The 72,089-nt window shown below is 38.5% G+C and overlaps 1 protein-coding gene and 1 pseudogene across 1 annotated transcript; both read left to right on the top strand.

Moving 5' to 3' along the window:
- The first annotated feature begins 28,782 nt into the window (after positions 1-28,782).
- On the top strand, positions 28,783-50,277 carry LOC123816907 (annotated as a pseudogene).
- Positions 50,278-58,325: 8,048 nt separating this feature from the next.
- LOC123816902 (olfactory receptor 2AG2-like) lies at positions 58,326-59,284 on the top strand. Its single transcript, XM_045836139.1, is given in 2 exon segments — positions 58,326-58,616; positions 58,619-59,284. Coding segments are annotated over 2 exon segments (951 nt in total). The 5' UTR covers positions 58,326-58,331.
- Positions 59,285-72,089: the final 12,805 nt, after the last annotated feature.

Here is a 72,089-nt window from a genome sequence, read left to right as displayed (position 1 = left end):
CCATGGGCTAGCTGGAGCAGGAAAGAAAATTCTCAAATACCTGTCTTTGTAGCAAGGGGTCATTGCTAACCTGAGTCTGCCAAACAGGGAACCAGGAGACATTCTGATTCTCTCCAAACCCCTCTTCCCTGCCAGTCACCTGTGAAAACCTCCCTCATTGCCCAAATGTAACAGGGTGCAACCAAGGGGGGCCCCAAATAGAGATTTGTAATGGGGTCCAGAATTCAGGGTATTTCTAATATTTCAGGTGTTTCTAGATTCAGGAAATATTAGAACTATATATATATATAGGATGTCCTCACCCCCACAAATCTGAGCTGGGGGATGGGACACATGGAGCAGGGCTATTGAGAGCTGTTTTGCACAGCAACAGCTTTGCAGCTAACCTCTGGCATGGTCATTTAACATATCTATAACTTTTAACTGGCTTCATGGATATATTAAATAGCTGTGGCCCTGCTTTGAGCCAGGGGGATGGGAGTGACTTCAACCCAGGATGTAACTGAGAAGCAACTCTCTCTGGTTACAGCAACTGCGTGAGAACTTGCAGATGACTGGCTCCATGCCATGGGGCCACGCCTGCCCGGACATACTGTGGTAGCCCAGAAAAGCTGGAAGGATACAGGAATGCTGGCAGGTGTAACTGATTGTGGGAGGAGTCAGAAATGGGGCTACAGATGAAGATTGGCACTGGGATTTAAACCCAGGTGCAGCAGCCATGCTGGGTTTTGTGGGAACACGCGGCTTTGGAGAAAGTTGGGACTGTGCAGCTTTAGGGTGCTCCCTTTTGCCATGCGGCTTAGGAAGCAGGAGAGACCTTGCTGGGAAGAAAAGGGGTGAAAGGACTCTTGCTAGTGGGCCATGAGAAGGTGCCACATGGCTTTGGACTAACTGGAGATTGCAGGGCGACACGGCTGATGGTGCCGGAACCGAGAACTACCTGAGCCATGGACTTCTACTTCTGTTCCTAAGATACAGTACCCCAGACTGGGCAAAAAGGAGAAGAAAGGACTGTGTGCATTTGTGGGTATTCTAAAGGACTTTAGTATTTTAATGAAGACATTAAGTCATTACTCTAAGTGTATATATCTCTTTGTATAAATAATTCCTTTCCTTTCACCAATCTCTGGCATTGGGAGATGTCTTTCCCTGGTGGAGGGCAAGGTGAACATAATACGGGGGTCAGGGGGAACTCCCAGAGCACAAGGGTGGGTCTATTCAGTAATAGTTTATCTTTTGCCTACCCCTGACCCGGGTCTGTTCTGTAACACAAACTCAACCTGTAGTCACAATGTTACAGAATGGACCCATAAGGGGGGACAAGATACTGTTACCAAATGGACCCTCCATACTATATTCACTTTGCCCTGTGCCCTTAGGAATTGTGACTCTCAATGCCAGAGTTTAGTGAAAAGGAAAGTAACTACTAATTCAAAAGTTATACAGGTTTAGCAAAGTCCCTTTAAAACATCCACAAACACATAATCTTTATTCCTCTTCTTTGCCCAGTCAGGTCAGTCAAGTGTACCGTATCATGAAAAAATAGAAGTCTGTAGCTTGTCTAGTCTCCTTGGTCTTCCCAGTAATCCCAGCTCAGCTGGCAGGCCTCCCAAGGTTCCCAGCACCATCAGCTATGTCACTGCCACTATCTCCACTCAATCCAAACTACATGGCACCTTTGCATGGCCCACCATCAACAGTTCTTTCTCCCCTTCCCTTCCTTGCAAGGTCTCACATTGTCCTCTCTCATTGTCCTGCATTGTCTCTCCTGCACTCTTCCAAACCACTAAGAGAGAGCTCTGCATGGATACTATATCTTGCTTTCCTGCTTCCTAAGCTGTGGTTCCAACCTGCATGGCTGCTGCACCTGGGTTTAAATCCTGGCATGAATCTTCTTCTGCAGCCCCATTTCTGACTCCCACAATTGGCTACACCTGCCAGCACTCCCAAATTTTTCAGCCTTTCTGGGCTGCCATAGTAAGTCAGGGCAGTCATGGCCCTGTGGTGTGGAGCAGAGGGAACCATCTCCAAGCCCTCAGGCAGGTGCTGTAACCAGAGGGAGCTGCCTCCCAGTTTCATCATGGGTCAGAGTTATGCATACCTTCTGGCTCCATTCTGCCTAGAAGACTAGTCTGCTGTTATTGGTATACAAAATAACCATTTTTGCATACCAGGTATGAAGTGAGCCAGCTGTTAATATGCAAAATAACACTCAATGGCCCTGCTCCTTCTGTCCTATCCCCCATCCTGGCTTGTCTTGGGTGGGGAGGATGGATATCCTACTTTTCTGTATTTCCTGGGCACCCTGAGTTCTGGACCCCATTTCAAATTCTTCATTTGGGGGGCCATAGCTGCACCCCAATACAATAAGGCAAGGAAGACTGGGTGGTTCAGACCACTAAGATTAGCTTCATAGTATTCAATGCAAAGTGTAGAAAGATGAGAGGGATCTTGAAGAGACAAAAGGAAATTGTTTAGCACAGTATGCATCTTTAAAAAATTCCCACCCAGGATAAAATCAAGTATGTTAATGAGAGTCAACAAGACCTATACAACATGGTGCCTGCCTCCCTGTCTAATTTAATCTCTTACGAGGCCCTACATACAACTCGTGCTCTGATCATGTCAGTGGACTTATTCCTCAGAGTGTTCAAGCTCTTCCTCCTGCTAGAATTGTCTCCTCTTTGGCAGACAATTCTCATTCTTCCAGATTTGGTTCAGGCTTCATTTCCCTTACTTTAAGAACATTTCCTGATAGTTTTTCCCAACATGGGCTAAGCTGAGCCTCACTCTCTCTGGTTTCCATATGTTTCTTTAATTACTTCAATGAGAGCAAATCGTGTAATTTGTTGTAGACAATAATACTTCTTCCTCTCAAGCAGTCCTTGAACAAAATGCGAGCCCCAGCAAAGGTTTGAAGCACTTCAGGGCTGATCGAGGTGAAAGGAATAACCACAAGAGGGCAGTAGAACACTGGCTGTATTTGGGTAACTGACAGGTTTACAGCTTGAAGAAAGGGGAGAGTCCCTCACAGCCTGAGACCATCCAGGTGGCAGCCCTGCTGAATAAAAATGAACAAGGCAACTCCCAGGTGTTCAGAGAGGGTCCTGCAGTCCAGGAGAGTCTCTGAATCAGAAATCCAAGAGGCAGCCACAGCTTGAGTTCTCTACAGCCCCAGAGTTTATCTTTCTATGGGGTCAGTTTTGTGATATATACAAATCAGGGAAGCACTACATGTGCTTATTTGGGCTATGTTAAAAACTATTGAGTGTGTAAAATTTGGAATTTGGCACCAATGGGCTTTTGCCCTAGTGGGTCCCAGGCCACCTGAAGAAATAAACAACCTGATGGCCAATATAAAGAAACTGTCTGCTCATTTATTTATCACCCAGTGGCCATGTCTTCTACAGCTCTATGTGCCTGACAGCAAAATTCCTGGCAAATGGCAGGGACTCAAATGATAAATAAGCAATGTAGGAGGGAGTATATCAAGGAAGAAAGGAAGAGGAGGAGGGAGAAATAAAGTCCAAATATATTCTTGGTTTTTAAATTTTTCTTATTTTTCTTTGCTGTATAATTTTGTATTACTTGAGATAATCTAAAACGTGAGTTATATATGTATTGTGTTATTTCTAACAAATATTTGATTTAAACTTTTTTCAAAAAATTAGTTTGAAATTTTATTTACACAGGCACATACTAATTCTAAAACTCCCAGAGGAGATATAAATATGCATTGGTTTAATTATCTGGTCTACAAAAAACACTCATTACAGAAAGCAATACAAGAGAGGAAAAGGAGAGCTAGATGAATATCTGACAAGCTGTTTTCTTTTTTCAATCCTCACCCAAGGATACTTATTGATTTTAGAGAGAGAGGAAGGGAAACATCCATTTGTTTTCTCCTGTACTTGCCCAGACTGGTAATTGAACCTACTTGACCAGAAATCAAATCCACAAACTTCTGGTGCATGAGATGACACTCCAACCAACAGTCACCCAGCCAGAACTCTGACAAGCTTTTTGAGTATTTATTCCAATTTACTATACAAAGTAGCAGAAACTCTTTGCAACAAAGGAAATCAGTTAATATTTTGATGGTTCTTGTAGAGCAACTTAAAATTTGTAAAACATTCCTCTCTTTTACTTTCTAGGTACAGGGCAGGGTTGTTTGCTTTCCTGAATGTAATGCACATCTTTTTAAAACTGTTTGCTGCCTCTTGGAAGAGCTCTAGGGCAAGTTCTAGCTCATATCTGTTTGTCAGCATGAATCTGGCTCCTTGAGATGCAGCCTCAGCCTCAGTGTGGATCACTTGCAGAATTTCATGAAAGTAACTGGAACTGTAACCCTCATTCTGTTGTTCTCTTTTGTGTATGATTTCTCTGACCAGTTGTATAATTTTAGCTGTTGTCTTGTTTATGATATCTTTTTCAAACTCTTCCACAGAGGGTCCATATACTTGGAACTTTTGGGAGGTGATAACATGCTTAGAATAGTTAATGCAAAATGTTTTCTTTGTATCACGATACCTAATTTTGTTCACAATATTAGGATGCTGTTTAAAGTGCTCCAGGAGAATGTTCTCTAGCTGAATATCAATATCAGGACCCTCTGCAGATGGTTGTGCAGGAGGCAATAGAATGGAGATGTTCTCTGACCAGGTCTTGTTGAACATATCTCTCAGCTCCTTATCATGTAGCTCTTTCCCACCCGGGGACACAGCCATCCCTCTGATATTTTCTAGTAACTTCTGTTCAAATTTTACTTTTTGTTCTTTCCAAAGATCTTGTATTTTCTTTCCCCTAATTTGATCCTCACATTTTCTCATAGTTTCTATTATAAGCTCCTGTTTAAGGTTTTTGAAATCATCTTCAAATTTTCCTTTCCACTGAGCTAAGATATCTCTATCTTTGTCTTCTCGAAAATACCTTTCAAGTTCTTGGTTAATGGCTTCCTGTTGTTCCACCACTCGATTATCAATCCAGTTTTTCTTGATCTCTTCAGCTTCTCCATTCTGAATCTGGGTGCTCAGCTGATTCTGCAAGTCCAGCACATAATTTCTCAGCTTCCAGGCCCACCTGTTACACATGGTCTCCAGATTATTCTTAGCCATGACCTCCTGGGTGTTCTTGAACTGGAAAATGAAGTTTTCATTCACTAAGGCCTTCCATAAATCCCGTATTCGGACTTTAAGTTCTGATATCTTCAAAATATTTCCCCTGGATTCTTCTTTGGCGTGTTTAAGAATCCTTTTCTTCAGTTCCTGAACATTGTGGCTATAGCAGGGATTGGGAGGGGCCATTGGCGGAGAACCCTCCCAGAGGTGAGCAAAGTAATGGATGTCAGTGTTGACATCAAACTTAATGACATCCCTGAAGTGAGATACTTCTGAGCACTGTTCAAGTTTGGCTGCAGCACCTGTCATTTCATCCAATCTCCCTTGTAGCCACCTTCGCCTTTCCATGCTTTGATTTGTATCTATAATTTCTTCTATGTTCTGATGAACAAATAGACATCTTGGGAAGATATTCAGTTGCTTCATCCTAAGAAAGGCATGGATGGCTATTTGCAGAATATCTTGTATTTCTGATAGATCTTTCCCATAAATATTGATTAGAGTTATATTTCCAAGCCCAATGACAAAAGTTGCCAACTCATTTTCCTCATTCTGTGCTTTTTTAATGAGTTCTGAGGCCCGAAGTCCTTCTGTGTCCACAACAAGCAGTAAATCAAATCCTAACTCTTCTCTAAGCATCTCTTCCACCTTCAGGAGGTGCATGTAGACCCCATGGGTACAACTTCCAGAACTGAAACTGAACTGCAGACCAAACATTGCATTCAGCAGAGTGGACTTTCCTGAGCTCTGCAGGCCAAGGACAGAGAGAACAAATACCCGTTTATCTCCAAGTTTCTCAGAGATCTTATCAAAAATAGCTGCCACCCATTTGAGGGGCACATAAGATGCATCCCCATCCATCAGCTCCAATGGAGTCCCAGATATCATCAGGTCAGCGGCTATTTGGGGAAGGGAGAGTAACCTTGCATCTGCTTGGGAGGGAGCTTCTTCCAGAGCTTCATAGATCTGGCCAGCTTCTCTCAGAAGATGCTCAATTCCCAGGGTGGAGTCACTGATCTGTTTGGTAACAGCATCTAGCTCAGCCTCCCAGCGTCTGATGGAGTCTCTCTTTGATTGCTTCTCCTTCTCTGTTTGCACCTGAGCCAAGAGGAAACTGTGCCTCTGGTGGAGCTTTTCTAACTCTCTGGTGGTTAGTTGGTCCATTAACATACTCAGCCCCTGCAGAAAGTAGAGCTCTGTGTGGGTCTCTGGGTGTGACTGAAGACTTTCAAGGAAGGACTTCATCAGGTCACTGAGGTTAGTATATTTGTGATACTGCTCACAGCGTATTTTCTGCTTTTCCTTCTCAATCTCATTCTTGTATTCTTCAATGCTCCTGTTTCCTTTTTCCCTCATTTGATGGAGTTCCCTATCCTTCTTACACCAATCATGCCATAGACTTCCCTGAAGAGGTAGTAACTTTTCCTTTATCTCAGATAATTTCACTTTTCTCAAGATGTCCCTAAGGACATTCGTATTTATTTCTGATTCTTGGCAGGCTCTTTGGTCCTCGTCAATAATAAATCCATAATTCTTAGCAATTTTGGTCCAGTCACTCAAACTCTGAGAAAATCCAGACTTCTTCAGCAACTGTGTTAATGTAGCTGTAATTTTATCAGCTAATTCTACCTTATTTAAATCCTTGATCCCAATTCTTACTTTGTGAACAAAATCCTCATTTGTAATATTTTCTACATTTTCAAATAAGCACATGAGAGGCTTGTGTGAATTCCAAACTTCACGTAGGAAAGAATTATTCATTTTGTCAAAATCAGAAGTTGACAGGAGGATGACAGTGACTGAGGAAACCTCTCGCAGAAACCTAACCTGCCTCTCATGCATTTCAGCATTTCCATGGAGATTGGTGAAGGCAATACAGTTTTCAAATCTGTCCTCAGCTCTTCCACCTGGGCAGAACCAGCAGATTTCCACCATACCTTCTATCAGTAGACATCTATTATTGTCTTCCCTAGATTGATGGTGGAAAAAATGGTCATGTTTGCCTTTACTCAGGAGTGAATTTAAAATCTGTGATTTGGAAGTAGAGACAGAATTTCCAACTCTTATGAAAGATACCATGTGTATAGGTTGCCAGCTGATCAGCTGGTTATTATAATATTTAATTTTTTTCTCCCATCCTATTTTTTCCACCTCTCTCCAGCTTCTCCGGATTTGCCTGAGAGACCAAAGAGGAAATTCAATTTTAGAACTACAAGGATCAGGCACCAAAAGTGGGAGAGCGAACTGACAAATGGAAAGTTTGGTTAAAACATACTGTCTGGTAAAGTCATCTGCACAGTGAAAAATTGCCATTTGTATATCCATTGGGTGGATACAAGTTTGTATTGCAGTTGATTGTGTTTTCTTGACAGTGAAAAAGTCCTCAAATGTTTTTTCTAGTTCTGTGTTTCTCAGCATCTGGGGCATAGTATCTATATTGCCCCTGTAAACTAAGTATCGAAAATGATAATCTAATACCAAAAGTTTCTCCAGAAAACAAAATGGTAGTTCCCCCTCAGCTCTTGGTTGAGTGTCATGGAAGGAGGTCTTTTTTATCAAAAGAGTATAGACTTTGGTCATTTTCTTGGGATAATAACTTTCCAGATTAAGCCGCCTGATGAAGTCAAAAAAGTATTGATTTTCAGTTGTTACTTCCTTATCACTGCTTGATTGAGGATCTCTGGAACAAGAAGCAGGTGATTCCCTGGGTGTTTTCTTACTGTTAAGGAATTTTTTAAATTTCTAGAAAGAAATGGAGATAGTGATAATGAATATTGTCTCTCTATAACAAAAAGAGTTGATTAAGTTTATCAATTATGAATGCATGAATATATTCATTAGTTTTCCAAAAATAAATAGAGTTCTAAGTTTTAGGTGATGGGATGAACAAGAGATGAAATACAATACAGGCTCCCACACTGAAGAGCTTAAAACTTAACTATGAGCCCTGGCTGGCATAGCTCAGTGGATTGAGCGTGGGCTGCAAACCAAAGCATCACAGGTTCGATTCCCAGTCGGGGCACATGCCTGGGTTACAGGCCATGGCCCCCAGCAACTGCACATTGATGTCTCTCTCTCTCTCTCTCTTTCTCCCTCCCTTCCCTCTCTAAAAATAAATAAATAAAATCTTTTAAAAAACTTAACTATGAAAGACATAAGTACTTAATTGCACTGCACTATGATGCAAGTCTGAAGATATAAATAAATGATGGCAAGTTCGAAATGCATTGACAACATGTTTGAAAAGGTAATTAAGTATTCCTGGAATACAAAGTGAGAAAAGGCTTTACCAAACTGATGTAACACAAACTCATAAAAGGGGGATAAAAGGAGAAAATAATTTAAAAAGAGAAAGACAATTACCAAAAGGTAGTTATTGTATTCATCACTTTGCATGTGCTATATTATTAATGAATAGGATTTTCTCAGACAAAAGGGTATGTGGGTGGGTATCCTAGATAATGAGAACAGAAAAATACAAGATGTCTGAAAGTTGGGTAAGCATAGGAAACAGAAAGGAATCTAGATGGGCAGAAGAAGAAAATGAAGCTAGGGAGGAAAACTAAAAGGAAAATGAATTGGTTCTTATTTAATAACCATCAATTTTCATAATGCCCCATTGCTTTCCCATTTTGGAAAAGAATGACTCATAAAAATCAAGCAATATGACTGTGGTCCCACATAAGTGACAGAGTCATAACCAGGCTTTTGGGGATTTTGCTCTTCTCCAAGACATCTTGAAGGCACATTGTTGCTAACAGGGAATCACTGTGCTAAACCATAGGAAACAGAAGCCAGTAAGCCTCTGAGATTTTGAGCATTCTATGGCCTGGACACTCCACTGTCTTCCAGGGCAAAAGTATCTGCCCAAGGGGTGATTACAAACCATTGAGAATTTATTTTTATCTTCATCTTGTTCTGCTTCATTCTCTTGCTTCCTTTTCTTTGTTGTTTTTGCAGCTTTATAAGTGGAAGGTCCAGCTTTGGAGGAAAAACAACATTTATTATTCTTACAGTTATTAAAACATGGAGCCAGAATTTCAGTGTTTCTGAAGCTTAGCTTCCTTCCATCAGCATTTACTAATTTGTTGCCAACAGCTTTATATCAGTATGTTCAACATTAGTGTTTATTTCCCAGGTGTGACTCAAAAAAGAAAGGGGTGTTTTATGCTGTGTAAATAATCAAGAAATAAAAGTAGCAGTCTTTGAGCTAAGAGGAATAGTTTACAAAAATAACACAAGAAAAATAGTGATCAAAAAAGGCACATGGGTCAAGGTAACTGGCATTGCTGATAAATAGGGTGCTATTTACACAGAGATCTCATTATAACACACTGCCTTGGAGGTATGGTGAAAATGGAGAGGGGTGTGATGGCTCTCAATAGTTAGGTTTTCTTCATTTCCATATTTCCAAATTTATTAAGAAAGGTAATCTGAGTAAAACAGTAACAGATGTTTTACAAAAGAGACTTCCATAAGGGTGTCAGGGTTTGTTTGTTTGTTTGTTTGTTTGTTTGTTTGTTTTGGTAGAAATGGTGATTTCAAGCAGTCAAATGTTTCTTCCATATCACTCCCAACATACTGAACATCCTGTTTATCAGGCCCTCATATATCCAGGCTGTTCACAAATTATTTCTGAATCTCCTACTTTATCTCTCATGGTAGTCCATGTGATAATCAGTTCTTAGAACAACATGAGAGAGTCAGGCTGTTGGTGATTAAGGTTTGGTTAAAGAATAAGGTAAGTGTCCACCTAATGATCAAGGTTGGAGCGTCAGAACAGTAGGTTTGTGGGCATATTTTACAACTAAGTAGATCGGTCTGTGGCTGGGATTGTGACACTTCACCATCAACAGTGGTAGAGCTGTGGGACATTAGTCTTCACAGCAAAAAAAGCCATGAAATTACCAGCATAAGAAATAGGGAAAAATACTCTACATCACTATACATTTTAGAACACCGAACACATAAACCCTAATATCATCTGGGACAGGCATGGGTGGTGAACAGACCACTGACAAAAGAATGATAATCAGGTTGGCTCATCATTAGTAAATAACACAAGGCAATTTCAAAATTCTTTAAAAAAATAAGGTAAAGGGATTTTCAACCTAGAACAATGTACCTTTCAAGTTGGAGAAGTGACTAAACTTTTTTCAGAAGGTTTACCATCTACATATCCTTTCTTAGGAAAGCTCCAGAAGGAAATTAAGATATAAATGGGTGAATAGAGGAGTCCATTAACTTGACAGGATATTTGAGACATTGGAAGAACATAAGGATGTGATGAACATGCACAATGCAAAACATATGGTAATGAGAAATTTTCATGAAAGCAAAAGTAAAAACAAAAAGTATAATTGAATTCTACTTGATTTTGTTGACTGAAATTTATATATGTTTAATAGTATAAATGACTGACTTTCAACTTTTAGAAATAAACTATAAATGAAAGTTGAAAGATTTTCATTTTGATTCTAATAAAGTAAAAATTTTCAACTTGACCATGTAAAAGCAGAAGTATTTGGGAGAGTTTTGAGATATAGCCTCTAAGAATGGACTAAGTTAAAAAGTTTAAAAAATAAAATTCAAATGTATCCTGTATATAAACTAAAAATACTGCTATAAATCTATCTGCAGGAGAATGGGTGGGGAAATGAGAAGAGGTATAATTGAGCAAAAGACTTGCCTATTATTGTGGGATAGCAATGAATTATATTGATAATATTATTGATACTGATAAATTAATAAAGTTAATGGACTTTATTAATAAAATTAATAAGCCTGGAAGAGTGGTAAAAGCATGCTCTTTAGAGATATGGCCCCCATCATAAGAAAAAGTGATCTTTGCAAATGTTCAAATGTTTTTCAAATTTTGGGGGTTGATACCTAGAAGAGGGGTTTCACAAAGATATATGCATGCCTATGTTCATTGCTACATTATTCATGCTAGCCAAGACATGGAAACAACCAAAGGGTCCTGTGATAGATGATCAGATAAAGAAGATGTGGTACATAGATACAATGGGATACTACTCAGACATAGGGAAAGGTGAAATACTGCCTTTTGCAACAACATGGGTGATCATGAGAATATCATGTTAAGTAAAATAAGTCAGATAGAAAATGTTAAGGACCATATGATTTCACTTATATGTGGGATATAAAATTGAAAGCAACAAATGAAGAAATGAGAAAAATTAAAATTCATAGACACAGATTATAGTATGGTGCTTATCAGAGGGAAGGAAGGTGAGAGGGTGGTAAGGGGTAAAGAGTCAAATATATGTGACAGAAGATGACTGAACTTCAGGTGGTGGTCACACAATACAGTATCCAAATCAAGCATTATAGAAATGTGCACTTGAATCCTATATAATCTTATTCACTAATGTCACCCCAACAAATTTAATTGAAACATTGAGTTCAAAGGGGATATTTTGTGAGAAAAGTGTCAAGGTTATAATCTGTATGTTTTAATTTTTAACTATATCCATATATTATTTGAGACAAATTTAAAATATATGTTTAATATTTTAAAGTGATAAAACTCTCCCCATGAATTAAGATTTAAAAATTTACCATAATTCATGCTGATGAGAGTAGAGTAAGAAGACCATCCTCATTCACTGTATATGACTAAGTTAGTCCAGTAGTTCTAGAAAATTGATTCATTTCAACTGTAGAAATTTAAGGGAATGAAATAAAATGAGCACCAAAATCTATTATGGAGGCAATTTTCACAACATTCTGCATAATGCTGATATTTTGGAAACACCAAAATGTCTGAAACAGCATTTTGGCAAAATTATTTACAGAATACCAACAAGATGGGAGAATACATAGCCATTTGAAATAGTACTTAAAAATGATTGTTTAATGCTAAAAGAAATGCATATTATGTGTTAAGTCAAAAACCCCACTAATAATATAAAACCACAGGGTATATCTGGGTGAAGAAAAACTTATTAAACATAATGTGAAACCATGTGCCATATAGTTTGTTGTGTGAGTCTCTTCATGAGGCTATGGCTGATGTGTTTGTGTGTGTGTCAAATTATTCTCAATGTTTTTTGAGCACATATTATTTTGACAGTTAATAAAACAGTATGATAAGTAAGAACTGAAGAGAACAACATGCTGAGTGAATTTAATGAAAAGGGTAGTACTTTCAGTTAAGGTGGAAACAGGTATAGCTTCTTGAGGTAGCACTTTAGTTGGGCCTTAAATAATGGACAGGAGTTAAGACTATGAAAGTCACAGCCCAGTGGTGCAGGCCTGCAAACAAACCAAGACCTAGTCACTGTACGTTAGAATACTTACCACTACATCAGTAGAGTTCTTGTATGATAACAAAGGAATACAACTAAAAGGACTACATATCTTAGACCTTATTCAAGAAGCTTCCAGGGAGACCCCAAAACAATAAAGGATCAAAAACAAGGACAGTAGAGGAAATTTTAGCCTGTGACACTATAGCTATAGCAAAGAGTTAGCACAGCTTAACTCCTAGCCACATAAATACAGGGGTGGGCAAAAGTAGATTTTCAGTTGTGAGTATGCAAAACACAGTTTGTTCTTGTATTATTATTTACTAATCATTGTATTATTTATTTGTCCTACAACTGTAAACCTACCTTTTCCCACCTCTGTATAAAACCTCATACTAAAGGGCTATTTACTAAAGGGCAATTTCTTTTATCTAGTACATTATCTACACCTTCAACAATAAGTTACAAGTCATACTAAAAACAAAAAATGCAGTTTGAAAATACAGAGCAAGCATCAGAATCTAACTCAAGCATGGCTTAGATGCTGGAATTTCAAATGTGAATTTTATCTCAATAAATGATTTGTGAAAGCACCATGTGCATAGTTCTTTTTATATTTTGTGCTGTCAAGGGGCACATTCAATTAATTAAGATATGAAGATTTCAGGGAAAGTCTTGAATCATGGCCAGCAAATATAGCAGTAGGTTAGCTGTAGACTCACATTTTTCTGTTGCCTGATAGAGCTTCTCTGCTAGGTTGCGCTGGTTTATAGCTATCAGGACCTCCTGGGTCACAGTCACAGAGTATTCCTCCCCATAGTACTGTATCAGTAGGTCAGCAAGTTCCACTGGGGACGCTCGATCAAGAGTGCTCCGAGACATGTAGTTGTATTCCTTGGCAAGAGTTATGTTTCTGAGCTGGAACTTGAACTTTGCCAACTCATCCTCTAAAAGGTTCTCAAGGATGTTAAGAAAAGTTGCCTTCAATTTTCTTTCCATTCTGTGCAACTGAATGCTGGGAAACTAATGACCCTGCCGTTACTGACCTGAAATGGAGAGATGGTTATAGATAATCACAGGAATGATGGGAAACACATATGAGGTGAATGGTTTGAGAGAAGTCAGGCAAAAAGTGGAAATGAGATGAGATGCTGTCTTCCTGAAAACAAACAAACAACCTTGAGCCACCAAATATGTGCTGGTAAAACATATTCTTACATATGATATTCCTCAAAGCTTTGGGGCTGCTTACCTTGCCCTCCACTCCCCACCATTGTGCTCCACCACTGGAATTTCAAGATTCTCTACTAGATGATGTCTGTTGTGGAGAATGAGGTGGGATTGAGGTCTTATGGAAGCTTGTGTTATGCTGAGAAAAGGAAGAAGAAAGGTAGACATATTGTTATTCAGTAGGTAGAAAAAAGTAAGTGCATTATGGACAGTATTAGTGAATGAAAATTTAAAGAAAAATTGAAGACATTTATAATTCCACTAGTTGTATGTGTTGGGTTGTTTGGGAAAGATATTAGGAGATTCAGTCAGCATATGAAAATTTGTATAAATAATAAGGTTATGGAAATTCACTTTTCTGATTACTTTGTAACTATAGGATTCTCAATTTCTTGCTGCTTCTTACTCCTTTCAGTCACTACTTTGCCCTATGCTAAAAAATCACTTTTCTAGGTATGCAAGTATTTGAGAATAATGCCATTTTTATCATCACTGTCTATTATATCAGCAACACCACCATCTTCACCAATCTATCTCATTTCTCTCCAACAAAACCCTACTGATTTTTGAAGTTACTATAAAATATCATTTCCTTTCTAAGGTTCATTTTGGTTTTCTTTAAAGATGTAATACTATCTAACTTTCAAATTTCAACAATACTTATGATACTTTACTTTGTCTTGTTATTATATTTATGTATTTAAAATATTTTCTTCTGTTAGAAAACATCATTAATTAAATGGGCAATTAATATGTACTGAGCATCATTCACATTGTGGGCAGATTGCTTTGAATACTTCATCTCATTTATTTTTAACAAAGAAACACAATTAGAGGATTTTAACATTTAAGTATGGAAATGACATTATCTGGCTGAGCTTTAGGGGTATCACTGTGTCTCCTAGATGAGGATAAAGAATAGGAATTACCAGGAAGAAGGCAGTGGTAACAGTTAAGAGACTGTTACAATGGTCTGAAGAAGATGGTGACTTGGACCAAGGTCTTAGCAAGGAAGATGATGAGCAATGATCATACTCAAGGCTTACCTCACAGGAATAGCTGACTGGGATTATTGATGGAAAGTGAAAATTCAAGGATGATATAGCAGGCAGGTTTCTTAGATGTACCCCCAGTGTATGTGCCTTGTATAACCCTTTTCACTTTAGTGTGGGCAGAACCTATAAATATGGGATATCACTTTTGTGATTATGTTACCTTATGTGATAAAAGAGAGGTTATGCTAGATGGGCCTGAGTTAATCAGGTAAGCTCTTAAAAGAAACAAGAAGCAGCAAGTGTGCTCCTACTAGTCTGGAAAAGAGCATGTGGTAAACTACCTGTGTGGGCCATGGGCCTAGGAGCTGGGAGTGATCTCAGGATGACAGACAGTAAGAAAATGGGGACTTCAGTCCTATATCTGCAAGAAGTTGAATTCTACTAACAACTTGGAAGAGAACCCTGAGCTCCAGACAAGAACTGCAACATGGCTGACACTTTGATTGCAACCTTTTAAAATCTTGAGTGAAGAACCCAGCTAACTCAAACCTAACTCATGACCCATGGAAACTGTGAAGTAGTAAACTGGTATTGTTTTAAGCTGCTGAGTTTTATAATTGTTTGGTCTTTGTAGAGACTGAAAATTAATACAGATGATTTCTAGAATTTTGATCTGAGCAAATAGGTTGATGATGGTAACATGTTTTGGTATGGTCAACGTTCATACATGACATAGGCAGATTGTGGTTCATATTTAATTTGTAATACCAATTAGGCATGTAAGTGGAGATGGTAGGTAGAATAAAGTGGGGTAGACTAAAGGATAGGTTCAGTTTGGAGATATTTATTAGAACCCCATCTATGCATAGTAGTTAAAGGCATAGGACAAGTAAGCTTGGCTAGAAAGTATAAATAGAGAGGAAAGAAGGACCCTGGAGGTGAGCAACACTCCAACATCTAAAAAAGAGGTAAAGGAGGTTAAAATGAAGCATCCAGGGAGGAGGAGATAGGGAATGAAACACATTTGGGATCCCTGAAGCCTGGAGAAGGAAGTGTGTCAAAAAGCAAGGTGTAGTAACTATGTTAAATACTTTTGAGAGGTCAGAAGGATAAGGTCTGAGATGAAAGTCATTGATGAAGATCATAAAAGCCATTTCCATGGGTGGGGGTAAAAGCCCAATAGAAGTGGGTAAAGAGAAAATTTGAGAAAGACAATAGGGTCAGCTCAATTTTTAAATATTTTTTGCTCTTAATGTATCACAGGAATAGGGCATATGCTTAAGAAAATTTAGTTTATGTATTTGTTTTAGGTATTGGTAATATCAAGACATTTGATAGGAATAATTCAATAGAGAAGGTGACATTTTCAATGAAAGTAATTGTATTAGTTTCCCATTGCTGCTATAAAAAAATTACCTTAAACTTAGTGACTTGAAATGACAAAATTTATTGTCATATTGTTCTGAGGCCAGAGTCTTCAATGAGTCTTATGCAGCTAAAATTGAGATGCTAGCCAAGCTGGTTCTTTCTGGAACTAGCTCCAGGGGAGGATCCATCGCTTATCTCTTCTAGCTTCTGCAGGTACTCCTTGGCTTGTGGCCTCATCATTCCAGTTTCTATATCTATAGTCACATTGCTTTCTCATGTTTTGTATTAAAAACTCTGTCTGGCTCTCTCTTATGTAATCACCTTTAGGAACTTCTTGGATAATTTAGGGTAATCTCCACACCCCAAAATCCTTAACTTAATTACCATTGCCAAGTCCCTTTTCCCATATAAGGCAAAGTTTATAGGTTCCAGAGATTAGGACATAAATATACCTGCGGGAGGAGAATTATCAGCTTTTCACAGAGGTAAAGAAAAAATTGCAAGGGAGAGAGAGAGTCAGAGAGAGATACACACACAGGAAAAGAATCAGTGTTTTGATCCAAGAAGGAGATGGTGAGGGTCAGAGGTAGAACTCTGTTAGAAAAGACAGAGAAAAAGATATAGAATCAAAACCCCATTTAAGGGTTTAAAACAGCAGGACTTTTCATTTGTTTGAGATCTCTTTTAATAGAGGAAAATGAAATTTACATACAAGAACATGCACAAATCTAAAGAATGCAATAAATGGGTTTTTACAAATACATATACTCCCTTGAGCAGGACTTTTCTATTGTTTGTGGAAATGAGGTCTTAAAGGCAGTCCCTAGGTTTATACCAAATTGAGAAATTTACTGAGATGGGAAACTACAAAGTACAGGGCAAATTTGGGGGTGGAGGAAGATGATTGATTCAGTTTTGATACATTGATTTTGAGATTAATATAATAACTAACATGGGTGCTTTGTATTTTCCAGGCACTCTTCTAATTAACTTACATGTATTCTTTTTTTTTTTTAAGATTTTATTTTCAGAGAGAGGGGAAGGAAGGGAGAAAGACAGGGAGAAAAACATCAATTTGTGGTTGCCTCCTGCGTGCCCCCAAATGAAGGACCTGGCTCGCAACCAAGGCATGTGCTCAACTAAGAATCGAACCTATGACCCCTTAGTTCACAGGCTGGCAGTCAATCCACTGAGTCACACCGAAGGCAAGTGTTAGTGCATCTGTATTTTATAAATAATGAATCAGACAGGTAACTTGTTCAATATTTTATGACAGCTTGGTTTTAAAACCACTGTCCTTAACTACCACATCAACGTCCTAGTGGAGGTACCTACTATTAAGCTGGATACACAGTCCCGCATTTCAGATACTTTTTGGGCTGAAGATTTAGATCAAGGAATCATTAATATATAGATAATAGTCAAACCATAAAAAAATAGATGAGATCATTCACAGAAAATACATTAAGCAAGGAACACTAAGTCAATGGCTCCATTTATGCAGAGCTGATATTCAGCTATTAGGCTGTTAAGAGCTGTTATCAGCTCTTAAATGCTGAAATACAGTGCTTTCATACTGGTGACTAACAGATTCTTCTCTGACCCTCATATACCTGCCTAATACCTTAGTTTCTCAGGCTTTGAGGAGCCCTGGATATGCTCTGCCAATGAGAAATACTCACTATTTTATTTTTAATAAGCATTATGGAGTATATTTCATAGTACTATGCCGGATGATAAGGAATAAAAGAGAAATAGGATAATGTTGCCATCCTTAAGAGATTTATGAAAAATGGCAGACACAATGATGGCACAAATATGATTGAGCTTGAATATAGTTATTTTATGTGGTATAGGAGTCTGGAAGATTCAGCAATTGTCATTCATTCAATGTATTTAATTCATTCATTCAATATGTATACAAAGCAATTTTTAAGCATCTGGCATATGCCAGACAATGTACGTTGGGGAGTCAAAAGCTAGTAAGACCAAAATCCCATTCCTCAAGTGCCCAGTGACTGATGGAGGACCTGAGCATAGACCTGATTTGCTACTGTGTTTTAGGACAAAGATAGGTACAGGTAGAGGACAGACAGTTTTTCCCAGTTCCCATAACAATGACAACCAAAAATGGGCCCAGGTTTCACAGAGTTGATAGAAAGTGTTCTTATACAATTTATATGAGTTTCTGGCTTTCATGGGAAATTATCTTAGGGCGTTGTCTAGGCAACCCTTTCATTTCAAAACTAAGAAATCTAAGACCTAGATAGAGGTGGTGTGTGATCAGCTTGTTTCACACAACACACTAGTGTTGAGCCACATGTCCCACCCAGCCTCTGAGCCTGTACAGAGACCTCCCTTCTGCCTCACACTGTCTGTTCTATGTTGAGTTCAGGCTGATCCAAGTTGCAGTTGTACTTTGATTTTGTGTGTTTATAATTATAATATCAGGGATAGTTCAGCCTTGGAGTCCTCAATTCCCTCCCTCGGTTCCTGAATTTCAGCAAACAGCCCTGAACCATGTTTTTAAAGCAGAACTTTATGAAATTCTAAGAAAAAGAAGATAGAGAGAAAGAGAGTGACATGAATGAGCCAGAGAAAGAGATCACAAGAGAGCCATAGAAGATGATGATGGAGCAGGGGGTGGAGAAGGGATGGGAAGAAGAGGGGAGGAGAGACAAATAGAACAGGAAAGCAAAGACAAGGAATGTGAAGATGTTCTTACATACCATACAAGCAAAAGTGGCTGGGACCTACCTAACCTCACAGTCACATGTCCCACTTGGGTAAAAAAGATGCTAACTCCACTGTGTGCCCCTAAGGAAAGAACAGACTCACCGGTATGAATCCTAGATCTTCTTCCAATTCTGTCCAACCAGGGGATGGAAGTTTGCTCTAGCTGATAGAAGTCTACCTGTCTTTCTGGGGCCAGTGTGTAAACTCTAAAAAACTATTTTGATTTTTTAAAACTGTGATTGAATAATGTAGGGTGTGGTAATACTAGCTCTACAGGCATTTCCAGCCCACATGTACACATGTACTTACCTGCCGCTGAGAGGAAGGTGGGGACCAGGGAAAGGCTAGAGGTGTTATCTTATCCCTGATATAAAACTTGTGTTAAGTGCATCTCATTATTTATTGAATCAAGTCTATTTTTTTTTTTGTTTTGAATTTAAGGCCTTCTCCATCTAGCTGGTGGCAAGAGCATGGACTGGACTCAGACTGATCTAAGTAATTTTTTGTTTGTTTGTTTCAATTACAGTTTACATTCAACATTATTTTACATTAGTTTCAAGTGTACAGCATAATGGTTAAACAATCATATACTTTACAAAAATCCCCCCCCCCCAATATTTCAAATGCACACTTGGCACCATACGTAGTTATTACAATATTATTGACTATATTCCCTATACTTTACTTTACATCCCCATGACTATTTTGAGTATAAATTAGTACTTTTTAATCCCTTCACCTTTTTTACCTAGCCCCCTAACCACTGTCACCTCTGTCATCCATCAATCTGTTCTTTGTATGTATGTCTGCTTCTAATTTGTTTGTTTATTTGTTTGTTTTGTTCTTTACACATATAAGTGAAATCACATGCTATTTGTCTTTGGCCTATTTCACCAAGCATAATATCCTCTAGGGTCATCCATGCCTGTTGGGAACCACCCTGACTGGTATCAGAAGCTGAAACCCCCGCCTAGGCAAAGGCTAAGGGAACGCCCTTGGAACCGTAAGCCAGCAAGGAGACAAAAGCTTATCTCCCTGGCAGGAATGCTGCTTCTGCTGCTTTATTCATAACTGAACCCCAAAAAGCTTGGTCGGTTAGCCAAAGACGGGTAAGATTCCCCAACGCGGGGAACAACCTAAGACAGGCATGATCACTTTGGGAGGCCCCCCAAAAGGACTTGGGGGGCTGCAGCAAAAGGGAGTGATGGACCCTCGCTCCTCGGCTTTGACATAGCCTGAGTTCTCAGCGTCTGGGAGAAAATCTCCTTATCTCTTGGTTGCCTTAGTTCCCTTGCTCCACCTAAGCCTGAAACAATGACAGGGTGGTGCAGCCCTGTGCTGAAAAGGGCAGATTCCCCGGGTGATCAGGCCTAAGAAAGAATATGTAAATTACTGTGAAAACTTCTTTGTTTAGAATGCTCTCAGTTGAATGAGAGGAGTCCAAGGAGGAAGTTATGTTCCTCAAAGTCTTACAGCTCTTTGACCCCGACTCAAAATAGACCAGCAGAGTTCCTTGTTTTCTATGGTTCCTTACTTCCCCCTAATGAGTACTGTACTTTACCTGAATTATTATGCAAAATGAGCCCAATAAAAGCAGGTATGGACGGTAAATCGGCGCGCTCCCCACTAGGGGGGGTGGCCATTCCGTCCCTACTTCCCCACAGAAACTAGTCTGTCTCTGTGCATGTTTTTTCTCGCATGTTTTCGGCGAGCCATCCACAGCGTTCCGTGGTCACTGCTGGCTGGTGACCCACGTGCAACACATGCCATCACAAATATAGTAAGATTTTATTTTTTATGGCTAATATTCAATTGTATATATGTACCATTTATCTATTGATGAGCACTTGAATTGCTTCTATAACTCGGCTATTGTAAATGATACTGCAATAAACATGGGGTACATATATTTTTTGAATTAGTGTTTGGGTTTCTTTGGGTATATACCCAGAAGTGGAATTTCTAGGTCATAAGGCAATTTCATTTTTAATTTTTTAAAGAAAGACCATACTGTTTTTCATAGTGGTTGCAACCAATCTGCATTCCCACCAACAGTGCATGAGTGTTCCCTTTTATCCACATTCTCACCAGCACTTGTTGTTTATTGATTTATTGATGATAGTCATTTTGACAGGTGTTGTTACAGAACAGAACAAGGGGGCCCTGGGATGACACACTACCATTTAAAAGGCCCCCAGGTCCGTCATGTCCGCCGCCTGAGGAAAGACGTCTCTCAATGCCAGAGATTCATGAAAAGGAAAGGAAATGTTTATTTAATGCTATACAGACTTCAAGTAGTGACCTAATGTCTTCATCAAAAATCCTAAAGTCCCTTAAAACACCCACAAACAGACACAGTCCTTCCTTCCTTCCCCCTTTGCCCAGTCCAGAGTACCGTATCTCAGGAAAGAAAATAGAAGTCCATGGCTCAGGCAGTCCTCTGGTTCTTCCCAGTTAGTACTCCATCTCGATTGGGAGACCTCCCTGGGTTCCCAGCACCCTCGGCTGAGTCGCCGGGATCTCTGCTAAAACCAGGTGGTGGTTCCCCCTTCTAAAGCTGCAGGGGTCCCCACTCTGGCACAGGCACGTGGTCCTCTCTCCCAGGGCCACGGGAGTCTCCACTCTGTCAAGGCCGCGTGGTTCTCCTCAGGTCTGCAGGAAGGGGGAGAGTCCCCACTCTGCCAAAGCCGCGTGGTTCTCTTTCTCTCAGGGATGCAGGAGTCTTCACTCTGCTAAAGCTGTGTGGCTCTCTCTACAATGGCCATGATCCTCTCTGCACCTCCACAGCCACATGGTTCTCTCTTCAGGGCTGCAGGAAGGGAGAGTCCTCACTCTGCTAAAGCCGCATGGTTCTCTCCCTGAGGGCTGCACATGTCTCTCCTTCTCAGGGCTGCACATGGTTCTCCTCCTCAGCGCTGCACATGGCTCTCCTTCTCAGGGCTGTGCATGGTTCTCCACTCTGTTAAAGACGCCTAGTTCTCTCTCCTCAAGCAGCACGGTTCTCTCTCAATGGCTGAGGTCCTCCCCATTCTGCTAAAGCCTTATGGTTCTCTCTCCTAAAGCAGCACGGTTCTCCTTCTCAGGGCTGCGCATGGTTCTCTCCTTCTCAGGGCTGTGCATGGCTCTCCTTCTCAGGGCTACGCATAGTTCTCTTTTCAATGGCTGTGATCCTATCTGCACCTCCACAGCCGCATGGTTCTCTTTGGGATGCAGGAGTCTCCACTCCGTCAAAGCCGCGTGGTTCTCTTTTCTAATGGCCACCAAGTCTGGGTTTTAAATCCCTGCGGTCAATCTTCCTCTGCAGCCTCATTTCCGACTCCTCCCACACTCGGCTTCACATGCCAGAACTCGTATCCTTCCAGCTTTACTGGGCTGCCATCTTGAGTCTGGGCAGGCGTGACCCCATGTCCTGGAGCCAATCTTCTCCGAGCTCCCACGCAGGCGCTGTAGCTTGGGGGATCTGCCCCAGTCACGTGTTGGTGGGGAAGTTACTTCCATTCCCCTGGCTCAGAGATGATCACAGCTATTTAACATATCTAAGCGACCAGCCAAAGGCTATAGATATGTTAAGTGACCACACCAGAGGGTAGCTGCAAGGCTGTTGCTATGCAAAACAGATCTCAATGGCCTTGCTCCATTTGTCCCTTCCCCCAACCCACACCCTGGGTGGGGGGATGGAGACATCTTAAAATCTCCTGGGCACCTTAAGTTCTGGACCCCATTTTAAATGCCCATTTGGGGTCCCTCCTCTTGGCTGCACCCTGTAACAGTGTGAGGTGATATCTTGTTTTGGTTTTAATTTGCACTTCTCTGATGATTAGTGATGTTGACCATCTTTTCATGTCTATTGGACATCTGTATGTCCTCTTTGGAGAAGTGTCTATTCTGATCCTCTGCCCACTTTCTCTCTCTCTCTGTCTCTCTGTCTCTCTGTCTCTCTCTCTGTCTCTCTCTTTGGTGTTCAATTGTCTGAGTTCTTCATAAAGTTTGGATATCATTACATCTATGAATAGCAGTCTCAAAGAAAGCATGAAGCTGGATAAAAAATAAACAACTGACCCTCAAATAGCATAAGTTTCAACTACCTGGGTCTAGTTGTACCTGGATTTTTTTTTCAATAAATACTGTAAATGTATTTCCCTTATGATTTCCTTAACATTTTCTTTTCTCTAGCTTTAATGTAAGAATACAGTATATAATCCATGTACAAAATATGTGTTAATCCACTGTTTATATTGTAGGGAAGGCTTCTGGTCAACAGTAGAGTATTAGTGGTTATGTTTTGGGGGAATCAAAAGTTACATGCAGATTTTTGACTATGTGAAAGGTTGGCACCCCTAACTGCCACATTGTTCAAGGGTCAACTGGACATTTTAATACAAATTTAGGACATCAGTTGCCATAAATTAAAGTATCTTAGACAAATATTATATATTTCTCCCAGACTAAAGAAAGATTCACCCAGAAGGGAAGCAGAAGGAAAAGTAGGTAAAAGAGCTGTGAAGGTCCCTTAAAAGAGGAAATAAGTACTCTGAATTTTGTCATATTGGCTGCAAAACCCTGAAGAGAACTGGCCGTGTGATGCATCAGGTTATCAGCAGGGTGTCCATCCTGTGGCCTGCAGGCCATATGCAGCCCAGGAAGGCTATGAGTGTGGCCCAACATGAAATCATAAATTTACTTAAAACCTTATGAGACTAATTTTTGTGATTATAAGTCACAATGTATTTAATGTGTGGCCCAAGATAACTCTTCTTTTTCCAGCGTGGCACAGCAATGCCAAAAAGTGGGACACCCTGGGGGGAATCAAAATAGCCTCATAAAAGATTTCTTCTGCCTTTCAAACATGTTATGGTAGCATCACAAGGTGACCATCTCATTGGAGATCTGTGTGACCACTGATCAAGACACACTTTCCCTCCCCCTGCTGTACTGGCATGGTGTAAGATCTAGGGACAATGGCATAAACCTGGGTGAAAGAGATGAACCAAAGATTGTTTTTCCAGGTTATCAAACTTAAGGCTGGAATTCAGAGCTTATGTTGCATACAAAAAAAATGTTTAAACTTTGACTCATGTATCCCTCAATGGAACCACCCATTCCTGTAATCAAGCTATCTTATTACCCAGATGAACTTCACATTTATTTCTCAAAGAGAGTTTTTTAAATGAAAATTTTCCCACTTAAAACCCTTCCATTATTTCCCATTATCTCCAAAATAATACAATGATCTCAGATGATCTCTATGATCTCAGTTGCAGATTTGACTTTCATGTCTTACCATTCCCATTTATCTCCCACCATTTTTCTTTCTTTTCCTTTTTTAAAGACTTTATTTATTTATTTTTAGAGAGAGGGAAGAGGAAGGAAAGGAGAAAGAGAGGGAGAAAAAGAAACATCAATGTGTGGTTGCCTCTAACGTGTCTCCTACTGGGGACCTGGCCTACAACCCAGGCATGTAACTGACTGGGAATCAAACTAGCAACCCTTTGGCTCACAAGCCTACACTCAATTCATTGAGCTACACCAGCTAGGTCATTGTTTTGTCTCAGTCCAAAGGTACTTCCTATAGTTCTCCAGTTTGTGTTTACAATCCCACATGTTTTCCCTTTACTTTTTATGCATTGTTCTCCCGTTTTTCATATGGCTAATTTCTACTCATCAAGAACTCTACAAATACCACTTCCTCTGGGAAATGTCTCCCCAGATCCTTCTCAGTAGGTTGGGTACTTCTCTGATCTACCAAAGCACACTGTACTTGTTCAACAGAGGGCTTATCACACTGTAGCAACTACTCACTCATGTGTCTGTTTCCCCCACCAGGTTATGAATTCTTTAAGGATAAGAATTGCATTCTATTCATTATAAGATTTCTAGCATAACAGTGTCTTACACATAACAGACCCTCAATCTATGTATGTTGATTGAATCATCACAAGATTTTTACAAAATATTTTTGTCTATTTTGGCTGATATCTCAAGCAGCGAATACTATAGTTCACAGAGAGATGTAAGATAACCAGACAAGACCTGTAGCTTAAGCACAAGTTTTAGCTTGTGCCTCCCATTCTTATTTGTGGATGAGGCTTACCAAACCTTCTTCAGCACCTTCCATGGAAGCTTTCATTATAAAACTGCTAGATTTCTCATTTTCCCATGCCTAATGTTGCTCATATTCAAAGGGTAAGAGAGCCTGCATGATAGAGCCCATAGAAGTCAGCTTCCTAAGCTTAGAGAAGAAAAAAGATAGGCTGAAAATGGATATGGAGTGGCAAACAGAGAAAACCCAGCAAAACTGAGATACTATCTGGCCAAGGGAAGGAGTTAAAGGAACAGAGCTTCATTGCCAGACAGACAGAGAACAAGCCTGGAAGAGAACAGAACAGAAATCTGCAAGATCAGAAAGCGGTTTTGGCTCCTAAGGTGAGATAACAGATCTAAGAAACAGGGAGGGATAGAGAGTTTAAGAGAGTACCTCAAAGGACTTAAGGAGAAGACACGTGCGCATCATGAGTAGATCTGACCTGTTTTCTGCTTCTGAAATCTTGAGTTCAGAGTAGCTTCAGTGCAGCTCTTATGGCCATCAGTAGGTACACTGATGTAGCAGGCACACAGAAAAACAAATTCTACTGCCTCTGGTTCTAATCCTTATTTGATCTCTGAACATGTGAGCCACACTCCCTAATGTCATGTCAAAGAAGAGATATAAGGCATTTATGACACAACTTCAAGATTATTCAATTAACGTTTGAGTGAGACAGAGTGTGTTGTGGATAAGATGGGAATCAAAGGCCTTATTTCAAATACTTAGTAGTCATTTTTATATTTATTTTTCTATTTTACTTATTTTTTATAGATGCTGTGCTTCTCCAAGGGGAATTTAAAACAACTTTAAAAGAATTTTATCTACAAGTCCACATCAATTAAAGTAGAATAAAGAGGAAAGCAAAAAGTCATAGGAGAAAACAGTGCTTCGGTTATTAATTGCTATGTAAAAAAACAACCCAGAACAACAATCATTTGACTTGTGAATCTATAATTTGTGTGAGGATAACTCCATGATGTTGAGGGTCCTAGATATATATGATTTAGGTATCTGTGGGGACTCACAAGGGTTGTAACAGTGGGGACTGATTGGTCTTCCCTCCTTCTCTCCACAAAGCTTCTTATCATGAGCTAACTGGAGTTTCTTCTTAGCATGATAACCTCAGGATTGTTGGAACTTGTACATATCATGTCAGGGCTGAAGACAGAATGTTAATTTAAAAAGTCCAGGTGCAAGCTACAGGGGAATTTGTGATCTAGCCTCAGAACTAATCCACTGTCACTTCTCACTGTGTTCTACTATTCACACAGGCCCAAACATAATTCAGTGTGGGAGCAGACCACACATGACAGGAATGCTGAGAGGCATGGATCATGGGATGGGCATTCTGGAGGCTAGATACCTTAAGTGGGTCAAAATCAGGCTAAAAATACATAGATAGTGGCATGTCCACTTGCTCTGAGTGGGACATAAACTCCATTCAAATTATGAGAATAATAATTGTAATAATATAATATTAGCTACCATTTGCTAACAATTTTTATGTCACTCACTGTTCTAAGAACTTTGTATAGATAATTCATTTTAACCTCATAGTAGACCTCTGAGGCAAATATTATTAATATCACCACTAGGGAGTTGAAGAAACTGACATAAAAAACTGAAGTAACTTGCCTAAATTCAAAAGGCCAAGACATGAACAACTGGAATTCACATTAAAGCAGTCTGTTTTCTGAGCCCAGGTTCTTAATCACTAATTTTTTTAGCAGTCAAAAAAAAAAAAAAAAACCTGAGGAAGGCTTACAGTTCTACAATATAGTGTCCTTGAAATTTTTTAAAAGCACTCAGGAGAGTCGAAACTATTGTAGTGCTAGGATCAATGGACAGTGTAGCAAGTAACAACAATCTCATGACTGACTCACAGGTGAGTTTTGAGGTGCTCTCTTGTATCAACTCTGTGTTTCCTTTAAACTAGCCTCCAAGAACATTGTTTCTTTGACCCAACTATTTGATAAATTGGAATGGTTGTCATCTTGAGATTTAGTGCCTGGGATACAGCACCTGCCTCAATAGTTTACTAAGACCTCACTGTCTGAACAGACTAATGATCTTGGGGGCACTTAATATTAGGTTCAGATTGAATATCTCCCACCTTTGCATCCTCAACCATTTATTATTTTTAAAAGTCATAAAGGAGAATCTCTCATTTCCATAGCTTCTCCACCTACATTGAGTTTCTTTCTGAAAGGCATGAAAGAAGGAATTTTTATAAATCGTTCTGGATAGATGTATTGTGTGCCTGCAGGCTTCCCTGCATTTCCCTCAATCCCAATTTTTTTCCCAGCACTCCTTTCCAAGCAGCTATGGGTGTGTGTGTGTGTGTGTGTGTATGTGTGTGTGAGCTGTCAGAACTTGGTCCACAGTAATGCAAGCTGCAACTGCTCCTTAGCATTGGGGATTTCCAGAGAAAGCTGCTTTAAACTTGCCAAAACTTGCTAGGAAATGAAGGCTGGGAGATATGCTCACTCTGATCATTAGAATTCAGAAACTTCTGGCACCTTTAGAATTTGGGTGGGCTTGTTGTTTCTCATTTATAATCACCTCCACTGTTCTTCTTTGCCCCCAAGAGAAATAACAGCCACAGACCCTGCTATTGCTTACTCTGAGCTTGGTCTGGGTGGAGTGGATGAAGTTCTGAACCACTTCATTGCGTAACTCTTCATTACAAAATTTCGCATTCTCGGAACTTGGCACCAGCATGATTCCTTCAAGGTTGAGCTCTGAGATCAGTGCTTTGGTGGTTCCACAAACCTAACTTACAAATTGAATAGTTTGTAGCATGAGATGAACCTGTGAGAATTTTTCTAATTTGCTCATAATAATGTTTTTATTTCACAGAGAAAATCTTTAACTTTTTTCTGAGTATTATTTTATGAACAAAGAAATATCTTTCCTTGTTCCTCTTACCTTTTCCTTATTTTCCTTAACTTCTTTCTTTCTGATTTCTCTTTTCCTTCATTTTAAAGCCCCATTTTCTTGCTTTCCTCCCTCTTTTGAATTTCAGTATTGAAGAAAAGGATGGAAAAGCATGTCATCTTAAATGAAACCAGGATGCTGAGACCAGATGCATTAGGGGTCTCTGACATAAAAGGATGCTTGAGGTATATAAGCCCTCACTACTTAAGCTAAATGTAAACTTGTACTTTGGTTTAAAAAGTTTCATAAGCATAAGTTAGAGAAACACAGGTTAATATTAGTTAATAATAATTTTTAAAAGATCCCAAGATTTCAATACAAAGCCAGGCTAGGTGAGCCAAAGTTAGATGGTGCTGTTGTGTGTTGACCTTGAACAGACAGGCAGCCAGATATTTCTCTAGCAAAACTGAGTTTATTCAAGAGCAACTACAGCAACAAAATGCCATTTAGGACATGTGGTCTAATGTGGAATCATAGCCAAGTACAAAGAAACAGAGAGGAGAACCCACCTTCATGGATTTAGGAGGGGTTGTTGTAAGCAAAGATTCCACTGGAGGAAACTGGATTTTGGAATGTATATTGGCTTTTCATTGGCCAGGTTGTTGCTGGGGCAGTAGAGTAGGAAACAACTCTTTATTGGAGATGCAAGGCAGGGTCTCTTTCTTATTTGGGGCAACAAACTATGAGTGGTTTGAAAAGAGGTTCCCCTTACAGGACCTCTTGATTCCAATCTTGGTTGAGGTCTCCTTTATTGATTTTCACATGAGTGAAGCTCCTTTAATTTTTTTCAGCTTTATTGAGATATAATTGACACACAACATTGTATAAATTAAAGGTGTACAACATGTTGATTTAATACATTATATATTGCAAAATGATTACCACCATAGCGTTAACTAACACCTTCATTTTTGCTTCATTTAATCTTAAACTTCAATATTGCTACCCAGGTGTTGAGAAAAATAAGATGATATACTTGTGCACTTACCCAAATATATGTCAAGTTCTCTGGTCAATGCTGAGAGTAACACTATTTGGCTCCGATGGATCTATCAGAGGCAAATTCTTATGTCATTGGAGGGAGCATGGATGTGTTTGAGAATCAAGGCAAGTTTCATTCCAGGTAAGTCATCATTTTTGGCAGTATTGGACAGCAGGGGGCAGCCCAAAGTCATTACAATTGGGATGAAGAAATTAGGGTAGTGTTGGGGACCGCCCTGCCTGGTCTCAGGAAGCTGTAACCCCCCTCCCCCCTGCCCACCACCACCCCCCCCCCCCCCCCGTGACTTACGCTGCCTGTTCTAATGCCTGGCTTCCCTTTTGCATGATCAGCAGTCAATGATGGGTAACAATTCTCTAAGAAAGAGAATGAATCTCAGACAGACGTGATCACATGGGAATGCCCTAAAGGAAGAGGCTCGGGGCTGTGGAAATGAAGGGGTGATGGACATCAACCCCTGCCCCCTTGGCTTTGTCAAAGCCTGAGTCATTGTGAGAAATCCAAGTATCCTGGCTGCCTCTGTCTCCTGCCCTTCTCAGGCCTGCAGGGGCGGTACAGCCCAGACCAGAAACAGCAGACCCCGGGGGGTAATCAGGCCTGGGACACAGAATACGCAAGATTCCGTGAGGTCTGTTTGCTGGAGGATGTTATTAACTTGGAATTTAAGGACACAGACAGGAAACCTTTGGAACCTGTAGTCCTTTCATATGATAAAACCCCAAACTTTGCCCAGAATCACAGTGGGGGTTCTGTCTGCACCTTTGTAAGTCACCTACTTCTTTTCATCTTTTCTGCCAGACTGTGAATCCACAAACTAAGCCTGTATTCTCAATAAAAATCTGCTTGGGGATGGATATGGTGCGCCCTCCAGGAGAGAGGGTGGCCAAAGGCGCTCTCCATGAGAGAGAGTGGCCCTTCTGTCCCTAGTCCCCCACAGGACCTGGTTGTCTCTGTGTATGTTTTTCTTGTGTTTCGACGAGCATCCACAGCTGAGATGGATACTGCTGGACAGTATCCACCACAGGGTAGCAAAGAGTTCTGACAAAGAGATCAAAGGACTTTTCAAGGATAAGCGTGTGTGCTACTGAGAGTCCTAAGGATTGGTACAAGGCTAACAAATGCTAACTTCAATGGCTTCAGAAAAAAAATAAGGAAATAATTACCAGGAGTTTATGGAGCATCAGTTATTGGAGTAATGTCTAAAATTAATTCAAATAGGGGAATTGCCTTGTGTTTCCTTCAAAAGTATGTTTGACAGCTATTGTTTTTGTTGTTATTGCTAATCCTTCCAGAAATAACTACTTCTCCCATAGATTGCTGTACAAAGTTAATTAATGCTTCAATTAAAAGTAGGAAGAATAATAATTAAGAATAAAATTTTCACACTTTATAGATAAAATATCTTTCTTCCTGGGGTATGCAGGTGGATTCAACTAAGGGGACAGAGACAAACACAGCTGGAGTTAGGAGGACTGTAAGTCCCCATAAAAATAAGAGATGTGTCCAACATGAGATTCAGCACATAGAGTGGGGATAGAGGAATAATTATTTAGCTGCCATTTATTGTACATCTACTCTGCAGAGGGAAGGATGTATATATCTATTGTTCATCACATCATAAAGAATGGGTTTTATTTATTTACTTAATTCCCCCCCAAAGAATGTTTTCCTTTTTCTTATCCTTTCATTCTTTTTTCTTTGCTTTTCTTTCTTTCTTTCTTTTTTTTTTTAGAGAGAGCGAGGGAGAGAGGAAGTGAGAGAGAGAAACGATACCAGAGAAGTATGGATTGGTTGCCTTGTACACACCCAGACCAGAGTGGATCCACAACAGGACAAAGAATCGTACCCTCCAGCGCCCAACCCAAGGTGGACCCACAACCTAGGTATGTATGGTGATCACAAATCACACTGCAACCTGCAAGCTTTCAGTTACAGGACAGTTTACAGGACCACGCTCCAACCATTACGCTACACTGGCCAGGGCAGGGTGAATATCATTCTAAGATAATGAAACCAAAGCCAGGAAAAGTTAATATTTGTTCAGGTTCACAGAACTGAGAAATAGCAAAACAATTATATTCATTTTTTAAAAAATTTATCTATAGTCATACAAAAGTTTTTGCTACACAGCTGGTAAATTTCAATATTTACCAGTGTCACTCTCTCCTGCAACTAGTTTTATAACTATAAATCATATTTATGATCAGATATTTTGAAGCAGAGGCATGGATACATGGAACAGACTGGCAGCTGTGGGTCAGTCCATGAGATGGGGTGCTGGACAGAAGAAGGTGAAGGGAGTAGCCAGAGAACCTATATGCATAACCCACAGACATCACCAACAGTGTGGTGATGGCCAGAGGAAAGGTGGGTGGTGGCTGGGTGGAGATGGGTAAAGGGGGGGAAAATAGGGACATCTGTAATAGTGTCAATAAAATAAAGTTTAAAAATTAATTAATTGAAGAAAATATTTTAAACAAAATGGTTCAAAACCTATAGACACTCTTCACTGGAGACTTTAAATGGTTTAGAGAATTATATTATTTTTTCAAGTTTGGGGGAGAAATTTTATACATAGCACACATTACTATTAGTCATAAAATCACATATGAACAGAAACATTTTCAAGCATATATTTTCAAAACTAATCTCCTTTTCACTATTATTTTATTTAAAAGGTTAGTTTCCTTTTCCTCCTTGTTAAAATGTTACTGTATCAGTCTACAACTTGACAGGAAACCTAGACGTTTCATGAAACTGTAATGAAGTGATTGTTTATAGAAGCAAGGACAGAATTAAGGGAAACACCAAGGGATATCAAGATACCCAGAGACACAAGAGCAGGAAGCCATTACTACCTTCAATGGAAAAGGGAGGAAATAATGTACCAATATTTCAGGGAAAGATTCAGTCCAGAGGAGGGACCTCCTGCAAGAGTTGGGACATAAAAATATCAGAAAGCAGAGCCCAGAGTGGGTAACAAGCAGGGAAGAAATACTCTACCTCTGCTTGCACTCCTGCTCTTTGTCCTCTGCCAGCACTTCCCACTGTGTATATCAAATTGGAAGCCAGTCAGCAAGGGAATCCAGTGACATATTCCTTAGACATTAGTCTCCTGGAGTACAGGGCAGAACTTGGAAGTGCTTAGAATGTTTCATTGTAAGAAGGTGAGAAGGTGAATGGCAAAAAACATTATAATTATCTTTTCCTTGAAGGGAGATATAATTATTTATTTGGTTGTAAAACTCTCTTGTGCTGTTCTAGTAACGTCCACCTACCATCAAAGCAAAGGTCATCAAATCTGGATTTTTGTTTTGGTTTTGCAACTAAGTTATCAATGATTCCTATGCTGTGCAAATATTTTGAAGTTTGCTTACACTCATTGCAATATAAATCCTCATAAAAATTCTACAATGTACTACCAGTAAGTGTTTCTATTTCTAAAAATCCTTATATTGATAACATATTGTAGAAATATGTACACTCTAGCTTCAACACCATTGCTTCAATAAGTTTGTTACAAATGACTCACTAAATGAATTTCATTTGAGTTGCTATTTCTATAACCTTAATTCTGAATTCTCCCTATCTTTAAATTGACAGGCAAATTAGATTTTTAGAAAATGGATTTTATGAGCATATAATTCAAATATCATAAAATACACCTATTTAAAACATATAGTTAAATTAGTTTTAATGAATTTATGTACCTCTGTAACTAGCTCCACAATCAAAACATGTAATACTTTCTGGTGTCACATAATTTCTTTGTGCCTCTTTGCTGCTAGTTCCTGTACAACTGATCCCCCAAGTAACTACTGACCCAATGTATAAAACAACTGCCCCAGTCCCCAAGAAATTACTGACACTAGAATTTCACATAAAGGAAATCGTACAGTGTAAACTCCTTTGTGTCTAGTTCTTTTGTTTAACACAGTGTTTTTTGAGATTTAACCATGATGTTACAGTTTCCAATAATTCTTTTTTTTTCCTGATTTTCTGCTGCATAGTAGTCTGTTCAATGGATACATCATAGAGACATACCATGGTTTATTTGTGCATTCATATACTGATACACATTTGGGTTTTTAAAAAGTTTTTGGCTAGTTTGAATAAAGTTTTTGTGTGGGCCAAAACTTTCATTTCTCTTGGATGCCTAGGAATAGAATTGCTGGGTTAAATAATCAATATATGTTGAAAACCATATGCCCTTTTAAAATTTTGTCTCTTTTTAATAGAGTTTGAAATCAAGGGAGCCTTAGAGATTCCAACCTGTGTCTACAAGCATAATATAAAAGACTTCAGAATATCTTATGAAGTCAGACTCATGGGAATGCACTGTTTAGCTCAGCTCTCATGACCTCATTTTTTATAAATTATTCTTCAGAAAATCCATTATTTAGGCCCTTACAGAATTTAGGTTTTGTCTTTGAGACAAGGAGTTGGCAAAAGTTTAGGATGGAGAAATATTGTGAGTGTCTAGGAATAAAAATCCAGTGAAGCCCTGGCCAGTGTGGCTAGGTTGCTTGGAATGTTGTTACATGCACCAAAAGGTCATGGGTCAGGGCACATGCTTGTTTGGGGCACATACAGGAGGGGACTGATCAATGTTTCTTTCTAATCAATCTCTCTCTCTCTCTTCCCATCACTCTTTCTCTAAAATCAGTAAATGTTCTTTCAGGTGAGGATTTTAAAAAAAGATCCAATAAGAACTGCCAAATGGGATTTGGATCTACAGTCTGCTGTCCTTTACTTAGCTTTTGACCCCCCCTTACCAGTGAATCCACTGCTCTGTGCTCATCTCAGCCCAGTCCAGTCGGTGAGAGCAGGGAATGTGTCCAGGGGCCTGTTTCTTCAGGAGCATATGCAGGGTTTGTAAAAAGTGGTCTTTTCCCTTCAGAACTACCTTTCATTTTTTGGCAAAGGAAGGAGATTCATCCTTTTTTTTTAATGTGTGTAAAGCCTTTTATTCATACTTAGTTCAATGTAGAGAATAGGATTGAGCGTGGATTGGAAGTTAAAATTATGCTTATTTCTACACATGAGAATGTTAATAAACAAAGGTGTTGGCAGTGTGAGTTTTCATTGTAAATTTTAGAACACAGCTAAAATTAACAGGGGTGTTGCACTTGGTGTACTGTTATTTCTATGTTATTGGAACTGCAGTTATACATAAGCTTATGGTTAAGTTGGCTTTTTTTTCCTTTTTAAAAATTAATTATTATTCAGTTACAGTTGTCCTCACTTTTCCCCCATTCTTCTCCCCTACTACCTCCTCCCCCCATCTTCCACATTTAGTCCTCCCCCACCTTGTCTTTGTCCATGTGTCCTTTATACAAACATGTTCTTTGACTCTTCCTCTTCTTTCCCCCATTGTCCCCGTCCCCCCTCCCCTCTGGTCACTGTCGTTTTGTTCTATTTCCATGTCTCTGTTTCTATTTTGCTCTCATGTTTGATTTGCTGATTTGGTTCCACTTATAGGTGAGATCATGACAAATAATCTCAAAAAGAAAGACAAATATGGTATTTATCTTTCACCACCTGGCTTATTTCACTTGGCACAATGTTTTCAGTTCCATCCATGCTGTAGTGAAGGGTAGGAGCTCCTTCTTTCTTTCTGCTGCATAGAATTCCATTGTGTAAATGTACCATAGTGTTTTGATTCTCATTTACTGATGGGCATTTAAGCTCTCAGCACTTGGCTATAGTAAATAACGCTGCTATTAACATAGGTGCATAGGTTCTTCTAAATTGGTGTTTCAGGATTCTTAGAGCATAATCCCAGCAGTGGAGTTGCCAGGTTGAAAGGCAGTTCCATTTTTAGTTTTTTTAGGGCATTCCATACAATTTTCCACAAGGGTTACACCAGTCTGCATTCCCACCAACCGTGCACTAGGGTTCCCCACAGCCTCTCCAGCACTTGTTAATTTGTTCATGATGTCCATTCTAATTGGTGTGTAGTGGTATCTCATTGTGGCTTTAATGCATCTCTATGATGGCTAGTGATGCTGAACATCCTTTCATATGCCTATGGGCCATCTGTACATCTTCCCTGAAGAAGTGTCTGTTCAGGTCCTTTGCCAAATTTTTAATTGGATTGTTTGTCATCCTGGTGTGGAGTTGCATGGGTTTTTTATATATTTTGGAGATCAAACTCTTGTCTGTGGTATCATTGGCAAATATATTTTCCACTTTGGATGTTTCCCTTTTGATTTTGATGATGTTTTCTTTAGTTGTACAGAAGCTTTTTAATTTGATGTAGTACCATTTATTTATTCTTTCCTTTATATCCCTTACTCTAGGGGACATGTTGGTGAAAATATTGCTGCATGGAATATCTGAAATTTCCTGCCTATGTTCTCCTCTAGGGTACTTATATTGTTGCAACTTATATTTAAGTCTTTTATCCATCTTGAATTTATTTTTATGTATTGTGTAACTTAGTGGTTGAGTTTCATTTCTTTTTGCATGTAGCTGTCCAGATCTCCCAACACCATTTGCTGAAGAGGCTATGTTTATTCCATTTCATGCTTCTGCCCCCTTTGTTGAATATTAATTGACCATAGAGACTTGGGTTTGTTTCTGGGCTCTCTATTTTGTTCCATTGATCTTTGGGTCTATTCTTATGCCAGTACCAGACTGTTTTGATTATAGTGGACTTGTAACATAGTTTGTTGTCAACTATTGTGATGCCTCCTACTTTGTTCTTCATTTTCAAAATTGCTGTAGCTATTCAGGTTGTTTAAGGTTCCATATAAATTTTTGAAATGTTTGTTCTATATCTGTGAAAAATGTAATTGGTATTTTAACAAGGATTGTGTTGAATCTATAAATTGCTTTGGGTAGTATAGACATTTTGATTATGTTAATTCTTCTAATCCATGAATGAGGTATATGCTTCCATTTGTCTGAGTCTTCCTTAATTTCTTACTTCAGTGTTGTGTTGTTTTCTGAGTACATGTCTTTTACCTCCTTGGTTAGGTTAATTCCTATGTACTTTATTTTTCTTGTTGCTATAGCAAATGGGACTTTTTCCCTAATTTCTGTTTCTGGTATCTCATTGTTAGTGTAAAAAGTGCCTTCAGTTTCTGAATATGGACTTTGTATCCTGCTGTTTTGCCAAATTCACTTATTAGGTCGACAAGTTTTCTGGTGGAGTCTATAGGGTTTCAATGTACGCTATCATGTCTTCTGAAAATAATGACAGTTTTAGTTCCTCCTTTCCAATTCGGATGCCCTTATTTCTTCTTCTTGTCTGAATACTGTAGCTAGGACTTCCAATACTATGTTGAATAGAAGTGGTGAAAGCAGATATCCTTGTCTTGTTTCTGATCTTGGTGGAAAAACTTTTAGTTTTTGCCCATTGAGTATGATGTTGGCTGTAGGTTTCTCATATATTGCCTTTATTTTTTTGAAGGAATGCTCCCTCTACTTTTACTTTGCTGAGTGTTTTTATCATGAATGGGTGCTGTACCTTATCAAGTGCTTTTCCTTCACCTATTGATATGATCATGTGATTTTTTGCCTTTGCTTTTGTTTATGTGATGTATTACATTTATTGATTTGTGAATACTGTACCACCCTTGCAACCCTGGGATGAATCCACTTGATCATGGTGTATGATCTTTTTAATGTATTGCTGGATATGGTTTGCCAATATTTTGTTGAGGATTTTAGTGTCTCTGTTCATCAACAATATTTGCTTGTGGTTTTCTTTCTTTGTTGTGTGTTTATCTGGTTTTGGCATTAGGATGATACTGGCCTCATAAAAAGTTGGGGAGCCCTTGCTTGTGTAGCTCAGTGAATTGAGTGTGGGCCCGAAAACCAAATGGTTGCTGGTTTGATTCCCAATCAGGGCTCATACATGGGTTGCAGGCCAGGTCCCCAGTAGGGGGCATGCAAGAGGCAACCATACATTGATGTTTCTCTCCCTCTCTTTCTCCTTCCCTACCCCTCTCTCTAAAAATAAATAAGTAAAATACTTTAAAGAAAGAACTTGGGAGTCTTCCCTTTTCTTGTATGTGTTGGAATAGTCTGTGAATGATAAGGTTTAGCTCTTCATTAAATGTTTTATAAAATCATCCTGTGAAACTGTCCAACCAAGGGCTCTTGTGTGCCAGTATTTTTTTTTTTACTATTGCTTCAGTTTCAGTAGCTGTTATCAGTCTGTTAAGGTTTTTCTCTTCTTCTTGGTTCAGTTTTGGAAGATTATATGTTTCTAGGAATTTTTCCCCTTTATCCACATTTTCAAATTTCTTGGCATATAGTTGTTCACAGTAATTTCTTACAATCCTTGTGTTTCTGTGGTATCACTTATAATCTCTCCTCTTTCATTTCTGATTATACTTATTTGGGTCCTCTCTCTTTTTTTTTTTTGATGAGTTTGGATAAAAGATTGCTGATTTCATTTTTTCAAAGAACCAGCTCTTGGATTTATTGATCCTTTGAACTGTTCATTTAGTCTTTATATCACTTAATTCTGCTCTGATCTTGATTATTTCTTTCCTTCTACTCTCTCTGGGCTTTGTTCTTGTTCTTCCAGTTCTTGTAAATGTAGGGTTAGGTTGTTTATTTGAAATGTCTTTATCTTTTTTAGGTGGGCCTGAATTGCTATGAACCTCGCTCTCAGGATTCCCTTTGCTGTGTCCCATAGGGTTTGGACTGTTGTGTGTTCATTTCCATTTGTTTCCAAAACTTTTTATTTCTTCCTTGATATCATTATTAGCTCATTCATTGTTTAATAGCATGTTATTCATCTCCATGAATTTGAATGGTTTTGAGTTTTTTCCTTGAGATTGGTTTCTAGTTTCAAGCCCTTGTGATCTGAGAAAATGCTTGACATGATTTCAATTTTCTTGAATTTGTTGAGGCTGTTTTGTGTCCTATCATGTAGTCTATCTTTGACAGTGTTCCATGTGCATTTGAAAAGAATGTGTATTTTACTTCTTTGGTATGAAAGGTTTGTTAACAGTTAGGTTCATTTGTTCTAGTGTGTGGTTCAGAGCCTTTATATCCTTGTTTGATATTTTGTTTGGAAGATCTATCCATCATTGACAGTGGGTTGTTAAAATCCCCTACTATAAGTATGTTTCTATCTATGTCTCTTGAAGTCCTCCAAGATTTTCTTTATATATTTGGGTGCTCCTATGTTGGGTGCATATATGTTTACAATGTTTATGTATTCTTGGCAAATTCTTCCCTTGAGTATTATTAAGTGTCCTTCTGTGTCTCTTTTTATGGCCTTTGTTTTGAAATCTATTTTGTCTGATATAAGTATTCCTACACCAGCTTTTTTTTTCTGTCCATTTGCTTGGAATATTTTTTTCCAAGTCTTCTCTTTCAGACTGTATAGGTCTTTGTTTTGAGGTGAGTCTCTTGTAGGCAGCATATGTGTGGGTCATTTTTTTTTTAATCTATTTTGATACCCTCTGTCTTTTGATTGGAGGGTAACTTGATTTACAGTTAAGGTTATTTTGATAGGTACTTATTCATCACCATTTTTCCCCTTTGTACCTGTGTTCCTCTCACTCCCATTCTTTTTCTTCACCTACTTAAAGCAAACCCTTTAGCATGTCTTGTGGTGCTGATTTGGTAGAGGTGTATACTTTTAACCTTTTTTTGTCTTGGAAACTGCTTATTTCACCTTCCATTTTAATTGAGATCCTTGCTGGATAGAGTAGTCTCAGTTATAGGCCTTTCCTTTTCATTACTTGGAATATTTCTTGTCATTCTCTTCTGGTTTATACTGTTACTGTTGAGAAATCAGCTGCTAGCCTTATCAGAGCTCCCTTATATGTTACTTCCTGTTTCTCCCTTGCTGCCTTTAATATTCTCTCTTTGTCTTTAAAATGTGGCATTTTGGGCACTGGCTGGCGTAGCTCAGTGGATTGAGCATGGGCTGCGAACCAAAGTGTCGCAGGTTTGATTCCCAGCCAGGGTACATGCTTAGGTTGCAGGCCATAACCCCCAGCAACCGCACACTGATGTTTCTCTCTCTCTCTGTCTCCCTCCCTTCCCTCTCTAAAAGTAAATAAATAAAAAATATTTTTTAAAAATGTGGCATTTTAGGGTAAAGAAGACATTAAACTATAAAGGAAACTTTATTAGTTAATAGTCAGATTTTTCAGCAGAAACCCTACAAGATAGAAGAAAGTGGAATCAAAAAATGAAATTATTGAAAGAGAGAAACCACCAACCAAGAGTAATACATCCAGAAAAATTATCCTTTAAATTTGAAGGAGAAATAAAAACTTTTCCAGATACTCAGAAGCTGAGGGAATTTACCACCACAAGATCTGCATTATAGGAAATACTTGAAACATAAAGACACTGGTTATAAAACCATGAGTAAAATGACTAACATACACACAGAAACAGGAAATTACAGCTCTTATTCAAACCAGGAGTTATACACTTAAATATAACAAAAGGTTAAAAGAGGTAAACCATTACAAAAGTAAGAGAAGACATCAATATCTACTGCAATTTGGAAATTAACTTACCACATAAAAAGTGATAACCCATGACAATAAAAACATGAAAGCCTGTGGGGTACAGGCCTGACTTTGCACAGGGAAATGGAGATAAAATGCATTCAGAAGAAAAAAGATTACTGTACATCTGAAACTTTCTTTTGCATAAACCTAATGGTAACCACCAAAAAAAAATCCAAAACTGAGACATATAATATTAAATAGGAGGAAAGAGAAGGAAAAATTATAGACTACTATTAAACTACAGACAGAAACAGAAGGGGAAAGAACAGAGACACAGAGCTACCAATAAAAAGTAAAATAAATAAGTAAATAAATAAATAAATAAATAGCTATCAGAAATTTTAAAAATTGGCATTTTAATTGTGATGTGTATTAGAGTAGGCCTCTTTGGGTTCATCTTGATTAGGACCCTCTGTGCTTCCCACACTTGCATGGTTTTTGCCCTCTCCAGGTTAGGAAAGTTTTCTGTCATTACTTTTTCAGACAAGTTTTCTATCCCTTGTTCCTTTTCTTTTCCTTCTGGCATTCCTATGATTCGAATGTTGATATGTTTCATGTTGTCCTGAAATTCCCTTAGGCCATCCTTATACTTTTTGAGTCTTTGTGTATGCGTGTGCCGCTGCTCTACCTAGGTATTTCTTTCTACTTTGTCTTTCTACTTTGTCTGTCCTCTGCTTCATCCAGCCTGCTTATAATACTTTCTGGTGTATTTTTTATCTCAGATATTATATTCTTCATTTCTTCCTGGTTCTTGTTTATATTTTCTATTTCCTTTTTCATGTTGTTGTAGTTCCCACTCAGTTCCTTGTAGTTGTTGCTGAGTTTCTTGAGCAACCTCATAACCATTTTTTAAAAATTCTACATCTGGTAGGTTGCTTGCCTCAATTTCATTTTGCTCTTTTACTGAGAGTTCTTCCATTCCTTTCAATTTGGGGCTCTTTCTTTCTCTCCACATTTTGGGTGACTTTTTTAGTTATTTCTGTGACCCAGGATGCTCTGCTTTATCAGCTGTCTTTGTGGTGTGGTTTTCTGTGGTAGGAGTTTGTGTGACTCACTGGTGCAGTCTCTTTGATCTCCTTGTCTGGATACTCTAGGGTTGCCCTTTCCTCCATTTGTGTGGATTCTCTTGTTATACTTGGGCTTTACTTGCTGGTGTCTTCTTTGTTGATGGGTTCTCCCCTCTAGTGGGATTACTGGTAGTCACAATTCCCATCTTGTCTTGTATGTTGTTGTATTGGTGTTGGTTAACAAAGCAGTGTTATCAGACAACTGAACCTATGCCAGCAAAAAGGACCATCCTATTGCATCAGCCATCTCAGCCACACTTGAGAAAATATTGACAAAGGTAGAGATTATGGATAGTAAAACATACAACAAAAGGAATATGAGATGATCAGAAGAGAGGAAAATGTTATTGAGTGCTAAGAGGGAGGAGAATTGATAAAAGCAGGGATAGAACTGAGGGGAAGATAGGGAGAGAACAAAATTTTAAACATAAGTAAAACATGTAAGGGCAATGGGAAAAATAAGGTAAGAAAAGGGAAAAGCATACTATGAGGTCTGAGGTACAGTTAAAAAGATATTGGACCAATGGGATCAAAATTGGGGAAAAACCACAGCAGAGTCAATAGCTACAATAGCTGTAAGAAGTTTAGTAAAGGTGGAATGGGAATTAGAATATTGTACTAAAGTGAAAATTGAATATGAGATGTCTACCATAAAGTAAATGATTTTAAGAGGATTGAGGCAAGTAAACTAATAAGAGTAAGGAGTAAAGCCCAGGTGAGAGAGGGAGAAATGAAACAAATTAAAAATATGAAAAAGATTCCTTATGCCATGGATCGGGGCAAGGGGAAGGCAAAATGGAGTAAGACAGGGAGAATTTTCTATGAGGTTTAAAGAAACAACAAATAGTGAACAACTCTGAATTCCATTGGAGCAATACAGCAATAATAATGGTATTTTGCCTAACTAGCTACTGTTTATATAAGGAGGGAAAGAAATAAGACTCTTATCAGAGGGGGAGAAGAATGTGAACTGACTTAAGAAGGAGGAGTACTTATGCGATGTTAGATGCAAGAGCATAGTGAGAGTAAGGGATGGGAGGTCAGTGCAGTGTGAGAGTAGATAAGTTTACCACAATAGTTATAAAGCTCAGGAAGATGGGAAAATGGATAAAGATGAGGGAAGTGTACTGCATGGTCTTTGGAATAACAATAATATGGTAAAAAATATTTAATATGAATAAAAAGAACAAAAAGTAAAAGACCAATAGTAGTGAGTTGTTTGGAATATGAGTGAAGTGAAAGAAGAAAAGGTACAATATGACAGGGAGAAAAACAAGACACAACAAGACAAACAGAAAAAAACAAACAACAATAACCTATATAAATGAAAAGAAAGATAAATTAAATGTTTTTTAAAATGCAAGTTGTAATGAAGGGCAAGGTGAACTTTGTCTCAAGTGTTGGGTTTTGCCTTGTCTTCTTTCTGGGTCTGTTTCTGGGTTTCTCTGAGCTCCAGGATTTACTGTGTTACTCTTGAATAAAAAAGAAAAAGAAAAAAAAAAGGAAAAAGAGCGCCACCTGCTGGTAGTTGCTAAGCATGGCCGGCCAATTTTGCTGGTCCTTCGGGTTCCTACAGGCAGTGTGGGTTAGCCTCCGTTTTTACTTTGCAGACGTTTACTAGGAAGTTGGTTCATTCTGGTCTGCCTTTAGCACAGGCGCCCAGTTTCCAGCCAACGCCCTCGGAATGCTGTGCAACCAGCACTCTCCACTTTGCACATTAGCAGGTGGATAAACCACCTAACTTTGCGCCCCGTTGATCAACCCATGAGTCAAGTCCAGAGTCTATCTCAGACATGGCAAGTCAAGTCGCAGCCCTTCTCTTCTTCCATCTCCAGGTGCGGCCAGGGTCTCCACCACTCTCTGGCAATGCCCCATTCCTGCCCGAGACCACCACCCTGGCTTGAGCACACAGCCAGCTGCGCTTCCACCCCAGCGACTTTTTGTGATGATGCCTGGGGTGGGGGCGTGGTCTGCATTTTTCTAGCCCTCGGAGCGGAGGGAGGACCTAGGCTGCTTGCTATCACAGACCCAGCTTTCCTCTCAAGTCCTGTGTTGTGTTAAAGCATCAGGCCGGGAACTTTCCCCGTCTGCCTATAACACCTCCTTGCCTCCCATTTTGAAGCGTCCTCTGCTCACGTCGGCTTCCAACCTTCATATCAGCTCTAATTCTGTTTGCTGTTCACTTTGATCTTTGGAAGGACAGCTAAGTGTCCCAGTTGCGTGCTCAAACAAGTGAGCTCATCTCCCACCTACTTCGCTGCCATCCTCCCCAGCATACGAGGTTCATCTTTAACTCTCCTTGTACATAACAGTATAGAAATCCTGCTCCAAGGTGCCTGCATGGATCATATTTTACGCAGAAGAAAAAAAATTAGGATTTTATCTCTAGTGTAATAACCTTCCACGTTGACTTTATCTTCCCAAAACTGGACCCTTTTAAATGCCCCCTTGCTCTTTGCTGAGGCTGCATTCCCATTCCCTTGTACTTATCCCATTACCACAGGCAAAAGGCTACAGGAAAACCTGGTCTTTTGATTTTGAAAATCTCTGCGTTTAAAAGTGAGATAAATATAACAGCTATTTGAGGACTTCTGTTGTTGTAAGACTCAATACCTTGTTTTATCATCTTTGTCTCAACTCCTGGAAGGTACAGGGTTTGTCCAGTTTATAAGTTTGTCCACTTTTGCTTCTTTCTGAGCTCAAAGTAGGAATAAAAAATCCATGCTTTTGCTTCTTTACCTACTCCCAAGCCCAGGTAAGCATGCTTCATTTTTCTTGCTGGCCATTTCTATGGGCACTCACACTAATAAATACAGTATCCCTTATACCTAACTCACACTTTGTTGTTCCTGGTTGTATGTGTTTGTGTTTGGGCACATAAGTGAAAATATGTATACATTTGTATGAGTGATAATATGTGCATGAGATGTATACTTATTGATTTGTTCAACACATATTTATTGAAAAACTTCTGTGTAAGTGATGGAGATAAAATTACTGATAGTCCATATCTTCAAAGAATTCATAAAACAGAAAAAAAAGCAGAGTGACTTGAAAGTAAATATAGATTGTCTGATAGAAAGGATGTATTGATACTGGTAGGTATAAAACCTACAGAAGCAAACAGATGGAAAATAACAACTCAGCTTAATGGAGTATATGAAAGCTTGGATGAAGATGTGACATTAGTGGAGAGTATTGGAGGATGACTAGGAGTTTATCTGATTAATAAAGCAAGAAGTAAACTTCCACAGAAGAAATGGCACAGGTGAAGGCACAGAACCTTGCACCTTTGAGGATGGAGAGCATGGGTTAACAGTTAGGAAGTGGGGACAGATGACCTTCAGACATCTGAGACATCTGCAGTCAGGCAGAGATGTTCTAGGACTGAATTTATGCATCTGGATTTAAGTGTATAAACAATGGAGATCTGCTGAATTAATTTAATAGGGAATTGAAATGATACAATTAGCATTTCTGAAGATTATTTGAAAGAAAATACAGGAGGCAGAGAGATTGCAGAAGTAAAACAGGTAAACACTGCAGGGTCAGAAAATAGTCTGGTGATACTAGGAATAGAGGAGGAGAGAGATTTGAGATTTTCTAGGACATAATTCAGTGACTATTTAAATTGACCAGTAGATAGCAAGGAAAAGAAGAAAGAAAAATGGCTCCCACTTTCAGTCTAAGAGGTTGTCATGCTAGTTGTGTCAATATAAGGAAAAAAACAAGAAGTATTTATGTGAAAAATAAGTTATAGAAAAAACAGAGAAGCATAATAGTTTCAATTTTAGTTGTATTAATTGGAAGTTAAGTGAGAAAATGCCTACAAAAATAAATGCTCCATATATGTACATTAAATAGTATTTATTTTTACTCTAAATAATTAAAGCTTATCATATGCCAAATAATAACTGTGTTTTTTAATAATTTATTTCATTTAATCCCTGTAGTAAATGGAGAAGTTAGGCAAAAGTATTCTTATATTATAAATGAAGAAACTGAAGCTTATATATCTGAAATTACTTAAGATGATCTATACACAGATTTTATTCTTATATTATTATGTATTATTGTATTATTTTCCATATGAACAACTGTAAATCTACTTTTGCCCCACACTGTATTTAATTTATAGAGCTCAGCTTCAAACTAGGCCACCTGTCCCCAAGACTTAAGTTATCACTGGCAACGTCATTATCATCATCATCATCATCATTCCTATTACCTATGTACAGGAATTGTCAGTGAGGTCCAGTAGGAAGTTTGATAGTGAATCAGAATTTTGAAAGAAAATGCACCAGTAGCTTATACACATTTAGTATTCATCAACAATGAAATAATAGCTGAAGTCAGAGGAGTAGATGAGGTCACGCAGAGAGTATGTAGCCTCAGAAAGTGAAGACAAGGGAAAAATGATGGGCAAGAAGGGAAATATGATAAAGGACAAGAAAAGGAGATGTAATCAGGGGGGAAATAAGAAGGCAAGGGAGACTATGTCTTCAAGAGTTTTTATAGTTTTAAATATGACTGACAGCTCCATCAAGGAAACCAAAAGCACTATCAATATATTTGGTCATTGAAATGTCATTTTGAATTGTGCTAAATAGAATCACTATCTGAATCTTTTATTACAAAAATGCCTCCCTAAACTTGAAAAAAAAAATGTGGCTGGAGCCTTACTACAAGGCTTAGTTCTCCACAGGTTATTTCTAATTGACAACTTCTGAAAACCTTAACCTCAGCCAGCTGCATTTATGAACATGTTTGAGATTAAGGATAATTCTGTCTGTCTCCTGAGCATTGCTTGGATTTTCCCTGTGCCAAGCAAGTCCACCTACGTGAATGAATTTTTCACTACTAGCTGCTGCTATTGGAATTGATACTAAGTTAAATTGAAGATTTAAAAGTTTAGAGACTAGAACAAGACTCTAGGGCTTTGAATTCCACCTCAACAATTAATATCTGTGCAACTTGAAAATTGCTTAACATCTTTATCCTTTAATTTCCTCAATTGTAAAATAGAGATTTAAAAATATACTTAATGGGATTGTTGTGAAGATTAAATAAGCTAATACACATCGAGTGCCTAGCACAGTGTCAGGCACATGGTAAGCGCTGAATAAGTGTTAGTTATGAGGAACAGCTGGGACACCCTGGCTCAAGAAGGCAGCTAGGCATATTGCCTCATAAGGCCTCCATCTCAGGTTCCATTCTTTCTCTCTTAGTTTAGGTGCCTGAAAGCAGAGCCTAAGAAATGATCTTGGATATAGGCAGGTTTTTTTTAAGTGATTGCAGGAAATGGTATAAGAAAGCAGTAAGAGAGAGACAGGAAACAAACATCAATAAAGTGTAGATTATTGAAGTTGTTACTTTAGACCATGCATTCTCAATGGGGACATATAAGAAGGAGAAAGAAATCTTGGATATTGCAATGGTTTGTGGTCCACCAAAGGGCTGTATTATATAAACAGATATATAGTATATCTGTGCTATTAAAATGTTTTGAGGGTTATGAGGGATGGTGGTTAGGAAAAAAATTCAACAAAATCTCCTGAGGGGTTATTATAATAGTGAGAGTAATAAACACAGCATAGGCAATGAGGTCTTAACGTCATAGAGCTCAACCTCTAAGAAGCACACAGAATGCTTCCCAGAAATGTCTGGTGCATTAATTCATCAACTCCTATTGCCCATTGGTTAAAGGTTGTCTCTTGGGCAACTCATACTTCCAACGCCCTGGGCAGAAAGCCTGGCTGGGGTAGGTGGGGGGTGGTCCTTGAGCAAGAATATCAGTGGTACTTGGTGATTCAGAGCTGTCCATCATAGCTGAAGCTGGGACAGAGGTGAGCTGAGATTGTGTGTCATGGGGCTGTAAAATCTGCTAATAAATAATTGAGGAATTTAAGCTCCTGCTTGGTCCTAGCTTCTTTCACTCAAGCAAGGCACTAAAATCTCATTTTGTTATGTTTCTAAATATTAGAGTTTTCATGCTACTTTTCCTTTATTATATGAAATATTTGTACAAAGGCCAGGATTATGGTACATGGGCATAAATTTCTCTTTTCTTCTTGTACCCTGTTTGAATTACTACTTAAGAAGCTTCTTTATAAATAACACTATAAACAAAAGCAAGGGCTAATAACTACAATTTATCCGTTCGATCCCCCAACCCATATTTGAACCTCCTACTCTATTATGGACAAGTTTGTCACTGACCTCTGCTGTTTTTTTTTAAATTTTGAAATATAAAAGTAAAAGTGTTTTTCAATGAGATACCACTTCACACCAGACAGAATGGCCATCATAAACAAAGCAACAAACAACAAGTGTTGGAGAGGTTGTGGAGAAAAGGGATCCCTAGTGCACTGCTGGTGGGACTGCAGACTGGTACAACCACTATGGAAAGCAGTATGGAACTTCCTCAGAAAACTAAATATGGATCTGCCTTTTGACCCTGCAATTCCACTGCTGGGACTCTACCCTAAGAATACTAAAACACCAATTCAAAAGAACCTATGCATCCCAATGTTCATAGCAGCACAATTTACAATAGCTAGATGCTGGAAGCAACCAAGATGCCCATCAGTAAATGAATGGATCAAAAAACTATGGTACATTTACACAATGGAATTCTATGCAGCAGAAAGAAAGAAGGAGCTCCTACCCTTTGCAACAGCGTGGATGGAGCTGGAAAGCATTATGCTAAGCGAAACAAGCCAGGCAGTGAAAGACAAATACCATATGATCTCACCTTTAACAGGAACCTAAATAACAAAACAAAGAAGCAAGCAAAATATAACCAAAGACACTGAAATGGAGGCCAGGCTGACAGTGCCCACAGAAGAGAGTAGAGAGAATTTAAGGGGACAGTGGGAAGGGTTCACAGGAACAAACTTAAAGGACGCATGGTCATAAACTAAGGGGAGGGTAATGGGAGAGAAGTGGGAAGGGGTGGGAGGGGAGACTGGATTGGGAGTAAAAAGGAGAAAACTGCATTTGAACAATGATTAAAATTAAAAAAAAAGTTTCTTCCAAAAAAAAAGTAAAAGTGTTTTTTACTGACAAAAGAAGTTCATTTCCTTCTCAGACTGCTAATCTCAAAAAACATACAAAGTATTTCCTAAGGGAAAAAAAAATTGAACCAAAGATAATTAATTTCCTTAATTTATTTTCATAGTAATATACATTTTGCTATGAAAATAAATATAGGCATCAGGATTTGTTGAGAAGCCATATCCATACACTTGGCCTATCGAGTAGATCAAGCAAGGAAAATGTGCTTAAAAACTATGTAAGTTGGTGGAAGTAACAGTATGAATCCTAATGCTAACTGGCAGTTAGTAAGAAGCAGCTGAAAGCCAAAATTTCAACAAAGTGAAAGGGGACTCAAGAGTTGGAAAATTTTAGTTTAAGGTAAAAAGTTATAAGCTTAGCAAGTAATATGTATGTTAAAGCTTTTGTTTCAGTAACTACAGGTAGATAAGGCCCATCCTGGCTCCTGGGAAACAGCTGACCTCCTGGGGCACTACTAAAGATTACTCCCTGGGGACAAGTGGAGGCATCCAGGCCTTTGTATTCCAGGGAGAGACAGACAACCACCCACCGCTGGGAACAGCTAACTGCCCAGGACAGGAATGTTGCAGTTTCTTTCACCTAATCCTCCCTGAACTTCCAAGCCCCTCAATGCATCTTGTTTATTCCCTGGTATAAAAACCTTGGCCTGGAAAGAGTAAGACAAGATGATCTGTTAGGGTATGAACCCGCCATCTTCTCAGATCACCAGCCATCTGAATAAAGTGTCCATAAAGATTCAATCCCTGTAATTGCTTATTGGGTTTGGTAGTGACAGGCAGCCCGAACACTGTATCTTTTCTGGTTTCAAAAGTGCACTTGTTAACATTGTACTTGTTTATGAAACATGCAAAATCAAACATTAAGAATGTATCTGTTAGCCCTGGCTGGCTTACTCAGTGGATTGAGTGCGGGCTGTGAACCAAAGTGTTGCAGGTTTGATTCCCAGTCAGGGTACATGCCTGGGTTGCAGATCATGACCCCCAGCAACCACACATTGATGTTTCTCTCTCTCTATCTCCCTCTCGTCTCTCTCTAAAAATAAATAAATAAAATCTTTTTTAAAAAAAGAATGTATCTGTTCTCTTTCTGATGATAAGCAAACAGGAATAAAAATCAGCAGGAGAAGGAAACCAAACTTCTGTGGCTGAATTTACCTTCCTGAGACTTTCGCAGGATCCAAAGATCCAGATACTGCTATTTTGTCTTTTACCTTCTCTCCATATTTGCAAACCTGCTTATTCAAACCGACTCTTCACACTCCCATGTACTTTTTTCTTAAAAATGTATCCTTTGCCAACTGCTGTTTTTCTATAAACATTATTCCCAGATGCTGGTTGACATTTTTGTAAAAAAGAAAACCATTTCCTTTGCTGAATGCTCACTACAGAGTTGTCTTGCTCCTAGCAGGGTGTGCAGAGTGTGTGCTTCTGGTGGTGATGTCCTGTGACTGCTGTGTGACTGTCTGTAAGCCCCGCACTACTCCACTACTGTGATTCAAAGGATTTGTGTCTGGTTGACCACAGTGTCCTGGATCAGGGGCATTTGTATGTTCAGTAGACAGTGCATTTATACTGTGTCTCTTCTACCAGGGACAGAATGTAATTAATCATTACTTTTGTAAACCTCTTGCGTTCCCTGAATCCCTGAAGCTGGCTTTGGTAGACAGTGCTGAGATGGTCCTGTTGTCAATAGGTGTGATTATCCCCTTAGCACCTGTCTCCCTCATCCTGGTCTCCTACAGACGTATCTATGTTACTGACAGGGGCATGGCCCAGACTGGGTCTGCCTATGGTCAGCTGCAATGTGTGGGTTCTTGACTTCTCATAGGAAAGATTTTACAACATGAGTATAGGTGACTGTGAGGATCCATTTATTAAAGTGGGGAATAATGAAACAAGGAAGGGCTCAGCACAGAGGAAGCAATAGGCTGCGTTAGCTCACTGGGAAGTCAGAGCAAAGGGGGTTTGAGGACAGGTTCACAGGGTCAGTGTAGGACAAGCTGCCAACTGCTCATTTCCTTAGAGTTTAGGAGACTTAGTGCCTGTGAAGAAAGAAGTGGTGGAAGAAGGAAAAGGAAATGGCCTGAGCTGCTCCCCCAAGGGATAGTGTGTGCCCTGGGTCCCTTGTCTTGAGGCTTTTATATCTGTCTTACAGGTGGGAACCTTAGGGGAGCTATCAGAGGAGAGTTTCAGTAGAATACTTATCAGTTCTCCAGGTGTGCCCTTTCAGGGTCATGGTCTCCGCTGATTGATCAGTGCCCCGGAAGGGGGTCTTTAGTCACTGCAGTTGGTTCTGGAGTCATCCACCTGGTTTTGCTGCTTTTCTGGGTCTGAAACACAACTGGGCCTAGATGTTATCTGGCCTGAAACTGGGCTGAAACACAACTGAGGCCTAGATGTTGTCTCCAAGGAGGAAAGGTAGAAGCGAGTGGGGGGAGATTCCCTGGGGGTGAGGCCTTTGTTGTCCCAGTTTTGCCTTCTGCCAGGCACTTGGTGCTTTCCACACTGGTGATCATCTGCACTTAACTGGCCATTGTGTTCAGCTGTCTGTCTCAGTTTCCCTATTCCTCCTGCTAAAGAATTTTCCTAGCTTCTCACTACCCTGTCTCATCTCTACTGTGATTAGGATACTGTCAGGGGAGGGGGGTTTCTCAAGGTATTCTCTACCTTTGACTTCCATTTCACTGTTGGGGCTCTTTATTATGACTCTGGAATATTTATCTACATGAGACCCACTTCCAAGGCAATGAATGAAAAGGATAAGGTCATCTCTGTGTTCTGTTCAATTATGACTTCAGTGTTGAACCCCATCATTTACAGCCTGAGGAACAAAGATGTGAGGGTGGCTCTCAGGAAGCTGTCTGGAAGACAGTTCACCTTCAGAGGCAGTAATTTCTGACATTTTTCTTTAGTACTTGGACCATTATGATTGACAACAATAACTCTACTATTCTCATCCTTTCTCTTATTTTATTTGCCTCAGTTGATTTTTTTCCTCCAAAGTATTCATTAAATGCCTACTCAGCGAAAGCATTGTGCCCAGAATCTCAAAATATGAATAAAAGTCAGTGCTTTCCTTAAAAGAACTTGCAAGCCACTAACAAGATAACACAAATATAGAGATAACTATTTTAAAAGTTAAATACAGAAAAAATATAGGATAAAAGAAAAATACGGTGGGGATCAAAAGCAAGGGCAATAGCCCATTTGAAGATCAGGAGTATTTCATGAAAGTGACTCCTGAAATGAGACTTGATTCCTTAGTGGGATGTATGATTTCAATAAGCAGCAATGGGCCAGAAAAGGTGCCTAAAGAAGACTGTCACATGAACCAAAGCACAGAGATGGTAGCTGAGAGTGTGTGGCAGGAAGCCAAGTTTAGAAACAAATTGTGCATAGTCTTGTCATAAGATTAACTAGTTTGTGCCATATTCTGAAGAGGTTTTCTGTATAAGGTTAATGGGTTTGTTTTGTAGGCAGAATTGAGAATGACCTAATCATGCCTTCTTCGCTTTAGGAGCTCCATTCTGAAAGATGATGACTGAATGGAAAATTGATCTTGTCAATCCATGTGATCACAAAATCACAATTCTTCAAAGGATATATGTTGTACATATTCTGTTAGAAGCTATCAGATCTGTGATGTTCAATATCTGTTTTATTTTATTTTTAAGTTTCTAGACTAAAGAGAATATTATTGGTCATATTCTCTAACTAATGCTTTAATCTCCATAATTTTCTTAATTAACATACAATGAGCCCATTGTATTAAAATATCTGGGAGATCCACAGCCACTATATTCTAGCCATAATGACTTTCTTTCTCTTCATCAAAAATGCAAAGCTCATCTTTACATCCAGTCATTGGCACTGCTGTTTACTTCATCTGAAATGCTTTGCCAATCAGCCTTGACACACCTGACTCATACCCAACATTGTGAGCTCATTTTCAACACAACTGTCAGCTCTCCAGAGGCCTTTCCCAAACATCCAATCTTAGACAATACTTTTACCAGTCACTATCTGCATTATTGTGTTTTATTGTGTTTATAGAACTTATCTCTGAAATTACCTTGTTTACTCATTTGGAAACAAAAGATGAAGAGATTAACCAAAAAATATGTGTATACAACATAGAGACACAGACAACATTGTGGCGATAGAGGGAAAGGGGGTCAGGGATTAGTGGAGGTGGGCAAAGGAGGGGAAAATAAGGATGAAAAGAGGCTTTGTTTGTGGCAATGGGCATGGACACGGGATGCCTATGATGTTTTATTGAGTTGTGCATTTGAAACCTGTAATTAAAAAAAATAGTCATGGGAATGTAAAGTACAGCATAGGGAATATAATCAATAATATTGTAATAATTATGTATGGGGTAAGATGGGTACTAGACTTATTGGGGTGCTTGCTTTGTAAGATATATACATCTTGAATCACTATGTCATACACCAGAAACTAATATAATATTGTATGTCAACTGTAATTTAAAAAAATTGTAAAGCCAATTTTAAAGCTACTATCTTTTTAAGATAAAGTGATGAAATGAATAAAGAATTATACAAGGTCTATCAAGGGAATCTGGCCATAGCAGTGTGTCATAAATATAAGAAAAAGAAAGATTTAAGAAATAAGCAATATGCAATAGTAACAAGTATGAAAGGATAGTCAAAAAGGCTGAGCTGAAAGTAGACTATTTGGCAAAAATGAAGATATTGAATAAGTGTCTGAGACAGTGATTTTGTTATTTTTTTAACCATGATCTAGTCAGTTGCTGTTGAGAACAAAATCAATAAGCAATTAAATTAGACCATGTTTAAATTCCCTTCCAGTTCTACTATAGTGTGATTAACACCCAAGTGGTTCTTCAATAATTTAGAAACCTAAATAAGGATTGTTGAATTAATATTGAATATTTATTCAACTATCATTGAATTTGTTATTAGGAGATTGGTGAGACTAGGGAAAAGCTAATCAGTTGAGATGGAGTACAGATGGTGCTGTGTGGCAGACTCCGGCCAGCAGAGTCCACCTGCTGTGACTGAAGATGAGAACAAATGCACAGGCTACAGCAATCCTGTGGAGAAAAGAGGGATGGCACAGTCACTCTCTCAAGGGGAGAGTGCCCTAACCCTTGCCTAGACAAGCTTTCATTGTTTTTCTCAGGTCTTACATCAAAGAAGGATTTATTATCTATTACATAGAATGTTATTGTCTACATTTTAGGTACAATCAAAAAAATGAAAATAATACATGCAGAAGGGAAAAGCGGTGAGCTGATTAGCTCTGTCCTTGGAAAATCCACACAGGCTTTAGAGATTACCTTGAAGACAGACAATATACATTTACTGTTTCAGATCAGGGTGAAGGAGTTTTAGCAAGAGCAAGCCATAACAGTCTCTATGCATTTTCTAGGCCTGATTCCCATGGGAAAACTCAGTTTGAAGGTCTGGCTTCTGCCCAACACCTCAATTCTGTAGGTTTTTCATACAGAGCTAAGTCACATTTGCCAGACCAAAACAAACTGGTCCCCTACAGTGATGATCCTGGTTTTAGTCAGCTAAAAAGTGAGTAAAACTTCAACAGCCAAGTTTCATTACCTCTGGGACAAGAGAAGAACCTTGCTTTCTCCTAAAGGAATGTTTATAGTCTTCTTTTATCTTATGTTCTCTTTTTGTAGTTCGTCTCTGAGGGAAATGCCCTCTTAGCAGAGTAACTCACCATGCCTTAGAAGAGAGAAGTTAAGGACAGGTGCAATTTTATTGGGTTATGCTACTGTGATTTCTGAATTATCTGGTATAGCAGGTAGCAAGTGCTATTTCAAGATAATGACTAAGCAATTCAAAGTATTGCAGAAGTAGACCCAGTTACTAGAAATGCTTTTTCAAGAAATTTTTTGTAAAAATAGGAGGCATTTAGAGCAATAGTCTGAAAAAAATAAAACCAAATAATTTATTTTTAACAGAAAAATCTTGATCATATTTGGAAGCTACATCAGTGGGTTGAGAGAACTCATGATATTAGAAAAACATGTACACTAACTGTAGAAGCAAAGCAATAGAGCAAGTATGAAAATGAGAAAGATCAAATCTCAGTAATAATTGGAGAATTAAGCTCTAAAATGGGAAATGCACTCTTATGCCTCTGAAAATAACAGTCCAAGGAGTGAAAATAGTTCTGACATAAACTAATAAAGAGGTGAAAGAAAGTATGCATATGAGGAATCAATCACCTGTGATCCTTACTTTATCTACAAAGCAGAAAGCAGGATTGGAAGTCAGGTGTATAAGGACTTAATTCATCATTACCATAAACTCACCACCCAAAATGAAAGCTAAGGCCTTGACAATGTCCTTCATCTAATCATTAGGTCACCACCAGTCCTTCTCTGTGCCTCCTTTCATTGTAGTAACTGTTATCTCAAATCTTATGTCCATCATTCTCTTTTTGTCCCTTATATATTTATGCTAAATCTACAAGTAGTCATAACAAGTTCATTTTTATTTGAGTTTTTAAATGCACAAAAGGAGTACATTACATAATATGTAATCCTCAGGACTGTCTTTTTTCACTTAATATTAGATTGCTGAGTTATCTTATAGTTGTATGTCCTTCTGGTTATTTTATTTTCATGGCTGTAGAATGTCCCTTTGTGTGAATATTTATCCACTCTACTGTTGATGGACATAAGGGTTCTTTCCAGTTCTTTTCTATTGTGAATACTGTTCTTACATTTTGCATGTGTAAAAGCTTCTTTAGGATATGTTCCTTTTATCATGAGAAAACTAAGTTCTTGTATTATATTTCTTTCATTGTAAAATAATTTCTTGAGTATATTCTTTTTATAATCAGAAAATAAAAGCTTACTTTTAATTTTCTTAAAGTTGGAAGATAAAGATACAACTCCAGCATCAGTTTTAGCATTTACTGACAAAATGAGTGAATAAAGAGAGATTGAAGAATGAGGACCACTTGACAAAATATTGGAGTGGGATAAGAATGGCATGAACTGGAGTGATGATGGGTAGAGGTGGTTGTTGTGTCACCTCAGAGCCCTAAGCAGCTGAGTCCACTGGGCACAGAGAGCAGGGACATAGAACACATTCATGCACACATGTGTTCACCTGCATTAGATGGAGTAGAAAGGAGAAACAAATAACTTAAAAGCATAGAAAAGTACAACAGGTTGATGCTTTGATGCTAACTAAAGGCCATTGAAGGAAGACCTGATGTGAACAGAAGCACTGTAAAATTCAGTTCCCTCTAGCTGGTAATAAGCCCTACTAGAGGCACAAAGAATGGTGTGGGGAGTGGCAACATTTACAGAACCCACAGACATATTCAGTACTTTATAGTGCAGGCAGAGGGCTAGCTAGGGTGTACTTGCTTCTAGGAGCAGTTATGATACTGCCTATTTAGTTAGACTTTTGGAAACAGTCTTAGCAAGTCCATAAGAGGCAAAACAAACCCTTGGGCCTCAGACTTTATTTAATGGATGAAGTTTGCAGGCAGGAGTCCAGGAGACTTGCCCAGGGGATTCGTTAAAATCTTTGTTTCCTGGAGCAGCATTTTCAGGAAAGGTCATGTCAGCTGAGGAGATGAGACCACATGCCTCCCCCAGGACAAGGTCCTAAATCACTGTCGCCCCAGGGACAGTGAGGCTGGGCCCCACAGGACCTTCTTTGGGCACTCCCTCCCATACCTTTTTATCCAAATTCCTGCTGTGCTCATCTTTGATCATGGACCCCACCAGAATGAGAACACATGAAAATCTGAGTCAGAACCAGGCCCAAGCTGTGAGGGATTTCTTACAAGCAGTAGATGAGAGAAGTTAAGAGAGATCCCACCTCTTTTCCTTAGGAGCCTGATCTAGGTTCTCAGCTGCCCATATGCATTCATCTCCATGCCAGAGAGGACTGTCAGTGCTAGTGACTGGAGTAATCTTTGATCTCTGATCTCAGATATAGCCATATGCACACCAGCACACCATCCTGCCAGAAGAACCATTTCCTTTGTCTTCTTGAACACCTTCATCCCTCAAGTAAATCACAGTGCAGTAGGAGTGGTCTGGCAGCTGTGCCCTTGCTCATATGAGGTAAGGGCTCTGTCTCTATTTCAAGGAAATTATGTGAAGCCTGGCAGTCTTCTTGAGAAACAGGATCAAGACCTCACTGCTTTGCTTCTCATACTCTTTAGTCCTTCAGGGTACATAGCTCAGCCACTCCCTTCTATACTCTAGGCAGCCTGTACATGTGGGTATACCCACAATCAGTCTGTTCCACTCACCAGACCGGCATTTCCTATACATCCTGGGAGACGTTTCTTTACTTACTTTTGGACCAGGATTATCCTGGCTTCTAATAGTCTGATGTGTGCCCTTAAAAAAAAATAATCTGGAAGTCAAAGTGCCTTTTCTCTACCTGCCTGCTTGACACTAAAATCCAAAGCCACAGGAAAAAAAGAAAACAATTGAAATAATGACATTTAAAAAATATATGGAACAATGACACAGAAAAATAACCTATAAAATATGCTTACAAATTTTTAGCTCAGTGTTGTTAATTGGCTCTGTCTGGTCATTTCCTATGAAGTAAAACAATCCCCCTCTGTTAATTTCAGTCTCTACTGACTTGTATTGGTCTGAGGCTCCCACTACCACCAGCAGTTTTCCAGACAGGGAGCTCTTCCTCAATAGGTCCAGTATAGTTCTCAGGCCTTTATCTTCAGATGGCCCAGCCCTAAAGGAGAGGAACCATAGAATGGGCAAGGAGAAAAGACAGGGGTCTACATCAAGGGGAGGAAGGTAGATAGAGAGGATCCTAAATGCTAAGAATCACCACCTTACCTAAGCCCCCTTTTCTGCTCTTTAAAACCCCGTCCAAAATCCTGGTGCAGAAATCAGGACAAATGAGTACACCTCATTATTTTCTTCCCTTTACTACTCTATCCATTCATCTATTTAATACAACAAAAGAAAAAATATTTCAAGTCAAATATTTACCAGGAACAGTGTTAGCAATTGTCTTTTTTTTATCCTCACTTGAGGATATGTTTATTGATTTTTAGAGAAAGAGAGAAAGGGAGAGAGAGAGACCAAAAAACCCATTAATGTGAGAGAGAAACATCAAGTAAATGCCTCCCATATGCACCTGACCCAGTATCAAACCAGTAACTCTTTGGTGACAGGATGACACTCCAAACAACTGAACTTCCTGGCCAGGGCTGGCAATTGCCTTTTAATTTGTCTTTTTGTTGTTGTCAATTAACAAAGAGTATCTTCCAGCCAGTATTTTTCTTTGTGATGCAAAGGAAAGATGTCAGATCCCAAGAAAAGACAGTTTTACAAGGATGTTTTTCTGGCTGGCTTCTTGCCCAGACTTCAGTGTAGCAAGGATTCAGGGAGGATATTCTTCTATTATGATTCAGTGTCCTGACCTTCACAATGTTATTCCCTTCAGCTGGTATACCATGACCCTTTCACTCTTAGCTACCTCCTATTCATCCTCAGCTTATAGCTTATATGTCACTTCCTCAGGGAATCATTTCCTGAAACATCACTTATTTAGACTATTTTTACATTTTTCTTCATATATTAATCATCACCAGTGGATGTGTACTGTGTATATATAATGGGTTTTTCACATCTGCAATTTCCCTAGCATCAGTTATAATGCCCAATACATCATATGTCCCTTGTAAATGTTTATGGACTGAATGAAAGGAGCTAGATCAGAAAAGCCTTCCTATTTCAGGATTTTATCATTCTACTACTTAAAGGTTCCAATTCCAAGTTGACAAGGATGGTGACATAAACAGGAGATAGGAGGATTAGGAGTAGATGATATAAAGTATAGACAAAGAATTTGGTCATGTATTCTCTTTTCTTCCAGAGTGCCTCCTAAGACCTCCACTCAACTGTGAAAGAGTTGTATTCCTAAAGAGCAAGCTAAGTGAACACTGTCCCACAGGTGCCACACACTCCACTTTCTCTCCCCTCCCTCCCTTCCACCAGCACCATCATACAGATTCAAGCACAGCAGGACCAGCATCCCATCTCATTTTGCCAGATTTGTGAGAGTGAAGAGTCTTATTTTCCTATTCAGCATCTTGCTTTGACCCTCAGGTGATGGGATGGTTTGGGGCCTTCTCTATGAAGTCTCCTCTTTTACAACCACCCTGTTCTGCCATTTGCCCTAAATACAAACACCTTGCCATACCTTTGCAAATATCACCTGTTACCTTTTCCCTGATTCCTCCTGAGGAAACATCTCTATCTTCAAATAAGCAAACATCTTTTGTACTGTTCCTGCAGGTTTACTTCCAAAATCTGTACTAGCCTGACCATTCAATTTAGCCCAGAATTGTTTTTTCCTCCAAAAAAGTAGCAGTGTGATTTTCAAGAATGTGAGAACAGTTCAACAACACAAGAGATCAAGTTTCCCAAGACCTGAAAGGCCTCTGTTCACAAAGCTGTCAATGACAATAGGACTGGAAAGTGAAGGCAGGTGTCACGTCTGCTGAGAAGATGTTGAGAGTGAGGAGATGTCATAGAGCTTTATTATAAGAAAACATTGACACTGACTTGAAATCCCAAGTATACTTTAAGCATAAACCAGATAAGCCAGATTTTAAACCAATACCCACTGTATTTCTTAATTATGAATATAGATTTTTTTTTCTGTCTTTAAAGGTGCTTGTGTGGGCTCATTCTCTTGGGTGTCCTATTTAAAGGGAATTCTAAATGATTAGCTATTAGCAGCATGCTTTATCATAACTCTATAAAAAGATTTAAAAATTAGTCATAAGGCAAACATAGGTACCAACAGGAAGAGATAAATCTCACAGGATCCTGTTCACCATATATAGTGACAAGAGACAAAACTAGGGTGAACTCCCTGAGAAAGTTTCACTGAGAATCTATTTGGTTCTAGGCAACTGAAGAAACAGCACAGAATGGAGCACTGGAACTCCACCCTGGGAGGTGGCTTCATATTGATGGGGATTCTGAAGGACAGCGGGTCCCCTGAGCTGCTCTGGGCCACACTCGCAGTTCTCTACATGTTGGCTCTGACAAACAATGGCCTGCTGCTCCTGCTCATCACAGTGGATGCCCGGCTCCATGTGCCCATGTACCTCCTGCTTGGGCAGCTCTCACTCATGGACCTGCTCTTCACATCTGTTGTCACTCCCAAGGCCCTTGTGGATTTTTTTCACAGGGAAAACAGCATCTCCTTTGGGAGGGCTGTGCCCTTCAGATGTTTCTGGCACTGATGCTGGGTGGTGCAGAGGACCTCCTACTGGCCTTCATGGCCTATGACAGGTATGTGGCCATTTGTCATCCTCTGAACTACATGGTTCTCATGAGTACGAGGGTCTGCTGGCTCATGGTGGCCACATCCTGGATCCTGGCAACCCTGAGTGCTCTAGGACATACCTTGTATACCATGCACTTCCCCTTCTGCATGTCCCGGAAAATAAGTCACCTGCTTTGTGAGATCCCACCTATGCTGAAGTTGGTCTGTACAGAGGCCTCCAGATATGAGCTTATTGTGTATGTAACAGGTGTGACTTTCCTCTTGCTCCCTCTTTCTGTCATTGTTACCTCCTATGCACTAATCCTATTTACTGTGCTCCACATGCCTTCAAATGAGGGGAGGCAGAAAGCCCTAGTCACCTGTTCTTCCCACCTGACTGTGGTTGGGATGTTCTATGGAGCTGCCACATTCATGTATGTCTTGCCTAGTTCCTTCCACAGTCCCAAACAGGACAACATCATTTCTGTGTTCTACACGATTGTAACTCCAGCCCTAAACCCCCTCATCTACAGCCTGAGAAATAAGGAGGTCATGGGGGCCTTGAAAAGAGTCCTAGGAAAATACAGGCTGCAGACACACCCCAACTTCTAGGGAGGGATCATGGCTTGTCTCTTACCATTCCTTCTCCAACTCAAAATGCTATACACAACCAGTCTTATATTTAGCTCTGTATGAGATAATATAAACACATGAAAATGTTTTCATTTCAATTCTGCTATATATATAGCAGGTGAGCATAGGGACCTTAAGCTACATCCACACGGGATATATTATCTTCACCTTGGAATCCACATTGTAAAAGGAACAGAAGAAGAAAAGCATGAAATGGATGTCCTCTGTGGTAGGACTTCATCCTGACATGATTTTCACATAGACATGGTAGGGGACTAAGTTTTAAATTCAGTATCACATAGCAGTGACAAACAGTGTACAGAGGCCTCCAGATATGAACTTATTGTGTATGTAACAGGTGTGACTTTCCTCTTGCTCCCTCTTTCTGTCATTGTTACCTCCTATGCACTAATCCTATTTACTGTGCTCCACATGCCTTCAAATGAGGGGAGGCAGAAAGCCCTAGTCACCTGTTCTTCCCACCTGACTGTGGTTGGGATGTTCTATGGAGCTGCCACATTCATGTATGTCTTGCCTAGTTCCTTCCACAGTCCCAAACAGGACAACATCATTTCTGTTTTCTACACGATTGTAACTCCAGCCCTAAACCCCCTCATCTACAGCCTGAGAAATAAGGAGGTCATAGAGGCCTTGCTGACCAAGCTCCAATAATCTGTTAACATCAGAGGAGAAATGCTTTCCTTTGAATTCTAGGACAATTAATAGAGATAAGTATCTTCAGAAGATATATTGGGCTTCTTGCTTATTAGGAAAATAATTGTTCAAACAACTTTTTAGAAAAAGTAATAGATTTGTACTCTGGATTTAAGTACTAGCCCATACTAAACACAGATATAAAAATAATACCTATGTTGAGATGGTGAAAAAGGCTAAATGGGGCATTTTTATGCTGCCTAAAATTAAAATTAAAATTAAAATGAGTAAAAGAGAATGTGAGAGTACCAGATTTAAAGTAAGAATTAGAGATACAATTAACAACAATGAGAAACATCTATTATGTGTATTACTTGAATTTAAAAAGTATATTACACATATATAGATATGTTTTGAAACATCAAAACAATTGCAAAGAGTTCATACTTTTAAGGTGAGTATATACGTAGGTCTGTGTCCACAGAAAGTAGAAGTAAAATATGTAACTCACTTTCTAGATATCTTAAATATGGTTTATTTTAGCATTTTGGAAAATTTATAACAAAAGCTGGGAACTTAAATCTGTTAAGAAGCTCAAAAATATCCTAGCTCACATAGTTGGAATTGTTAGAATAATGCTTTGTGAAAACTGAAAACCCTTTTTTACAGAAATAATCAATTATTTAATCTATAAGGCTAAGCCATAATATAAAAGTTAAAACCAATCTATAAATCTAAACCAAGTTCATTATAAAAGCTGAGAAAATTAAGAAATTTAAAAAGAAGTAAAAATTGCCTATAAAGTTTTTCTTTCATTTTTTTTGGTTATCCATATTTGTATTTTACTAAATAGTTATGTGCATGTTGCTTAAACTCTTGTGTTTCTGACATTTAAAATTTATTGAACTTTCTTCCTTGTTAAGAGGGGACATTATTGTTTTGGGGGTAGAGAGTGGCCAGGAGGGAGGGGGCCAGAATGCTGAGTGTGAATCTCTGCTCCCCGTTTATCATCTGTGTGTCTTTGGACACTAAATTGAACTATTTGTTTTCAGTTTGCTCATCTTAAAAGTGGTGGTAATAGTATGACTCTTGATGATGTCATGATGTTTTTAGAATGACTGAGTAAGATAAGTGAATGTCAAGTGCATAGACCAGAGCCTGGAGAATAGTGCTTAGAACATGCTGGCTATTATGTGAATAAATAGTAAATAGCCTTTAAAAACTTTTAATTTTTAAAATTATATATTTTTTGATTATGCTGTTACAGTTGTTCTGATTTTTCACCCTTTACCCCCCTCCACCCACCATTGTTCATGTCCATGGATCATGTGTATAAGTTCTTTGGCTACCCCATCTCCTATATTGTACTTTACATCCCCATGGCTATTCTGTAACTGCCTATTTGTACTTCTTGATCCCCTCACCTCTTCCTCCACCCCCCCCCCACACCTAATCTGGCAACCATCTGGTAACTAACTTCTTTTCCCTTACTACTTTTAAGAATCTCTAACCTTTGACCTTTTAATAATGATGTGTCTTGCAGTGGCCTCCTTGCATCCATCATAATTGGGACTCTCTGTGCTTCCTAGACTTCCATGTCTATTTCCTTCACCAAATTAGGGAAGTTTTCTTTCACTGTTTTTTTTTTCAGGTAGATTTCCAACTTCATGCTCTTTCCCTTCTCCTTCTGGTATCCCTGTGATGCAAATGTTGGACCTCTTAAAGTTGTCCCACAGACTGTTTATACTATCCTCATTTCTTTGGATTCTTTTTTCTTCTTGTTCTTATTGGTTGTTTTTTGGTTCCTTATGTTCCAAATCATTGATTTGATTCTCAGCTTCATCCACTCTACTGCTATTGCCCTGTAAAATTATTCTTTATTTCAATTAGTGTATCCTTCATTTCTAACTGGGTCTTTCTTATGTTGCTAAGGTCCTCTGTAAGTTGCTTGAGCATCCTTATAAACAATGTTTTACTTTTTTTCACTTTTTCATTTATTTTTCACAACATTTCACTTATTTTACAACATTTATTTCACTTACTATTTAGCTATCTGATAGGATTTGTTGGCTAGGGAAGTGTTACCATATTTATGGAGTTACATATATCCATTTTTCCTGACCAGGTAGCTCACTTGGTTAGAATGTTGTCCTGATACTCCAAAGTTGTGGGTTTGATCCCTGGTCAGGGCACAAAGAAACATCAACCAATGAATGCATAAATAAGTGGAACAACAAAGAGTTTCTCTCTCTCTCAAAATTAAAAAAAGAGAATGCTTTAACATATGTCCATCTTTTCCTTTGTATTTTTCAAGTGATTTTACTCTTTTAATTCCCATTCTTAGTTCAAAAAATATCTACATATTTTATTTTAGATGTGTTTAATAATTTAGCAATAAGTGATATTTAACTTTTAAATAAGTTAACTTTTTAATCTCCCTGAAAATTATTATGGTATAAGGTGTATGTTGAGGCATTGTGTTTCCAAATAGTTAACTTTTCTATTAACATCTTTAATAATTTTTCCATATTATTTGTTATTATTATTTTTGCAATCGTTTGACTGTATACTATCTTCTTATAAATAGAGCAGTTTGATCCCTGGTATTTCTGAACTTCTTATAAATATAGCAGTTTGATCCCTAGTATTTCTGAACTAGTTCTCTAGTTCCAGTAGTCTATTAAGGCTCTTTTCTCCCATTTTTTCTCACCAACTTTTTCTTAAGTTTTATCATCTACTTATTCTTCCTGATGAACTCTTAAATCATTTGCCAAATGTCCAAAACAAAACCTATTGTTGTATTTATTGTGATTGTATTTAAATTACAAACTAATTTGGAAATTTTCACTTTTTTCAATACTCAGTCGTACCTTACAGAAACATAGTATTCTATTGCACTGCCCTAGTACTTCTCTGTTACTCTCGAGAAATACTATTTCACATCTTCACTCTCAGTTTATTTTCCTTCATGATATGTCCTTGAGTAAAGAGAAGGAGTCATATAGGGCTTCCTCATCTTCCACTATGAAATTTACCAGCATATTTGCACATAGCTTTTTATCTTTTAAAAGATCTCATCAGCCCTGGCTGGTATGGCTCAGTGGGTTGAGTGCCAGTCTGTGAACTGGAAAATTGCTGATTCAATTTTGGATTGGGGCACATGCCTAGATTGAGCCAGATCCCCAGTTGGGAATGTGTGAGAGGCAACCAATGGATATATCTCTTGTACTTCAATGTTTCTCTCCCTCTCTTTCTCCTTTCCTTCACATCTCTCAAAAAATAAATAAATAAAATATATTAAAAAATAAAATTAAAGGTCTCATCAGAGGCAAAATCCTCCACTGGCGCTCTTAGTATCCATTTCTCTTACTGCTCTAAGACATTGGTTTGGAATTACCTGCTGGAACATTTGCTATAGGTTAAAACACACTCTAGTATCTCCCATCTTAAAGACCTATTCCCTGAATCACATTTTCTCCTCAGGTATACCCCATTTCTCAGTGCAAATCATCTTGAAAGACCCATAGTTCCACATCATTTCCTACCATTCATGACACATGCCAATATCATCAGGCTCCCTCCTCCCTCCACCCTTACCTGCATTGCAATTGTGCTTGTCAAAGTCAACAATAATATCCACATTGCAAATTCAGTAACACTTCTCTACTCAAACTTTCAGCTATGTTTGACACAATAGACTACTTTGTCCTTGAACCACCTTCTTTTTCTAACTTCTAGGCCACCACAAACACTAGATCTTCACTTAGTCCACTGTTCCTCTTCAACATGACATCTAAATATTGAAGTGCCTCATGGCTTGAGTGCAAGCCTCCTTTTCTTCTGATTCAGCACTCTCTGCCTTGATAAATTCATCATTTCATGGGTTTAAATTGCATCAACATTTGACCCCAGTGACTTGACTGCTTCTAAAGCCCAAACTCATATAGCTAGCTGCTGATACAACCTTTTTGCCTGGATGCCTTAAGCATTTCCCATTTAATCCAAAACTGAATGTTTGATCCGCCCCCCCCCCCCCAATTTGTTCTTCTCACAATTTTTCATATTATAAAAATACCACATTATCATTTTCACACTTGGTCAAGCTAAAACTCAATATATACTCCTTGTTTTCCCTTTTTGTCTTAACACTCCCAAACAAGAAGATCCTATAAACTTTACCTTCACAACCTAGTCCAAATCTTTTTGCTTCTCTCTATCTTAATCAGTACTACTGAGAAAAACTGCTAAGTATACCTTCCAGACTGAACTTTTGGTGCAAACTTCTATGCTAGGATTGAAACAAACCCTGGAGTATAGTCATGACTTTGAAACCAGACTGCCTGGATTTTATTCCCAGTTCTACCACTTAATGATTGACATGTTGATGAGTCACTTTAACTCTCTCTTACTCAAGTTTTCATCTGTAAAATAGGGTTAAAAGTAGTACCTAACTCATTGTTGTGAAGATTAAAGGGCTTAGAAAATTGCCTGGAACATACTGTATTTTGCTGTGTTTAATGAGCACTTTTTGCTCAGATTTTTGAGGGAACTATAAGGGTGCATGTTTTACATGGGTAGTGCTAATTCTGTATGTATATAAATGTTTTTAATTCTCTTATTTATGCTTATGCATTTAAAAGCATAACTCCTTTAAAATTCTTTTATTATACAAAAAATTATAAAATTCCTTTATAATACAAAAAATAAGTATTTAAATATAAATAAATAAATAATTGAATTAAAAATTTAAAATGAAAGATTTTTTTTTCCTGAAAGTTTGGGCCCAAAACACAGGTATGTATTATGCATAGGAGTGTATTATACATGGTAAAATATGGTAGTAAGCTCTCTAAGTGTTCTCTATCATAATCACCAGTTTTACTGGAACTTTTGAGTGGCACAATCCAGGCCAGTCACTGGAACTTCAAATGTTATATTGAAACATAGTCTGTCACAAGTTGATTCTCCAGAAGCACTGAGGTGGGGTTTGAGGTGTGCATGAGATATTTATTAGGGATTACTATCTGCCAAAGAAGGGGAAGGAAACAGGATTGGGCATACAGAAAATTAGACATTGCCATGCAGGCTCCACAAAGCTTGGCCAACTTGGTGGAATACTCCAGTGGGAGAATTGCCAGTCAGAGCTGTCCTGCACCATGCTGAATTTTATACAATATCATCATCTAGTGTGGTCATGGAATGCTGGTGGACCCAGACAGATAAAACCTCAGGGGAGATGCTTTCTACAGCAAAGACAGACCCCAAAAGTTGGAAGCTGTCTGTTGATTACCTTCCCAACAACTGGGCATCAAGTGCTCTCTTGAAGGAGGAGCTGGGCAAGGCATTATTTTGTCTTCCACAGTATTTGGTAGGCTTACCCAGGGTTTTGTAATTTTCTAGGAGAATGTACCATTATTTGGCCTTGCTATACACTATTCATTAAAGGTGCAAACTTTTGAAATTACTTGTTAGTTTGTAGTCCTGTGTCTTATAGACCTACAAATGATTTCTCTATAGTAAAAAATATAAACCATTAATCACAAGGGCTGCAATTAATTGTGCTCTAGGACCTCAACTGATTTTGTATAGAAACTGATTATCTTATTTTTAACATTTAAAAATGAGTTTTCTGATGAAATATATAAATCTGTTTCTCAAATGCTTTTTGAATTACCTTTACAAACATCTTGTGAAGTTAATAAATATATCTTTCTACATTTGTATAAATCATATTTATAGCTTTTGAAATTTATACTTTGACATGAGCAATTGAAGAAAAATAAGACAAAGGTTTATGACTCATCTATCTAAAAATGATATATATATTTTATAAAATAGTAAATGTCATTAATATCATTACCTATGATGACCAAAGAGCATAAAGTGCTTAGAAATTAAAAAGTACATTCTAGACCTGGCTGTGTGGCTAAGTTGGTTGGAGAGTCATCCCCTGCACCAAAAAGTTGTGGGTTCGATCCCTCATCTGGGTGCATAGAGTAGGCATTACATCAATGTTTCTCTCTCTCTTCTCTCTCTCTCTCCCTTCCTCTTTCTCTAAAAACCAATAAAAATACATCCTCAGGTGAGCATTAAAAAATAATAAAATAAAAGGTACATTCCATAAAAGATACAATCAATCTCTATAATCCACATATCTTTAAAAAAATGTAAACAATTTTGAAGAATACTTTCAACATTGCTGACTAGACAGAATTTAGTTGTTGCTAATGTTTTTCATGTCCAACACTGTGTGTAAATGTGAGACCCTACATGACATTCTGTCTTGAATTGCACCTCCTTTGTTACTTGCCTTGATAATCTCTCTCATTTACCAAAACTACTTTTTTAAATTTACATGCTAATTGGGAGAAATTGAAATTCAAGGCTTCAGGCCTTCATTTATTTTGAACCCTAACTTAAAGAACTTATATCTTACATCTTAATAAAATACAAAATGAGAATAAAATTGGGAATGCAAAATGGTTCAATAACTATGGAAAAGTTTGGCAGTTTCTTATCATCTTAAACATACACTTAACATACAACTGAGCACGTTCATTTTGAGGTATTTACCCAAGGGAATGGACAATTTATATTCATTCAAAAACCTATACATGAATATTTATAATGGCTTTTTTCATAATCAACAAAAACTGGAAACAACACAAATGCCCTTTAACTGGTGAGTGGATAAATAAACTATGATACATGTACCCAATTAGATACTACTCAGCAACAAATGGGAACAGACTACTTAATAGACACCAGAATATGGAAGAAGTTAGACTCAAAATATATGATACCATTTATATGGTATTCTGGAAAAGATCAAAATAAGACTGACATATACAGATCAAAGAGTTGGCCAGGGCTTGGGTGAGAACAGGAGGTGATTTCAGAAGGGCATCAGAGAATTATCAGGTTTGATGAACTTTCTATATCTTGACTTTGCTGGTGGTTACATGGCTAGATACATTTGTCAAAATTTGCAGAACTGTAATCTAAAAAAGGTGAGTTGTACTGCATGTGTATTATATTTATTTAAAAATAACATAGGACATGATAATTTAAAATAAATGAACATGAGGCTTTTAGTATTCTGCTCCTGCAGCCCTCTTTAAGTACCCAGAGAAAAATCCCATTCCCACCTTGTTTTTGTCAAGAATTTTAGTTTTTCTCTTTTTTCACTTTAACTTTATGAATGTTGCTACTATGTTGTTTGTTGTCTATCTAGTTATAGCTCTTTACTTTTTTTATTAGATATTTATTGTATTACTTTAAATGACAGTGTATTGCCTCCTTTTTCTTTTTATAGTTTTTCTTTTTTGTTAAATTTATTGGGGCAATATTGGTTAATAAGATCATATAGGTTTCAAGTATGCATTTCAATGATACATGATCTGCATATTGCATTTATGCCCACCACTCAAAGTCAAATCATCCTCCATTGCCATATATTTGACTTCCTTTTCCCTGTACTGCCCCCTCCAATGCTCTTTCCCTCTAGTAACCATCATACTGTTGTCTGTGTCTATGAGTTTCAGTTTTATAATCCACATATGAGTGAAATCATATGGTTCTTAGCTGTTTCTGACTGACTTATTTTCCTTAGCATAATGTTCTCAAGGTCCATGCTGTCACAAATGGCAGTATTTCATCTTTTCTTATGGCTGAGTAGTATTCCATAATATATATGTACCACATCTTCTTTATCTGATCCTCTATTGAAGGACACTTTGGTTGTCTCCATATCTTGGCCACTGTCTATAATGTTGCAGTGAACACAGTGGTACACATACCTTTGTGAATAAATATTTTTTAATGTTTTAAGTAAATACCTAGAAGAGGGATTGCTGGGTCACATGGTAATTCTATTCTTAATTTTTTGAGAAATCACCATCTGTTTTCCATAGCGGCCATACCAGTTTAAATTCCCACCAGTAGTGAGTGAGAGGACTTCTTTTTCTCTACAACCTCTCCAAATAGATTTACTCTTTTACAGTATATTTATTCTTTTCCAATCAAACTTGTGAACTTATTCAATGAACCAATTTCTCTATCATTATTCCCGGTATTATATATACTGTATAGGCATCACTTCTCTCCTTGCTCAATTTTTTTACTGAGGGCCATTAGCGATAAATTATATTAGTTTTTCTTTTTCATTTGTCCTTACTCTTTAATAATGATTACCTGTGCATAGAATTCTAGGTGTGCAATTATATTCCCTTAGCACTTTTAAAGATTTTCTCTCTTATTACTACCACTGAAAAGTTCGCTATCATCAAATTCTTTTTTAGTGGGTAACCCATCTTTTGTCTCTTGGAGGACTGAAAAGATTTTCTTTTTTTAAAAAAATATGTTTTATTGATTATGCTATTACAGTTGTTTCATTCCCCCCACCTTTATTTTTCTCTGCCCTGTACCCCCTCCCATCAGCATTCCCCCCTCACTTAGTTCATAACCATGAATCACACATATAAGTTCTTTGGCTTCTGCATTTCCTATACTATTCTTAACCTCCCCCTGTCTATTTTCTGCCTACAATTTATGCTTCTTATTCCCTGTAACTTTTCCCCCATTCTTCCCCTTCCCTCTCCCCACAGATAACCCTCCATGTGATTGCCATTTCTGTGATTCTGTTCCTGTTCTAGTTGTTTGCTTAGTTTGTTTTCATTTTGTTTTTGTCTAGGTTCAGTTGTTGATAGTTGTTTGTTGTCATTTTACTGTTCATGTCTTTAATCATCTTCTTTTCTTATATAAGTCCCTTTAACATTTCATATAATAAGGGCTTGGTGATTCTGAACTCCTTTAACTTGCCCTTATCTGGGAAGCACTTTATCCACCTTTCTATTCTAAATGATAGCTTTTCTGGATAGAGCAATCTTGGATGTAGGTCCTTGCCTTTCATGACTTGGAATACTTCTTTCCAGATCCCTCTTGCCTGCAAGGTTTCTTTGAGAAATCAGCTGATAGTCTCATGGGAACTCCTTTGCAGGTAACTGTCTCCTTTTCTCTTGCTCCTTTTAAGATTCTCTGCTTATCTTTAATCTTGGCTAATGTGATTATGATGTGCCTTGGTGTGTTCCTCTTTGGGTCCAACTCCTTTGGGACTCTCTGAGCTTCCTGGACTTCCTGGAAATCCATTTCCTTTGCCAGATTGGGGAACTTCTCCTTCATTATTTGTTCAAACAAGCTTTCAATTTCTTGCTCTTCCTCTTCTCTTTCTGGCACCCCTATGATTCAGATGTTGGAATGTTTAAAATTGTCCTGGAGGTTCCTATGCTTCTTTTTATTTTTTGAATTCTTGCTTATTCATTCTGTTTTGGTTGAATGTTTACTTCTTCCTTCTGCTCCAAACCATTGATTTGAGTCCTGGTTGCCTTCCCTTCACTGTTGGTTCCCTGTATATTTTTATTTCACTTTGCATAGCCTTCACTTCTTCCTCTATTTTGCAATCATGCTCAATAATTTCTGTGAACATCCTGATTACCACTGTTTTGAACTGTGCATCTGCTAGGCTGGAGATCTCTTCGTCACTTAGTTCTATTTTTAGAGCTTTGATATGTTCTTTCATTTGGGCTATATATTTTTTAGCTCATATTCCAGTTACATAGTAAGGAGCCTTAGGTATTCACCAGAGCAGGGCAACTCACTTGGTTTTATGTGGGGGAGGGGTCCAAGAAGGAACAATGCCACTTGTTCTATTCTCAGTGGCTTTCAGTCACTTCTGCCGCTACCCACAAGCAAATTGGGCCTTTCTGGTGCTGATTCTCTGGGTGGGTGGCTTTATGTAAATTCTAGGACCCTGTGGGTCTCCCCAAGGAACTCTCCTATGAGGCTGGGAGTTTCTCCTCCCACAGCAATTCCTATAGGTTTTTACAACCAGAGGTTTCAAGGCTTTATTTTTCCTGTACTGAAACCATCAGTTGCGCCATCTGTCTTGCTTCCCAGTTGTTCCTCCCAGTTCATCCACATTCATCCACACACAAACATGAGACTGCCCAGTCAGCCAGCTGCCACCTCATCCACCCAGTCCTATAGCTGCCACCTTATTGCACATCCTCTCTTCTCCAGCTGCCCATCTCTGCCACTCCTACCAATCTGAATGAATATTTCTTCTATAACTCCTTGGTTGTTGGACTTCCATACAGTTAAATTTTCTGGCAGTTGTAGTTGTTTTTTGTTTTTAAGTTTGTTGTCCTTCATTTGGTTGTGCAAGAAGGCAAAGTGTATCTACCTATGCCTTCATCTTAGCCAGATGAAAAGATTTTCTTTAATGTTGACACTCTACAGCTTCAGTACTGTGTATTTATTTTTAATTTAACTTTTTCCTGCTCAATACTTAGAAAATTGTCTACTCTCTCTTCAGGTATCACTGGTGGCAGACAACACATGACACCATAACACCCATACTCACACACAGGCCACACTAGACTGTCAAAAGTCAATAAAAGCAAGATCTTATAATTAAAGATTTCCACAGAGCACAGTCACATTGAATTGGAAATAGTTCAGGCTAAGAGGATCATAAAGAAACCAGTGGAAGGGAGGGTGGTGGAAATAGTGTTCCACAGATGCCACAGAATCCACCTTAAAAGCCAGGGCAGAGGGCAGATAATGAAAGGGGCCTGCGCTTCCAGTTTGTTGTTAGCAATTTAGAAATTTGCCATCAGTACTTCCCTTAAGGTGGGATAGAAACCTAGGGCCTCCAAGCTACCTTAATGAGTGGACATTACCTGACTTAATAACTAAAGCATTGACAATGCTATTGTTTCTACATGAGTGTCTTCATCTTATTCCTCAGTCTTTCCATTGTCCTGAGTTTTACGTCGATTATTCCCTTGCTTTAAAAGAAACAGTATTAACTCATATGTATATATCCCAAAATTCTATGTTATTATTTTTTGTTTTTAAGAATTTATAAAAATGGTATATCATTGAAAAAGTCTTTTATGTCTTGATAGCATCGGTAAATATGTTTTTCAAGATTCATCCCCTGTGGGCTATAGTTGTTTATTCATTTTTATTGTGGCTTAATGTTCTGTTGTATCTATATATCACAAATGGTTTATGTATTATATTAGTCTGCTAGGGTTTCCATAACAAAATACCACAGACCAGGGTGTTTAAACAATAGAAATTTATTTTCTCACAGTTCTAAAGGCTGGAAAACCTGCTGCAAACAGGGTTGGTTCCTGGTAAGAACTTCCCTCCTGGTTTGCAGACAGCTGTCTTCTTACTCTCTGTCCTCACATGGGCTTTGTTCAAACACAGGCCTGATAGCTCTTCCTCTTCTTATAAAGGTATGAGTTCCACTGGATTAGAGCCCCACACTTACAATCTTACATAACCTTAATACCCTCCTGAAAAGTCCTATCTCCAAATGTAGACATATTGAGTGTTAAGGCTTCAACACACCTATTTTGGGGGGACACAAGTCAGTCTATATTTTCCCATTGAAAGACACTAGAATTGTTTCTAGGTCTTTACTTTTATACCCAATGCTTCTTTGGATATTCCTATATAATCTCTTAGGACTGATAAGCTAGAGTTTCTATAAATCACATAAAGAGAAGTGGAACTGCTGGCCCCTACATCATACAAATATTTTGATTCAGAAACTGGCACCAAAGTATTTCCCAACATAGTTGTATCAAGTTTTAGTTCCATCAAGTGTAGATTCCCAAGGATCTACATCCTTATGGCCACTGGTTATCAAACACCTTAATTTTTACTATGGTGAGCATAAATATTATCTTATCAAGGGCTTTAACATTATTTCATTCTTTATAAAGAATTTTTATCATTTTATTCACAATTTGTGTCTTACTTTTTGTAAAAATTTTTATTTTGTGTTATTCTTTATATTTCTGTTGGTTGGTATCTTTTAAAATCTACTAGTAGACATATTATGTGCATTTTAGATATAAAATCTTTGGTAATTATATACATTCTTGCAGCTTATACCTTGTCATTCCACTTTTGGTGGACCAAAGTTTTAAATCTTAATACAGTCTAATTCACCAATTTTTTAATTTAAGTTTAGTATTTTTTGTATCTTGTTCAAAATTCTTCCTTGCCACAGGATCATAAAGATATTTTCATTTATTGCTGTATTTCCTAAGCC

The sequence above is a fragment of the Phyllostomus hastatus genome, unplaced genomic scaffold (genome assembly GCF_019186645.2).
Source record: "Phyllostomus hastatus isolate PE091 unplaced genomic scaffold, TTU_PhHast_1.1 phas_contig_1106, whole genome shotgun sequence".
In the NCBI taxonomy this organism is placed as follows: domain Eukaryota; kingdom Metazoa; phylum Chordata; class Mammalia; order Chiroptera; family Phyllostomidae; genus Phyllostomus; species Phyllostomus hastatus.
This window is presented reverse-complemented; position numbering and strand designations above follow the sequence as displayed.